This window comes from Trichomycterus rosablanca, chromosome 6 (genome assembly GCF_030014385.1).
Source record: "Trichomycterus rosablanca isolate fTriRos1 chromosome 6, fTriRos1.hap1, whole genome shotgun sequence".
Classification (NCBI taxonomy): Eukaryota; Metazoa; Chordata; class Actinopteri; order Siluriformes; family Trichomycteridae; genus Trichomycterus; species Trichomycterus rosablanca.
Window position 1 is genome coordinate 38,846,946 of NC_085993.1, and position 71,873 is coordinate 38,918,818.

Here is a 71,873-nt window from a genome sequence, read left to right on the forward strand (position 1 = left end):
TTCGAAATGTCAGCTCTGGTGTGCTAGCGTGTTTTACCGCTGCACCACCTAAGCGGCTAAACGTCATGTTTTAAAGGTAAATAAAAGTAAATTGTATTTGACATACCATTTATTTGTCATAAAACCAATAAAATGGTATCATTATTAATTAATTGACAATTAATTAATAATGAAATTGTATTAATTAGACTTATTATGTTATATTTGTGGCAAATTATATTGTTATGTTTGGTCAGTAAACTAAATATTACTTTTGTTGAGGAAAAGATCAAATGTGGTTACTTGACTTACTATTTAACTATCTCAAAATAATTTTCTTTTTTTTGTTTTAGTTTCTTTTGGGGGCGGCACGGTGGCTCAGTGGGTAGCACTGTAGCCTCACAGCAGGAAGGTCATGGGTTCGATCCCCAGGTGGAGCGATCCGGGTCCTTTCTGTGAGGAGTTTGCATGTTCTTCCCGTGTCTGCATGGTATTCCTCTGGAAGCTCCGGTTTCCTTCCACAGTCCAAAGACATGCAAGTGAGGTGAACTGGAGATACAAACCAGTCCATGACTGTGTTTGACATTAAACTTGTGAACTGATTAATCTTGTGTAACGAGTAAAACATGACATTAAAATCCTAATAAATAAATAAATAAATAAATAGTACTTTTTGTGTGTCTGTGGGCACACATTAAATCATTCTGTTATTACCAGTGTCACAGAGGGTTTCACTGGGTTTAATTAAAAACAACGTGAAAAAGGACTATACATCTGTTTTATATGACTTACATTGGCTGTGCAGTACTTCATCAAATAGTGTTGTGCATGGTAAATCCTCTTGGTAATATATGCAACAACTTATTAAACAACTTTATTATGTCAAAGGGGTATGTTTGTCTTATTAAAAAGTACTGTTATAATTTCTTTAGCCAACTTATTCTTCTCACTTTTAAACTTGTGCCCCTAGTGCCCTTGCACCCGGACAATTGCCCATTGTGCCCTGCCATGTGTTGTTTGATTAACACAGTTTTAATTGCTGAAGGTCGTGTTGTACATTGTTTACTCACTCACTCACTTGCTTAACCGCTTATCCAATTAGGGTCACGGGTGTGTGGTGCTGGAGCCTATCCTAGCTTTTTAATGGGTGCAAGGCACACAGTAACACCCTGGACAGGGCGCCAGTCCATCGCAGGGCAGACACACACACACACACATCCATTCACCTATAGGGCAATTCAGTGTCTCCAATTAACCTGACTGCATGTTTTTGGACTGTGGGAGAAAACCGGAGCTCCCGGAGGAAACCCTGGCAGACACGGGGAGAACATGCAAACATGAGAACATGCTGCAAACTCCGCACAGAAAGGACCCAGACCGCCCCGTCTGGGGATCGAACCCAGGACCTTCTTGCTGTGAGGCGACAGTGCTACCCACAGAGCCACCATGTGTTTATGTTTAATTGTAATTATTTGAAAAGCAAATGTCTGCTAAAATTGTATACATATCTTTTTAAAACGATTTCATTATTTATTTTTAAATATTGACTATTTTTTAACTTTTTGTTTACATTCATATATAATTAATGTATTCATTTCTATAATTAATATAATTTATATATAAATAACTAAGATGAACTTAACTTTGCAGTTTTGCTGATGTGCACATTAGCACATTTGTCTGGATGTCACACATCTACCATTACAGCCACAAAGACATGATTGTGTTTTGGAGAGACGTTTTATGAGCTGTAAAAATGAGCTGTATGTAGTGTCTCACACTCTGACCATTAATAGCTTCCATCACCTAAATTATGATAGACAATTCTGACAGAATAAAGCCATCTTCACTTTACCCTACAGTTTTTAATGTGCATGAAATTACTGAATGTCCATTACTTAGAGACAGATATGCCTGGTCCAGTTTAAAGACTTTCATTGTTTTAAAGAAGAGTGTGAAGAATTAGCAAAGACAAGAGGTCTGTCACATGGTTGTCATTCACAATCACAACAGAGATGTAAAATAAAACTTCAACTGAACCAAAGTGTTCTTCGTCAACAGGTACATTAGACTATTAATTAGGCTTCAGAATTATGTTTGGCTTTTGTCTAGTTTAATATTGAACCACAGTAAACAAAAAATGCCAAACTGAGTATATGTCATAGGGCTTAAGGACAAAAGAGTTGAGAAAAACATCTAAAGAACTGCAAACATCTCTATCATCAGCTAAGGTTGGTGTTCTAAATATAATATAGATATACAGGATACTCCAGCGTAAAAATTGTGCCAAATCGATGCGCGGATCATGATCCGCCGAGAGCCGACCCCGCAACCGAACGGGACAAAGGCCAAGGAAAAGAAGAAGAAGAAGATACAGGATACTAGACAGAAAATAGGATTCGTGGTAGGGTAGCAAAAAGGAAAACATTGCTAACCAGGAGAAACATCAGTCAGAAATGAAATTATCTGTGCAGTAGCCGACTGCATCTTTTCACCTGCACGAGGCAAGTTCATATGCCAATCAGCTCTATCCACAAAGAGCCACACCCTGATCAGCATTATTCCTCGACTTTGTGCAGACGGCATCAACCATCCAGCAGAGGTCGGAATACGCTCAGTTATGAGGAACCCAGGCTGGCTCATCATGCAGCCACCCAGTATTCGAAATCCCAGCTCTGGTGTGGTAGCGGGTTTTACCGTTGCGCCACCTGAGCGGCTTCTACATAAGTTTTGAAGTATCCCAACTATATTTAAAGTAATTATGCAAAGAAGAGAAGGAGTAAAATTCTTTCACAGTGATGTGAAAGTCATTATCAAATTGTAGTAGAAGTTAAGGTTGTGGAACAATTTATTGGGTAAAGGTGGAAAATACTTTCCTTTGTGTTACAAAATGTGTTCATTTTACAAACATGCAATAACAGAGGGAGCTTAAAACAAATCTCTACTTTCTGTCCAACCCCATTTTGTAAACAGCAATAAAAACCACAATCTATGATTTGATAATTCTTTAAAACTGTTATTTGGGCGCTCAGGGGAGCAGCAGTAAAACATGCAAGAGCTGACATTTTGAACTCGTCGTTCATCTGGCAGGCAGGGTGCCTACATGAACACTGATTGGCTGTTGTTCATACAGGGTGGGAGCCGAATGAGGACTGATGCAATTATAACCTCTGCTGGCCGATTGATGGCGCCTGCACAGAGTGGAGGGATAATGGGATCAGGGTGTGTGGCTCTTCATACCCAAACCTAAGCTGCATATGAACTCGCCTTGTGCAGGTTAAAAGATGCAGTCAGTGTCAAAGGGGGCGTTTGTCAGTCTCAGCTCTCCTCGACCAGAGTGGAGATCAACATCGGTAGAGAGGGTAATTGGATTCGCTAAAGTCGGGAGAGAAAGGGGAGAAAATGTGTAAACAAAATAATAAAAAAAATAAAAATACAACTTTATTTAACTTACAAAATAAATAAAAACCCATTTCAAAATCGATGCCTGCAACACACTCAAAAATGTTGGGACGGGGCAAAATAAAAAATAAAAAATGATAGAGTATGCAAGTTACACTGTTTTGAAACATTCCACAAAGGCTCAAACAAATGTCATGAATAATGAAGCTTTTCTCACTGCAAGGTTAAAAAGATTCAGGGATTATGGAAAAATCATAGTCATGTAATGTATGACAAGGCTGGAAAGCAATGGATGTGCATGACCTTTGGGCTCTCAGATGGACATGAATGAAAAACTGTAATGCTGTAGTGATAAATCTTCCCTCATGGGCTTAGAGGTACTTCAGAAAACTGTTGTCACTTAACACATGCTTAACAATGCTACAGTAGGAAATGAAACCTTAAACTCTCTTATCCACAAAAAAATATCATTCATTGGTTCTATGGAGCCAATTTTTTTTTTAATGCAATTTCTCCTGATTTTAGTGAGTCCAATTTTTACCCAATTGTGTTATGCTGCTTCCTCTCCACTGGAGTTGACCCCCGCCCCAATTGAGGAAAGCGAGACTGTCACACGCCCCCTCCGACACGTGTGCAGTAGCTGACTGCATCTTTTCACCTGCACGAGGGGAGTTCATATGCCGATCAGCTTTGTGCACTGAGAGCCACACCCTGATCAGCATTATTCCTCTACTCTTTGCGGACGCCATCAACCAGCCAGCAGAGGTCCTATCTGACTTATCCTACCCTATGAGCAGCCCAGAGAAATCCCAGCGATGTATTTGAAATCCCAGTTCTGGTGTGCTAGCGTGTTTTACTGCTGTGCCACCTGAGCGACCAAACAGCCAATTTCTCTAGGCCTGACCTCATAAGAGATGTGTGCTGTTGCCAGAAGAGTCCACGTTTCAGGCTGTTTTTTGAGAAAAAGGTCTAAAGTCCTTTTTGGATTAATGCCCCGTCCAGTGTATTAATTCAATGCATTCAGTGTTTTCTGATGGCAACGGTCCTGTCGAACCCCTGACCAGGATAAAGCAGTTTATGAAATTAAAATATAAAAAAGGCAGTTGGCCTGTAAAAACATTGAAAATCTTTTTCTTGGGCTCTTGTCAGTTAAATAAAGATTTAAGTGAATTCACAAATCAGAGATTCTTGTTTTTTTTTCACTTAATTTTTTGGAAATGGAGTTTGTACAATATTTTAATGTAACTGTACTGTATGTGAGAACATTGTGGTCCCCCATCTCCCAAGGTGCAGTGTACACTTCAACTAAATCCAACTACGTGTGTAATGTTCCTCTTCTGATGATTTACATGGAATACAATGATGTATCATTGCCACCTATTGGACTGGCATGTTCACATCTGCTTTTGCTGTTGATATGTGGGTGGAGATGCTTTTGAAAGTGCTTTTGGTGTGAGGATTTTTTTAATTGAAAGGGAACTACTATGTTTTTGTGGACAGGGCCTAAGTGAATTTAAAATCTCATTGTGTGTAAACTTAATTCACATTAAGTATATTGGTTAAACTGATTGAAAGTGTCTCTAAATATTTAAAAAGTCTTTCAGATTCAGTTTAGAAAGAAGTCTAAAGTTAGGAGAAATTAAAAGGTAAACATCTGAACTTCACAAATGTGAGGATGATAAGATAGCAGGTGAGCCGGTTTGGCGCTGTGGTAGTAGAACTGGCTGTTCCTCTACTCTTAAAACTATAAAAGAGCAATGGATGGCATTTTGTCCACACCTGCTAAATCTGAAAGCCCTCCAAAATGTCTGGCCAGGCATTCAAAGGCCACAGCAGACAGCAAATTAAAATTCTGTTAGAGCTCAAAGAAGATAAACAGATCTAGTGTGTCCATCGACAAAGCTAGCACTGAGAGCTTATACAGACTTATACAATCCAAAACCTCCTTTCTAAATCAAAACAAAATAAAAACACAAGCACATTATAGAATTAAATGTTAATAAACATTTACCTTCATTTTTAACATACACTATATTGCCAAAAGTATTCGCTCGTCTGCCTTCACATGCATATGAACTTGAGTAACATCCCATTCTTAATCCATAGGGTTTAATATGATGTCGGCCCACCCCATGCAGCTATAACAGCTTCAATTCTTCTGGGAAGGCTTTCCACAAGGTTTAGGAGTGTGTTTATGGGAATTTTTGACCATTCTTCCAGAAGTGCATTTGTGAGGTCAGACACTGATGTTGGATGAGAAGGCCTGGCTCACAGTCTCCGCTCTAATTCATCCCAAAGGTGTTCTATCGGGTTGAGGTCAGGACAGGAGGTGCAGGCCAGTCAAGTTCTTCCACACTAAAGTTAAGTTGCTGTCGTTCCCAATCGCTTCCACTTCGTTATAATACCACTGACAGTTGACTGTGGAATATTTAGTATCGAGGAGATTTCACAACTGGCCTTGTTGCACAGGTGGCATCCTATCACGGTACCATGCTGGAATTCACTGAGGTCCTGAGGGCGACCCATTCTTTCACCAATGTTTGTAGAAGCAGTCTGCATGCCTAGGTGCTTGGTTTTATACACCTGTGGCCAAGGAAGTGATTGGAACACCTGAATTCAATTATTTGGATGGGTGAGTAAATACTTTTGGCAATATAGTGTAGGAATTAACATTGACATTGTCAAAAATATTCTTCTGTATATTTTATCCAGGTGTTACAAACACTTGTTGTAAAGTATGTACAATAATATAAAACAGAACACACACCAAAAGCCAAACTTGGTTTAGACATTTTATTTGCATCATACTGATATACTGTAGGGGAAAAAATTAAATATTAAATTTCCTGTTAACACCAGATTACATCAATCTTGGAGCCAATCAGCAAAAACAATGTAAAAGTTTAATAACAATGACAATTTAAATGAAGCTATAATAGAATAACATTTATGAAAAAAGGAAAACTAAAGCCCACCCTATACCCCCACCTTGCAACATTTCACAAGAGTTGCTCTTAATTTAGGATAAGCCCATAGGAGTCTTTATTTGGAAGATATGACAACAGCAATATATCACATCATTTTCATTATGCTACACAACTCCAAAAACAGAAGTGTTACATGGGATTTATGTTGTTCAGAAACGTATTTTTTTGTCAGTAGAGAATTTTCACTTTACAAACATATTTCAGTACCTTTTACTTTACCTATTTCTGATCTATAGTTATAGTAAGTCATCAAATTATGCTAATACTTGTCTAATGTATAAATAAAAGTTATTCGTTTATTGAGCAATTATTTTTATATTTACACAAGTGAAATTGATTATCTATCTATCTATCTATCTATCTATCTATCTATCTATCTATCTATCTATCTATCTATCTATCTATCTATCTATCTATCTATCTATCTATCTATCTATCTATCTATTACTATACTGTACTATACTGTACTATACTATACTATACTATACTATACTATACTATACTATACTATACTATACTATACTATACTATACTATACTATACTATACTATACTATACTATACTATACTATACTATACTATACTATACTATACTATACTAAACTTCTATATGGATAAAAGTAGTGGGACCCCCATTCTAATTATTGAATTCATGTGTTTCAGTCACCGCAATTGCTAACAGGTGTAATAAACGAAGAAAATTATTTGCAGCAACAGTTTAGGGAGGGTTCTTTCCTGTTCCGGCATGACTGTGTCCCTGTGCACAAAGCAAGGTCTATACAGACATAAGGAAAAGCTTGGTTTAAAGAAACTCCAACAGCCTGCAGAGTCTTGACTTCAGCTCCACAGAACAGCTTTGAAGTGAACCGGAACATTAACTAAGGCTTTCTTGACCAACATCACTGCAAAGTCATACAAATGCCCTTTTAACTAAATGGGCACAAATTCCCACAGACATACACAAAGTCGTGTGAGAAGCCTTTGTAGAAGAGTGGCTGTTGTTATACCTGAAAAGATCACATAGATCACATAGTCCCTTTATTTGAATAGAATTTATTTTTGAAATGGGTCAGGTGTTCTAATTCTTTTGGCCGTGGAGTATATATATACAAATACGCCTTGTGTTGTTTGTTAGCAGACTAGAAATGTTAATTTTATATCAGGCCAAAGGAACACAACATAGAAGTAAAAAGAAAGCACATAGAAGTTAAAAGAAAGCACATAGAAGTAAAAAGAAAGCACATAAAAGTAAAAAGAAAAACTCTTAAGGTAACCACTATGATTTTTAATTAAATACTTTTACAGTTAAAATCCTTCTTTGTGTAGGTTTGTAGATTTGACAAAATCTTGACAAATCATAAAAAACATACTCACTTATATGAACACAGTGCCAAAAAATAAGAAATTATCTTTCAAAAACAAAAGTACAAAATTAGTTTAATAATTTGTTTTTTTATCACTTTGTTTTCACTCTGCAAGTGATTACTACCAAAATGACAATATAACACAACCTGGCTGTATTACATGTGTTCAGGCTCGGCATCCATGCAAGTCTCCCATGCATTCTTAGGCATGTGGGGCATGGCGAGCAAAAGGAGGCCAATCCCACAGAGGAAGAGGAACACGAAGGCCAAACAGGCACAGATGAAAGACCAGGAGTAGTAGTACTCGATCCAGATGGTGTCCTTACTCTCGACCATCCTCTTTACTGACTGCCTCATCACTTCCACAGAGACAATGGCACAGAGACCTGGATGAGAGAGTGATAAAAGCAAAAAGGGATAAATTGATGAAATAAAAGCAGAAGCAATATATTTTATTAGTTTTGTCAGAAAATTTGGAAATTTCATTATACTCAAGCTAGAAGCTAGGACTGTTTAAGGCTTAGGTGCTCGTGGCAGGAAAAATAGCTGATGGAACCAATGAGAAGTTATGGTCTACTTTCCATTTTATTTTGTATGATACATTAGAATAACCACTTTTGTTTTGCATTCTAACAGAATCCATTAAGGGGCAATTTTTATTATATCAAAAACTTGGTTCTTTGTTAAACCTCCAGTCAAATGTTCTTTGTAGATTCCTGACTTATTTAATTTGTGTATTCTTGGTTGCTTTATCAGGCTTTATTAAAATGTATTTGGCCGAATTTCTATTATTTATTCATCCTTTTAATGTAGACATAAAAAATGACCTTGCTGCTTACCAGCAAAAGCAAAAAACATGCCAGCAGGTTTGTGTAGATAGTTTTTGCCCTTCGCCAAAGCACACAGACTACACAAACTTCCCAAGAGCATGAAGACCACGCTGAAAATGGAGATGGCTGCTGCTGAGATGTTGTATTCTGTAAAGAGAGGAAGATGACAATTATTAACATTCTTAACCCAGCAAACATTTTACCTAATGTTGTAGGCAGTGGTAGCTCAGTGGTAACGGTGCTGGACCTGTGCTTTGAAGGTTGTTGGTTTGAGCCACTCTACTGCCAAGATGTCACTGTTGGGCCCCTGAACAAAGCCCTCTACCCTTCATTGCTTGCATTGTATTTAGTACCAATTGCAAGTTGCTTTGGATAAATCATCTCCTAAATGCCATTAATGCAAATAGTCTGATTATAATGAAAATTATATCTACAAACCCCATTTCAGGAAACTTGGTTGTATTTTAAAAATATGAACAAATTTTGATTTTAATGCCTGCAACACACAGCGTAAGTTGTGTGAGATGCATGTTTACCACTGCATTTAATCACCTTTCTCATTAACTACACTCTTTGTTCATTCGGGAACTGAGGAAAATGATTGTTGCAGTCACAAGTGAAATTTTTGCTCAATCTTGCTTGATACAAGACTTCAGCTGCTCAACAGTACATACTTTAATACTTTTTCCGTAGACAACTGCAGGCAGGCCAATCAAGCACATACACTGTGTCTGCAAAGCCACTCTGTTGCAGAATGAGGTCTGAACTAACTATTAACTGACTTTTTTTCTAGTCGTATCCATTTACCCGATTGCATTACACTTCCTCTCTACTGATGCTGATCTCCACTTCTGATTGAGGTGAGCGAGACTGTCACACTCCCCCTCCGACATGTGTGCAGTAGCCGACTGCATTTTTTTACCTGCATGAAGCGAGTTCATATGCGGATCAGCTTTGTGTATGGAGAGCCACACCCTGTCCACATTATCCCTCGACTCCGTGCAGAAGGCATCAGTCAGCCAGCCAGCAGAGGTCGTAATTTCATCAGTTATGAGGTCCATATACAGCTTCCCGCTCTGTATGAACAACAAGCCAATTGTTGTTCATATAGCCTCCCAGCCCAGTCGGATGGCAGAGTTTCGAACCGACAAGTTCGAAATGTCAGCTTTGGTGTGCTAGCGTGTTTTACCACTGCACCACCTGAGCGGCCTACTAACTGACTATTGATTGTGTTTGTCTACATTTCTAATACAGTACATGCCTTGTTTACATCCATGTTTAGCACTTAAACCAAGATAAAATGTAGACTCATTGACTATAACACACATTTTTACTGTCTGTTGGTCCACCTGCAGTGAGCTTAGCACAGAGAACTTGTTGGTGTTTCTGATTGTGTTTACTGATACTGCGGTTGATTGGGTTAAGTGACAACAGTTTTCCAAAGTACACAGATTCTGATTTCTCTGGATTTCCCAAATCCCTGAACCGCTGACTCTCTGACAGATAGTGAAAGACCTCAATTTCTTGCATTTTAATATTAAGACACTTTTTGAACTGTTTGACACTTCACTGTTAAACATAGTTATTAGGGTAAAAACAAGACATTTGCCTTGTTATGTAAGATATCAGTGCACTGAGTGTATCATAATCCACAGAGAGTAACTTTATGCTCCAAACAGTAAACAATAAGACCCTAAAGCATCCCACATCATTAGTCCGATCTTATAGAAATGTGGAGGTGCCTGAGGGCAGAAAACAGGCGTGAGTTGCTAATGTGCTACAGCGATGTGACAGATTGGTAAAACGTGAGATCAGATTAGGAATGACACAATCTTGCTTCGGTGGCTTTTTGCCCCCAAACTACTGAAGCAGATTCTCAGCTTTTGGTTAATCATTTGGAAAATCAATGCTAGCAGTTCATCAAATCTACTTTTATTGCTCTTAAGATGAACCAGTGGGGTGAAGTCGTAGTCCTACGACTACGAGATCGAAAATGAATTAATTTCTTTTTAGATTGTATTTTAGAAAATTTAGAAAATTAGGGCGGCACGGTGGCTTAGTGGGTAGCACTGTCGCCTCACAACAAGAAGGTCCTGGGTTCAATCCCCAGGTGGGGCGGTCCGGGTCCTTTCTGTGCGGAGTTTGCATGTTCTCCCCGTGTCCGCGTGGGTTTCCTCCGGGTACTCCGGTTTCCTCCCACAGTCCAAAAACATGCCACCAGGTTAATTGGAAACACTGAACTGTCCTATAGATACCTAGCCGCTAGATGCACTAGTGCAGTGGTTCTCAAACTTTTTAGACCAAGTACCACCCATTATCAAACCAAAACTTCCAAGTACCACTTATGTTTTTCATCACAGAACCACATATGCCACACATTTATTAGGGGTGTGTGTGTGTGTGTATGTATATTAGTGATGGGAATTATGCCTTCTTGAAGGGAGAAGGATCTTTTGGCTCGGTTCTTTTTAAAGAGCCGTTTAAAAGAATGGCTCTTCGTTCTTCAGGAGGCGCTACTAGGTAAACTATAGGACACCCTCGATATTAACATCAGATTTTGCTACCTTACCCTAAATGTAGGCCTAATTATAAACACTTAAACGAGAAAAAAAGATTTATTTCAAAAGAAAAAAAAACTACAGAGACGTACTGTGGTTTCATTACATTAAGTTTTTAGAATAATCCTCTCTTGTACTGAGATGTGACTGTGTTTGTTTCTGCTTTAAAACATACGCACCATGAAAGAACCAGACTTAACACAATTAAACAAGTTTATAGTTTATTTCTCAATTATTTGTCATTATACTACCACCTGTTAGGATAAATCTTTTGTTCAAAAGGTCCTGAAGAAAGCAGTCGAAGGAAGTCCAGAAAGTACTCTTTAAAACACTTTATTAAGTGTAAAAATAATCTGTGAATATATATCAGAGCTAAGCCGGCCGGCGCTCCTTACTCCTGCAGTCTAGACACACCACGTAAGAAAGAGGCAGATCTGAGCCCGCCATCCCTTTTTTTAAACTAGTCTAGGCTCCTCCTACGCCGCTGCTGTTGGAGCCAATGAAATGTGCTAAAAAGCCCCGGGCTCCGCCTCCCCCCTTCGGTATGAGTCAGGGGGGGGGGGATCCGGGTCACGGCGTCATTTTGAACAATAGACCATGTGGTCTGGATGTAATTTATGTTTAATAATGATATGTTAAAAACCTAACAAGTCCCCCCTTGAAAGCATCTTAATGCTTTCACAATAACTTTTAACTATAGGTTAGGTGTTTCTAGACTGCAGGAGAAGAGGAGCGCCGGCCGGCTTAGCTCTGATATATATTCACAGATTATTTTTACACTTAATAAAGTGTTTTAAAGAGTACTTTCTGGACTTCCTTCGACTGCTTTCTTCAGGACCTTTTGAACAAAAGATTTATCCTAACAAATGGTAGCCAGAGGATGGTTCAGGAGGTCTGAGAATTGCATCAGAATTAATTCAGCTGACTGAGGTAAGACCAGGAATTCTGAAAAAATCTTTTGTGCTCAGTATAAGGCGCGCGCCTGCTTAAGGTAAACAGACGTTCTCTGTATATATATTAGATGCATTTATTATTTAGTGTACTGAGTGTGAAAGTGAATCTCAGAATCCGTAAGTGTCTGATTAAATTACTAAAGTATCATTAGATAGTTTAAATCTGTGAATATATATCAGAGCTAAGCCGGCCGGCGCTCCTCTTCTCCTGCAGTCTAGACACACCACGTAAGAAAGAGGCCGAACCTTTCTCCCCGCCGGTTTTTAAACTCAGCTAGGCTCCTCCTCCTTTACTGCTGGTGGAGCCAATGAAATGTGCTAAAGAGGCCCAGGCTCCGCCCTCTGCCAAGAGATTATGGCAGCCGCCATTTTGAATAGACCATGTGGGGGACATGCGGCATGCATGTCGTAAAGCTTGGAAAATGCCGTCAAATTTCCCATATTAAATGTACGTCTTTGTTCTGAAAAACCTAACACACCTCTCTCTCTCTCTCTCTCTCTCTGTGCGTGTGTGTGTCTCGCTTGCTCTTTCAGCGATACTGAAAGTGTTTCGGATTTGAATATCGGCAATAAACAGCTCTTATTACGACTTTACGATTAATTCCCTCTACTGATGTAAAGCTGAATGGATGGATTACAGTCTATATGAACTGCGCAAAAATAAAAGACTCGGTTCCTTTCGTTCATTTCAAAGATCCGTTTAATAGAACGACCCATCACTAGTATATCTGCGCCTGTTTAGCGGAGCAGCCTGGTGATGTCAGGAAGGAGATCAGTGAGATTCAGACGCAGATCTGCTCTGATAAAAGTGAGAGAGCTACTGATAACTTTACTGATTACTTTACTGATCACGTTTTGGGAATTTCGAGATGAAAACCGCGAATGTGAAGTATAGACGTAATGAAGTACGGTGTCTGCGTAGCCCCGAATATTTTTAAAAAACATTCGTTTTAATACAGTTAAACTGATTTTATTAAAACAGAATTATAACTACTTTGAAACAGATTTTATTAGTAATTTACACATTTTGTTTCAGTTTTTTGTATTTATAATTATTAAATTATTTATTTTTTTCGGTGCATGTAGTTACTTTTCCGAAATTATCTGGCGTACCACTTCATGCTGCTTCACGTACCACCAGTGGTACGCGTACCACAGTTTGAGAACCACTGCACTAGTGCATTGTAGTGCCGGTCCCAAGCCCGGATAAATTAGGGAGGGTTGTGTCAGGAAGGGCATCCGGCGTAAAAATTGTGCCAAATCAATGAGCGATCATGAGGATGACTCGCTGTGGCGACCCCTGAAAAAGGGAAAAAAGCCGAAAGAAGAAGATTGAGATTAGAAAATTAGATAACAAGACCTAATATTACATCTGGATTAGCATGTCATGAACTTACAGACATTCAGAGCTATAAGATCTAAGAAGTCATCTGTTGAAAGGCATTCATTTTAAACGTACGGTACATGAAGAGGTTACTCAAGTCTGCTGACAAGCCTTAATCCCCGGCTATTGAAGTTACATGTGTTTGCTGTATACGTGAATGTGACCGCCATGCCATAAAAAGCATGTACTGTTTAACATACCATTTTAAAACAATGGGCAGTGATAGGGAGTTGGTCTTCCCTTTGCGATCATAAAAGCCTCTATTTTTAAAGAGTGTATTTGATTGAACAGTTTTATGCATAGTTGTTGCTAGCATATGCATGTTCTTACCTCTTTGTGTTTTAACCTCAAAGATCTCAGAGTCAAGTCCTGGAGTGAAGTGTCTGAAGTAGGAACAGTTCAACTCTGGGGAAAAACACAAGAATTCAGTGTAAATTACCCTGCACACTTGGATTTGGCCACTACTAATTCTACAATTTACCAACACTGGTCAGACAATAAGTTAAAACAAAGCATATACTGGCCAAACAATCACAATTACAACTCCTTAACAAAGATTCATTTTCTATTGGATTAACTGAGTTAACTGCTTACACACTGATCCTCTTCTGGGGCAATATTAAATTACCCATGGCTCAACACTTACCCTTAATTGGGCCAACACTGAAATTTGTTCTGCTCAAAACTCATCATTAACTAGTAATAAACTGAGCCTTGATTTAGGCCTATTTTCGGCCGAGTCTAACACTACATTGGATAAACTCTAACCCACAATTGTTCTAATAGTAATACTGCACCAGGCCAATATGTCTACATTTATAGTATATCATCACCTACTTTTGGTCCATTATTGACTCAACCCTCCTCTTATCACAGTAATACATTACACGAACATACTTAATTGACTATTGCCAACACTAATTATACATTGGAGCATGCCTGAGCCTACATTAGCCCAATTTAGAGACATGCCAAAGAACAGCACTAACCTGTTGCAACACTATATTGGACCAACTGTTGACCAAACACTTGTTGACCTACTAAGCCTATATTTGATTTATGCTTGCAAACAGTCCAGAGGTCTGGACTAAGAGACGAAGGGATGGGGGGGCTTATTCATGTGTGGATGTCACTCAGCCTCTGAGCACAAGCCTGAGATCAAATCCCACCTGCCTCCTTCTCTGGACAGCTGACTATTTACACAGCCTAAATTTGGGGCTTCATTGGCCATGTGGTTTTATTGCTGTCACCCAGCTGCATGCAAGCATTTCTTCAAAACTCTAAAATCATTATAGTAATCTTATGAACATGTCCTGGCACACACCACAAAGGAAATGATTGATATTTTAACTATCTAGGTTTAACAAATGCTTTAAGCATCTAAGTAATGTCTTTGGATTCCATTACAGGATTTTCAATTATGTTCTATTCACAGGTCTATATGGTCTATCACAGGTCAAATGTAATTTTTGATATTTGACTTAAGAGCAGCTGTGTGTATGCATATATCTTGAGGTTCACACTGTATCTTGTTTTACTACCTTAAAAAACAAACCCAATTCCAAAAATGTTGGGACAGTAAGTAAAATGCTAATAAAAAAAAACAAGCAGTAAGTAGTGTTTTTTTTTTTTTTCCAAAACCATTTCATTCTAACAGTATCTTGTCTTTATATTGTGTTATGAACCCTGTACAGTCATAAAGGCATATGTTTTACATACATCTCTCTGCTGTCTCAAGTTTTTTAGAATTGGTGTGAAACCATTCAATAAGACATTGCTTTTCTGCCTTTCAAAAACAAATTACTGTATCATTCGAAAATTGATACCTCATAAATCCCTTTAATAGTATGATAATATAAGGATGTGTAAGATAAAGCCAGATGCATTTTAGTGAACCACAGTGAATTAACTATCAATCCTTTACCAACACTGTTCTTGACACACTGTTTTACAACTCCTGAGCAATTAAGCCCTGAGATAATTCCAAGCAAGTCTTTAATAATTGAGTTTAAACAAAAGCCTCTTGCAGATATTTGGTAGATCGCAGCAATCGGGCACTAATGCTATTTTAAACAAAGTATATATAAAGTAAAAAAAATCTTTATTTATTTGTCCAAAGACTATGAGTAATATAATATAACTCATTTTGTGTCTCTGATGTGCAAACACTATGCTTAATCACTTACAAGGTATTAATTGTATATGTAATTTCTATATAATATGATCATAATCATGTGGACATCTAACTTTGAGTTGTTTGGCATGCCAATACAAAATCATGGTCATTATGTGCCCCCTTCCCCACCACCGAGGTTATAAAAGCCTCTAATTTTTCCTGAAGGCTTTGTAAAAGATTTAGGAGTGTGTCTGTGGAGATTTGTAGGGTCAGCGCTCTGTGCAGGCCACTGGAGCTCCTAAAAACTGAAGTGATTAAACAATGTGTTTATGGACCTTGAACAGTGCAAATTCTTGTTAAACATGATAAGGCCTCCATCAGACTGGTGCCACAAAGTTAGAAGTATTTAATTTATTTTATTGTGAACTTCTGTTACCAGTTTACTTGGCTGAACTCAGTAATGAGAGTGTGTGTGTGTGTGTGGGGGTGGGGTGGGGGGGATGGGGTGTTGGTTACATACTTTTTTCATACTTTTGCTATTAAGATACCTTTTTTTACATTATATTTTTGTTTGTTTGCCATATGCATTTTGTCACCCACACTAGGCGAGTGCATATATGCGAATCAGCCTTGTGTACGGAGAGACACACCCTGATCCACAGTCTTTCCCCCCTCTGTGCAGGCGCCATCAATCAGCCAGCAGGGGTCGTAGTGCATTAGTTATGAGGAGTCCCTATCCGGATTAATACTCCACCCCTATATGAACAACAGGCCAATTGTTGTTCATGTGGCCATCAGCCCAGCCGTATGGCAGAGCTGAGATTCGATATGTTGTATTCGAAATCCCAGCTCTGGTGCGCTAGCATGTGTTTTACCACTGCGTCATCAGAGCAGCCTTTTTTTACATTTTAAGTAAAAAAGTGTTTGTCTACAAGCAGTGGTTCTTGAACTTTTTGGACTAGGTACCTCCTCTGATCCAGTAGTGAAGAGCTGTGTCTGCATAGTCTTGTGTATGTGCTTATATGGTCTGGCCAGTTTCCTTACTTAAATTCCATGAATAATGTATGAAGGATTTTGAAACTGCTAGTCTCTCAGATGTGACCATCGCAGATTAAAAAAAATCTAGAGAAACGGGTCAAAGTTGAACCAACAAGGTAACTAATTTCTTAATATAGATATATTATAGCTTAAACTGCCAACAGCAGTTGTAACAAATGTAATGTATGATTCATTTTTTAAACATATCTTTGTTGATGCTTATGAATACATAATGTTTGTTCATATTCAAATGTAAATATAAAAAATATTGTGTAGAAATGTGAGTTCCTCCACAACAAACTCGTCAGGCCATGTCTTTATAGAACGTGCTTTATGCACAGGGGCACAGTCATGCTGAAACCACTAAGGACATTCCCTAAATTGTTGACACAATGTTGGAAGCATATGATCTATTTGATATTAATAAACTTGATAATTAGGAATGTACACCTACTTTTGGCCATGTGGTGTATTTATTAAAGACCAATATAAGTATACATTTTTATTCATGTGATTTAGAATCAGTTAGTATAATGCATAATATTATGTGAACACATTGTGAAGTCATAAATTGTTCACAAATAGATTTACTAGGAAGGCTTTTATTAAACTCAGATATCAGATATTTTGAATGCAGCTCACATTTCCCAGTGTTGATTAATGGACTAATCTTGGTGGATCGTTTTAGAGTCAGGTCTGTATCTACTTTATTCCACAAAGCACTGTTAATAACACAGCTCAGGATACTAAGTATGGATTAGAGCACACATTGTCTGTCAGAAGGCTTGTCAGAAGGCTTTTGGCTTTGTGTTCAGAAGGGTAAATATGCTGGGCAGGTATTTCAGTCAGTGCAGAACAGCTGAGTTTAGAATGCACTTCTGGGATTTACACTGTATTGAAGGTCACTTAGCTCTGGTACATTAGTGGAGTTCATAAATACCACACCATATGGTTTAGAAACTCAAGACACGCTAATTACTGTACAATTAAGCTTTTCCTAAAAGGGAGCATAGCTTAATGTTAAGAGAAAAAATTTTTTACAGGCAAAAATAGCTAATGAATTGCAATATGTTAAAATGGCAGGTCTTACAACCATCTCACTCACTCACTCACTGTCTTAACCACTTATCCAATCAGGGTCGCGCTGGAGCCCATCCCAGCCTCCCAATGGGGGCAAGGCACACAGTAATACCCTGGGCAGGGCAGACACAAATACATACACACACACAAACACACACATCCATTCACCTGTAGGGCAATTCAGTGTCTCCAATTAACCTGACTGCATGTTTTTGGACTGTGGGAGGAAACCGGAGCTCCCGGAGGAAACTCACACAGACACAGGGAGAACATGCAAACTCCGCACAGAAGGGACCCAGACTGCCCCGCCTGGGGATTGAACCCAGGACCTTCTTGCTGTGAGGTGACAGTGCTACCCACTTAGCCACCTTGCCACCCTTACAACTATTAGACATTGTAGATGTAACTTAATGATAAAAACATTTTATACAAATTGTTATGATTAAAAACTTTTTTAATTTCCTCAGATCAAACCTTCTGAAACAGTAAACTGTACCAGACAAACCATGATTCACAAAGGACTTCTTTTCAATTCCAAAAGTTACTTCTATGTGGAGTGAGTCCAACATCAGTTGGACAAGTAGCCTTGAAATCAATGTTCTAATTCATTCCATTAAATTTTCCCCACACAAAACGTGTACAATCATGTTTTTATAGATCTTTGCTTCGTGCACAGACGCCAGAAAGTCTGTTCTGAATAGCGTGAGATGCTAATGTGACCACCATTACATGCTTATTCTGTTACTAGTCTGCAACTTCATTAATGTTTATGCCTCCACATTGCAGAGATATTTACAGCTGTGGTAACCTGAACCTTTATAATAAACAGCACAAAAACCATTCACTCAACAACATGTCGACTTAGAGAGGAGTGAAATTGAAAACTTAACATTAATGAGCTAAAAATAGAGCTAAAAATAATCAATTAATTACAGTATTATTTATATGATTTCAAAAGGCCAGGTAATGCATACTGTGTATATGATAGCGCTTGTTATTTTTGTGTGATACAGAATGGTACATATTAGGCCACCTATATTCTCAACAATAATTGCCTTAACAAAGTGTGCCACTTAACAATAACACTTAGGCTTGTATCCACCTTTGGTATCAAACTATCTACTACAGTAGTAAATTCATTTATTCATTCATTCATCCATTACAAAAAAGACCAGACACAGTATTACATTTAGAAGCAAAATAATTTGGTGTCATTCAGTTAAATTCAAAGGTTTAAATACACTTGTAAGTGGCATGTATGTCATGGCAGCTTTGGGATTTCAATGAATTCAGCAATTGTTCATTTTCTTTGAATCTAAGTTCTGAGTTGTTAAGTGTATTGCAGTTTTTTGGAAAATCCTCTAGCCTTAAGAAATACAACCCATTAGATTAATACCATGTCATTTAAGATTGTGATACTTCTTCCTAATTATGTCCTAGTAAGTATAATCAGAGTAGAATCAGTTTCAATGCAAACAAAACAGGTGGGCTGAGAGGAAATTTGCTTGGATTATAAACTATAATTCAAAAACCTTCAAAAACACAGATTATTTGCATAGGGTTGCAGATGAAGTGTTGAGAGTAGAAATAAACCCTAACCCTAACCCAAAGCCAAATAATTAAAGTCACAATTTTTGAATGTTAACTAGTACTTTGCCTCCAGTTAACCTCATTAAACTTCAATTCACCAAACACTGGTGCAAGCTGTATATTTGGAGTGGCATTTTGGTCATATTCTCCAAACGTTTGTGTAACTTTATTCACTCTGCATGGATACTTTGGTTTCCCCCTACCTCCCAAAACCAGTAGATGGACTGTCCACTTTTAACTACTCCAGTGTATGTGGAGGAGTAACTGTGTGGGAGTGTGGTGCCCAGGAACGTGTTAGAGCCCTGTTAGATGTATATTCAGTTGGCTCACAAGGTAAGCTTTGGAGGTCTGCAACCCTAATCAGATTGCAGTCGTAAAAAACTAAATCAAAATAAATACATTAAAATTCATTTAATAAGATATAAAGAGAAGACATTGTGTTCTGGAGAAACTTAATTAATATGGTCGCCAGATGCTGGACTTTTTATTTAATAACTTAATTAATAACTTTATTATGCTGTCAAGTCGATTCTGACTTAATTGTAAACTTAATACAAATTTATTGCATGTTTTGCTACAACTCTAAGGTAATATACATACATAATGTATGTATGTACATTTAATAATTACTATTCAATGGCAGAATTTAGGGTATGTGAGAGTAACCCATAAAAGCCAAGTACAGAAACATTCAAAATAGGGAAACCTTTGTTAATACATAAAATGCATTTGTTTGGGACGAATACAAAAATGTAAGTGTGGGCATCAAATGAAATCCTTAAAAATTGGTCTTATATAGACCTCATACATATTGTTATTACATACTTTACCCTACCATACGCTACTGTAACAGTGGCCTTTATATGCATGCTGTATTGTGACTGATTAAAAGTTACAAATGACTACTATTTGACTATTAAAACTATGATTTACTTTGCATATTTATTCAGGCACATATCTCATATAGTTATAGTAATTGTAGTGTTAGAGTTAGCCCATAGTTGCTCAGCATAATGTATCAGCTCCCAGTACCCCGTCTATCAATGGCAAGATACCATCACATGACTAAGCAGAATTAAGTTCTGTATCATTTTCAGCATTTGATTCTGACATTGTAGTAACATGGTGCAGTGAGGTGATAGTATGACTGAATCATGGTAGTGTGCGTAGGATAGGTATGATTCAAACATTGTGAGTGTATGGTGAAGGTAAAGGTGGATCATGGTTGCTTTGCGAACATAACCTGTCCATACAACATGCAGATATGATCCTTACCTCCTGGCAGGCTGATGGGTCCACACGGTTTCCCCTCTCTCTCAATGTCTGTAATGTTAATGTGCTTCTTGCAAAGCCTCCACAATCCAAAATGGGCAGCCTCACACATAGTGTTGACTGTTTCCACTCTCGGGCTCAGCACTGCCCAGTGATCTGTTACAACAGCCGTGAACATGCACACCATGCCCACCAGGATGATAAACAGTGTGATCTTTATCTTTGTATTTTTCTCCATGGTGCTGTTTGATTCCTTTGCTCTTCTGGATTCTTCTGCTGGGGTAATTACTAAAGCCGGGCCACTCTGTAGTTCCCGATTAGCCTGATGAGGAGAGGAAGTACGAACAATCCTTGCGGAGGTCTTCACTCAAGGTTTACTGTGCTTATGGCCTGAGAACAACAGACACATGGCACTGGCTAGGATTTTAGTGAGGGCGTGTTGGCCTGTTGAGTGCCATACAGCTGTCGAGGTACATCAGTGGAGTTGATGACCAAACAGGCTGGTTTATATGTGTGAGAAGGGGGTTGAGCTGAGTTTCTATAAATATGTTTTGAGTCAAGATGTCAGGCAGTTTAACTATTAGATTTCAAATATGTTGTTGGGGGTGTGGTCACAGTGTAAGAATAACCCAAATAAAAACGTAAATACATATAAAATGTGGGTAAGGGTTGGTAGAGGATTAGGTTTAGGTTTTACTACTTTCATGTAGTTTATCTTTAACACATGAACTTTCTTATCAATGAGTAAACATTCTTGTTCATGTACAGTATGTAGCTAGATAATTAAATTAGTGATTTAATATTAATAATCACACTTCTGATTAACGGTGGGCTAAATGAGGTGACATGCAGTGGATTAAATATATTTTGTATTTTTTACCTATTTTGAAGTAGTGTTAACTTTGTTGGCAAATTTAGTATTGATTACAGTGTTTTGTAAAATTGTTTCTAACTGCTGTAGTCATATTTGATTGATTTGGTTATTGTTAGCTTTATTTGATGAAAAACAGTAGCAATTTTAGTCAACAAATGCCGAAAGGTTTGTAATACATGTAATACTTCAGCATCTTCAGAAATTTTGCATTCAAAAATACAACTCTTAATAACCTTAACATTAACACAAGCACAATCACTAACTATAGTGTCAATACAGTGTTTACTAAAAAGGAGAAAGCACAGCTTGACGTGCAATATTTTCAAGTAAATTACAAATCCCAGAAAGTACTGCCCAAATAATGCACCACACCCAAATTCAGCACTATAAAGCCATGCCTAGAGTTCAGTGCGGTGTTGAGTCTTTGCTTCATACCAGACAAAGCTGGTAAGGTAGACAGCTGGTGTTGAGTTCATTAATGTTTTTCCTTATTGTGGCCTTACAGTGGTAGCCTAGTGGGTAGCGCTTTGGGCTATTAACCAGAAGATTGGTGGTTCAAATCCAGGCTCTGCTATGCAGCCACTGTTGGGCCCTTGAGCAAGGCCCTTAACCCTGTCTGCTCCAGGGGATGAGTATGTTGGCTGACCCCAGCTTTCAAACAAGCTGGGATATGCAAAGAAATAATTTCATTGTACTGTACAACTGTATACGTATATATGACAAATAAAGTATATCTTCTTCTTTTTTTGCTTTAGATGCTGTAAAACAACACAAGACTATATTTTATAAAAATAGCATAAACATGTTTTTGTGCTTGTGGATTTAATTGTGGATTGTTATTATGGGGCAGCATGGTGCAAGTTTTGATGTTCTCCCTGAGTCTGTGTGGGTTTCCTCCAGGTAATCTGGTTTCCTCCTACAGTCCACAAACATGCTGTCAGACCAAGTGGAGCTCCTACAAATTGCCCTGTGTGTGTGTGTGTGTGAAAGTGTGTGTGTATGTCTGTGTTGGACTGACAACCTATCAGGGGTGTTCCCTGCCTTTGAATCAGACCAACTATGACTCTTATACTTAATCACTTATGATGACATGTTTTGGACCTGTTCTAAACTTGGCAGGAATTACAGCTACATTTTTTGTTGGATGTGTCTCTAAAAGCTTCCCACACCTGAATTTGGCCAGTTTTATCTGTTTCTTCAGATCCTATCAGAATTGTGACTGTCTGTGAAGTGTCATCTTTAAGTCTTCCCACAAATGTTCAAGGAAGTTTAGGTCTGGACTTTGGCTGGGCCGAGGACACTCAGAGACTTGCCTTAAAGCCACTCCCGTGTTGTATTGGCTGTACGCTTCAGGTTATTGTTGTGCTGAAAGGTGTTCTGTTGCCCTAGCTTCCATAAAGTTAAGGAAAGAAGTCTGTATTATCAGGATCACCAATCTGCTATATACATTAATTAACTATTTTACAAGCTACACACTTTGTCATTCATTTGTAGCCTATTTATCAGATGAGGGCCATTCTGAGCACTGTAAATCAATTAAATAAAGGCATTCATAATATGTTTTTAAATTTTATAACATTGGTTAAATGTGCATAACAATGCATTTTCCTATTGGTTGCAAAGAGGTAAGCTACTGAATGTTTTTTTTATCAAGTACATATGCAAATTCTCTTTTTGGCCTATCTTCTGCTTTAACCATTGAGCAACAAATACATGGTCACTAAGACACTTTTGGTAGTTGACCAAAGTAGCCAGCTCAAACTACAATTGTTAACAATCATGAAGACAAAGGAACAAGCAGAAATCAGATAGTTCTGGTAAACCATTAAAACCTTGGCTTTTATTGGAAATAAATGAATTACATCAATGTGCACAGCTTGACTCTTAGATTTCCACATAAAAGGTCTATAAATGAATTAAAGATGAATAAAAAGGACAAAACTAAAATATGAGTATGTACAACCATAGAGGTGTTTAGTAGTTGACTTGCTAAGAGTTACCAGTAATGGAAGCTAGTTCGTAGACAGTTGGTTTGCTGTTGCTATGATGAGAACTATTGGGAATTGGGATGTTTCCTCCGGTAATGTTGTTTCTTTGTGAGACAATTTCCCAGCATCCACAGAGAAACAACAACTGTCCATGTTTGATTGATCACAGCAATAATGTATGATAATGAATCGACTTTGTGGCAGTTACATTATCACTCTGTCCTTGCCGTTCGTCTGCTGCCAGACGTTATTACTTTTTTAATTACCCCCTTTCTCAGTTCCTAAAGATCGAAACAGACATCTCTCGGCGTATGGGAATGGTGCAGCAGCCCCAGCACTGTGTTGTACATTAAGCGTCACCCTGTGGATTCTGTAATGCACTCTGCGCTCAAGCTGAATGGACTTGGTGGGTTATAAGGCAATCAGGCTTGCTTCATTAGTCAAATGCTTCTCTCTAGCATGGCAAACGGCATCTAGAGATGTTGCATGAGCTTCCAAACACTCAACGGCACAAATTAGTTGACAGTTAGACCATATGTGCTAACACTCGTTTAGCTTCTTCTGCTTAAGTTTGAGAAGTTGTGTGGCAGTTTAGATACAGAAACTCACAGATTTATTAACAGTGAATTTAAATTGGTTTCTCAACTTTGTTCTGTTCACACATTTTCATTGCAGTCTAAATTAGTGTGTTTTTGTAAACTGGAAAATATGAAGTCAGTTGATTTTTTATCCATTTTAAATTAGCCAAGTTTTGTAGTACAGCTAGAATAGATGTCTGTTCAGTGTTATTAAAAGAACATATTAAATGATACAATGAAACATGACAAAGATTTAAAAAAGACATTTTTGTACACAGTGGGATAAGCTATCAATTTCCATTTGGTGTTTAAAGGTGCAGTATGCAAATTCTCCATTAATCAATTTCTTCTAATTTCTTAGTGTAGAAAAAATAAAAAAGTGGTAAAATGCTTAATCACATTTGACAGTTCTGCGAATGCAAAGCTCTGGCGAATGCATAAATGTAAACGTTGTAACATATTTCTGCCAGAATGGACTTTACATCCCCAAATGTTTAGTACTGCAGCTTTAGGGCAGAGTTAGTAAACAATAAGGCAGAGGTAAGCAATATGGCAGTGGTTCAATGCTCACAGTTGTACTGTTACACAGTTGTATTATAGTTTCTACATATAAAAGCCAAAAAATGGGGCAGGACCCAATGAGAGCTTGAGTATGAGTCATACTGACAGTCACCTAAGCTAAAATAGCACCTTTCAATGCAGGAACAATCAGGAACCTCAAAGTCAAACATACTGTATCAGCATTAGACTACACATCATTTATTTATACAATAAAACGTAAAATGTTTTGTCACTACTTGGATAAAGGTATTGCTATCTGGACCATAGATGCAATTTATCATACATGGGATGCCATTACAGCCAAAACAAGGCTTAGGAAATGCTACATTATGTGTGAAGGGGAAACAACTCACAGTCAAATCAATTTCATTGTAAACTTTTTCAAGAAGACTGGAGTCAATCCTGAAGCCTGCCATGGAATGTTCATACGGGTGTGGTCCTGCGATTCACACCATCTTTTGAGCCTTTCGGAAAGCAATTGTGTACTTGTAGAAAGCTAGGGGGTTCCTGGTAGGGTCCAGATGCACCCCCTGACCTCAGAGGGTGCTCCCTACCTAGTGTGTACATAGAAATTTCACCTAGAGAAAGGGTAGATGGGACCATCTTACGTCTGACCGGCGAAGCGTCTCGAGACGGATTTGTAGAGTGAGAACTGGAGCGTGATCGCCGTCTGCGGCGCTGGTAGCTCGGGATTCGTGTGTATGGTGAGGGGGACGAGGTGGCGGTGGCTTTGAGGAAGTCTCGGTGCTTAACATGAACCTCCTTGTTTCTCTCGATGTAAATGTTAACAGCTAGGACCCCTATGGCTTCAGCCACAATGAATGACAGAGCACCGGAGTAAAAGGACCAGCCGTAGCTGTACTGGCTCTTCTTGTCTTCACCCTTCTTGTCAGTTGGATCTCCAGCGTTGCTTGAGATGTACACAATGATGCCTACAATGTTACTCAGACCTGGGGACAGATCATGCCACAAGTGTAAATTCATTGCTAGTAAGACTACAGCTGGCAATTTTTCATTGTCTATTCAACCCTTGCATATGCACACACAGCAGTCTAAGTTTTCCTCTCTTGGAGTTGAAGACACATTTAGGTGACCCTCCCATTTACCAGGACAAAATTCACCAGTACGGCCACTAGTGGAGGAGTATTTTCACACCCTCCCCCTCTTCCCGACATCTGAGTAGGAGAGACCCCATCCCTTATCAAAGACTCTGGTACCAGAGCCCACACTGTTTGTAGAGGTGAGCCCAATATATTGAGCTGGTATTTCTTAACCTCCTGCACTCTCAACCCCATGACCCCCAAGTGAGATTACATTCCAAGAGCCAGCTTCAGCTGGCAAGGTTGATGCCGCCACGGTTGATGCCCCGCCTGTGTCAGACATGCATTTGCACCACATCCTTAACCTGGATCATGCCGGTGGTGGGTCCACACGATCCTCCTACATTGCCTTTTCTTGGCTAGGTGGGCTGCCCAGCCACCACCAGGCCATTTGAAACGACCCCCAGGACTGGCTCCAGGTATAGGTCCTGGTAACCCTCTTCCAGGCAGGGTACACAATATTCTTTGGTTTGTGTTTATTATGGCTAATCCCAACAACACCATTGTACCTAATACCTATCAGGACAACACATGCTACCATGTCAATACCATGTCATTGTAGTGCTGAGAATGGTTCACCACCCAAGCATCATATATTCAAAGGGAGTCCTTTGAAGGTCCTGATTTGATTGATAAATGGTGTACAGTGGGTAACAAAGTACACAGAGAAACAGATGGGCTACAATCAGTAACAGTATACCCATAAGTCAATCTGTATGGAGGGTTTAGCTTAGAAAATTAATTAAATAATTAACTTCAACCTAATAAAGTGCATGGTAAGTGTACATGCCCCTTAGAAGTGTACATAAACTTTTGACATTTTGTTTTACCTGCAGCTACAAAGAGGATTCCAGCACTAAGAAGGATGTTGTTTCTGCCGCTGTACGCTCGTCCGACGGCCACACAGACTCCACCCAGCAGCAGCAGGATGGTACTCAAGATGGGAAAAAGGCTTGATGCCCTCACAATTCCTACACAAACACCAAATCATTATGGGTAATCATTTAGCCATTCACTTCTCCTGGTCATGCATTTAACCTTTACACTCTGCCCAGGTCATTATGATTTATTAACAATTGTTACCAAAATGGACAGAGTAGTTTAACATTGCTTTTCAATCTCCAGTTCCATTTTTAATGCTCCATGTGCTATTTTCTAGATAACAGATTTATATAAAGGACATGACATTCAGGTCAGTTCAACCCTGGGAGAAACCAGACAAATAAAGATGCAATTTACTAAAGAACCCAGGAGAAACCCACACAGACACAGTATGCACTGTGGTAACACTTGTGAATACTGAATCAGCCTCTTACTGAAGAATGAATTATTTAAAGATAACAATATCCCTGGAAAGCTTTAAAATGATTAAGGATTATTAGGTATTTACTTATTGGCCAATATTAGGTACTTACTTATTGGCTAAAGAGGGATTCTAACCAATTTTAGTGAGGAACACCAATTCTTTAAGATGTTGGTCCATTTTGACATGACTGCAAAACATAACTGTACATTTGACAGCTGCGCATTTATGCGATATAGCTACAAATCTCCTTTACTACTTCCATATTGGATTTAGATTTTAGGCTTGGCCCCAATGCATGCCATCCCTACTGATTAAAACGAATTATACCAACTCTGACATTATAATTTGCATATTATGTTAAATATTATGCATAATTAATGTAAACATTAACTACATGTTTTGACCTGTGTTGGTATGATTTTGTAAATTGTGCTGCTGTCACATTACTGGTTGACTGGATAGTTACATGAGTGAAAAGGTGTACAAGTATTCCTAATAAAGTGATCAGTATATTCTTATAAGATATCTATACAATGTCTATAAGAAGACCTATTTAAAAATAAATGTATTAATCCTGGAAAATGGTGATCAAATAAACATGTGTAGTCCTTGCAAAGTAAACAGAAACCTGGTAAGTATTTCCACTAACATTTTTCGCATTTTTACATCTGGTTTTGGGAGGTGAAAGAAATTGCTCACAAAACCAACTACAGTGGTACCTTGTAACTCAACGTCCCCTATACTCAAAATCTTTCAAACTTAACGCCCTTCATCGAGATATTTGTACCCTTAAACTCAACGTTTCCCTTAAACTCAGCATGTGAACAGTCGCTTTGTTCAGCGCTTGGCTTGAACGGTGCAGTAAAACGTCATAAAAGTGCGCATATGAGACGAATCTGCATTTGTGTGGAATAACCGTCAAATTCACTCTGAAAGCTCCACATGTATCTGTGTTTAGCTGGATTTTTCTCACTGTTTCACTTTTAAACTTGTGTTATAGCTTGGGGTGCTGAAAAATTGTAAGAATCAGCTAATTAGCAAAAGCTAATGTGCCGCTTCTCATGTGCATGCGCCTTTACTGAACGGAATGCGGCATTCCAAGAGCAAGCATCTCCACAAATAAGAAGCATAAGGAAACAATAAAGAAGTAAAGGTAAAGTGCAGGTTTTATTGTATTTTTTTTATTGATTTCTGACGGTTTTCAATAGTATTTCAGTGTTTTTTTTATATTATATTTGTGTTATTTTCAGTGTATAAATGTCAAAAACAACCCCATTATTTTACATAAGCCTAAAATACATGCAGTTTCACAGGACCACTGAACACATTAACATATATCCTTATGGGGAAAAATACCTTAAAACTTGCCTTTTAAACTTAAGGTACTACTGTATAGCTAATTGTGTGAATGAAAGCAAACTGAACATGTAACACATTGCACTTTTAATAACTCTCCCTTTTCTGTATGAATTTACCACCTTTTGCATCTTAAGCATAAGCAGGATTGCACAATATGAGTCTTGCATTAAACAGCATGTAAACTGCATGTATAGGCATTTTCATATACTTTAAAAAATTTAGGGCAGAATTTAGTTGAATTGCTTCTAAAAACAGGTGCAAAAAAGCTTTGTTCATTTGGCACTTCAGTTAACAACCAATTAAATTCAAACCTTTTCTTTGGTATTCCCTTGCCATGCACCCAACTGTAAAAATGACTGACATGTAAGTAAAATGGCTCAATGTGCTGTTTAGTTACATTTGAAGTCCTATTTTCTGTATCTTCTGTTTTTTATCTGCTTTTATTTTAAGAATTTAATAAATCAACTTAAAGAATGTGAGAAAATTTTACTAATTAACAAATATTGTCAAAATCATTGGTCCTACCTTATATTCAAATGACCACTTAGCTCTATGTTTCAAAAAAATATTGTAATTATTAAAAAAAACCATTTATTTGCTTAATGTCCCTATTTGTAAATCTTATGAGGAAGCCACAAGGTACAGCTGGGACTCCAAATGCAGATCACAGCAGTAGACACACGCACACACAGAATACAGAGCACGTCAATGTTTCTACTCTGACCCCACAGTGAACTTGTAGTCAATTCATTCAATTATGAAAAAATCGAACCATGTGTCGATCAGAACACAGAAACTGAAGATTGAACAAATCAGACATTATTGCTAATGCTTGTAGCTATGCTCATTATGTCAAATCAGGGTTATCTAAAGCTACAGAGGTACATTGAATATTGTATTTTTGGGAGGTTAAAGATTTTCAGTAAACCAAAACTGTTTGAAACCTTTACAGTTAAAATCTTAACTGGGTGTCATCGCAATCTTGATTTAGAGTGTTTATATACAGTAGCTTAATCAAGGACATAATAACAATGAATTGGGGGGGGGGGGCATATTCAGATAGGCTCAAAATGTCAATTCCAATATATTGATGTAAAAAGTATAAATAAACATACACCGATCAGCCATAACATTAAAACCAACTCGTTGTTTCTACACTCACTATCAGCTCCACTTACCATATGGAAGCATTTTGTAGTTCTACAATTACTGACTGTAGTCCATCTGTTTCTCTGCATGCTTTGTTAGCCCCCTTTCATGTTGTTCTTCAATGGTCAGGACTCTCCCCGGACCACTACAGAGTAGGTCATATTTAGGTGGTGGATTGTTTTCAGCACTGCAGTGACACTGACATGGTGGTGGTGTGTTAGTGTGTGTTGTGCTGGTATGAGTGGATCAGACACAGCAGTGCTGCTGGAGTGCACTGTCACTGCTGGACTGAGAATAGTCCACCAACCAAAAATATCCAGCCAACAGCGCCCCGTGGGCAGCATCCTGTGACCACTGATGAAGGTCTAGAAGATGACCAACTCAAACAGCAGCAACAGATGAGTGATCGTCTCTGACTTTACATCTACAAGGTGGACCAACTAGGTAGGTGTGTCTAATAGAGTGGACAGTGAGTGGACATGGTATTTAAAAACTCCAGCAGCGCTGCTGTGTCTGATCCACTCATACCAGCACAACATACACTAACACACCACCACCATGTCATTGCCGCAGTGCTGAGAATGATCCACCATCTAAATAATACCTACTCTGTGGTGGTCCTGTGGAGGTCCTGACCATTGAAGAACAGGGTGAAAAGCAGGCTAAAAAGATATGCAGAGAAACAGATGGACTACAGTCAGTAATTGTAGAACTACAAAATGCTTCTATATGGTAAGTGAAGCTGATAAAATGGACAGTGAGTGTAGAAACAAGGAGGTGGTTTTTAATGTTATGGCTGATCAGTGTATTTTGCTCACTAGCTTTGCCTGATGTTAGGATCTGTCAGCGTTCCTATCAGTTATTGATGGCAGGAATGTTTTAGAATGGTGGGAAACCCCAATCCCCCCACACCCAGGTAAATTTGCCCCTCTTCTCTAATGTTTTATTAATGGCTAGGACCTTGATCGAGACCAAGAGAAATTAATATTGTATTCTGTTAACAAAGGTGGGTAATGGTATACAACATAATAATAGAAGAATAACAGTTATGTAAACTCTGATTACAATCTTAATCTAAACAATAGTTAAATCTAAATATTTTGATTGTTAAACATATGTCCAAAAAATACACAATTGTCTAACGTCTGTCAATGAGGTTGACGAACATCCCATTGTAAAACCATTGGCAAATATATTGCAGACCCATCCCAAACCCTTTGCAGGTGAAACAGCCTCCACTTATATAATTTACATAAAATGTATAATTTTATACACCTGTAAGCAAAGGGTGTGGTTAAAACATCTGAACTTAATAATTATGGTGGGAGGTTCCACATGCTTTTGGCCATATAGTGTAAGTTGCTATACCGTAGCATTGGTAGGACAGTGGTAGCCTAGTGGGTAGAGCTTTGGGCTATCAACCGGAAGATTGGCGGTTCAAATCCAGGCTCTGCTATGCAGCCACTGTTGGGTCCTTGAGCAAGGCCCTTAACCCTGTCTGCTCCAGGGGCAATGGTACAATGGCTGACCCTGCGCTCTGACCCCAGCTTCCAAAAACAAGCTGGGATATGCGAAGAAAGAATTTCATTGTACTGTACACCTGTATATGTATATATGACAAATAAAGTACATTTTCTCTTCTTCTTAATTCATGACTGCAATAAAACAATGATTTTTGCTTGAGAGAAAGGGAGTGAGACTCACGCAGGATGTACTCTGAGCTGTCTGTATCATAGTCATTATCCTCTGGAAAGTGATTGATCCGGTAACAACTTCCTTTGTTGATCCCTGTGAATCAGAAGCAATTACACCCAGCAGCCACTAATCAGCAATGTTCTTTAACATTCTCAATACTGGACACATTAGTTATTTGGTTTTTTAATGATTTAGCTCCCAAAGATACCCTTTTAATGTGGCTTGCTCATTGGCAAATTGTCCTTAAGGAATTACATTTTGTGGAAGCTTCATTTTATGGGCAGTATACAGCTCTCCTAAAAATGATAATAAAATCCCTACAGAACCCCAAAGAAACTTAATAAAAATAATCATATTACATTCAGTATATGGCCAAAATGTATTTCTACAGCCATTTTTACACATAAAGTTTTAGGTATTCACAAATTTATTTACAAAATATTTCAGCATTTCACAGAGATGTAAAGTAAGTTTGGCAGTGTTACTGTTTCTGGAAGATCTATTTGTGCTGGTTCTTGGATTGCATCAGACCATTGGGACACATTTCCTTTCAGCATACGGTGGCAGTTTGGATTTTCTTACTGACCTTGGCAGGAGGCTGCAGTTTCATCTACTTTTTGATGGGTGGAATCAAATTAGCCCAATTAATATAGGCACAGAGGAGTCACCATCTCAATCCTATTCAGCAGTTAAGAATTAGGAGGTCATGCTACAAAGCTCAATTGTGGACTTTTTACACCAGCAAATTTGGGCAGCACGGTGGCTAAGTGGGTAGCACTGTCCTGAGTTCGATCCCCAGGTGGGGCGGTCCGGGTCCTTTCTGTGTGGGTTTGCATGTTCTCCCTGTGTCTGCATGGGTTTCCTCCGGGTGCTCCGGTTTCCTCCCACAGTCCAAAGACATGCAAGTGAGGTGAATTGGATATACTAAATTGTCCATGACTGTGTTTGATGTTAAACTTGTGAACTGATGAATCTTGTGTAATGAGTAAATACCGTTTCTGTCATGAATGTAACCAAAGTGTAAAACATGACGTTAAAATCCTAATAAAACAAACAAACAAACACCACCAACTTTATAATCCATGTTGATGTCTATGTATTTTTGACCCAGCTGGATTTGTCATGTTTTCATGACACAAATGTACATGTTCCAATTGGAATCCAAGATTCAACTGAAAAAAGCATTCAGAACAAAGAAGGCAAGAATAAACTTTCTTGTCTACTACAATCTACAATCTATATTATTAAGAGAGAAAATGTAATTGCTTACAAGAGCTATTATTTTTGTGGTTCTCTCTTTTATCTATTAAATTAAATCTTTTCACACTGAGTCAGATGAAGAAGATACAACTTTCTTTTGTTCCTTTTATAATATCCTGGTCTGATACTCTACTGTCATAAAAGAAAGTACATTAACTGTTATTTAAAGTAATTAATATGATTAATAGTTGAGTTGTTCTTAATTATTATTATAATTAGCATTATTATTAGGACACAGTGTCAGATTAATAAAGGTAATTCAAGGTTAAAGGATGTAATGTTTGAACTCATGGGCCTTGCAAGCTACCTCATTTCCTCTCTAAGTGTAGCATCAATGAGACAAAAAGAAAAAGTAGATAAATATTCAAAACGTAAGATATCTTTGTGCATTTTACAAAGAATTATGGCATATGAGGGCAAAGGTTTGTCATTTACGTTGGCCACATTATTGCTAAATAGGTGCCTTTGGTATTGCAAGTAGAAACATCTTGGAACAATAACAGCTCAGAAGCAATTTGGAATGCACATGCTCAGAGAAGTGCTAACATTTCTTAAAAGCAGCATCAGTACAGTAATTGCTCATCAGGAGTAGAGGAATTCAGAAAGCAACACACAAATCTAAAATCATCATGACACAATAAAGCCTTGGCTAGAGTGATGTAAAATACACTGCTCTTGGACTATGAAACATTGAACACACATTTTCTGAAGTGATAAATTCTGCTTCAGTATCTGGCAGTCTGAATCATGAAATTTGATGGATACCAGGTTAACACGGCTTAACATTTGGCAATGGCTTGAAAAAAACCCTTTTTCATTTTAGCATGACAATGTATTTAAAGTGATTGAAATAAAAATGGACCAGAAGGCATAGACACAAATGGGATGACGTGAAACCTCAGCTACAAGCTAGGTTTTATTGTCCTTGTTGAATGGAAGTAAATTCTTGAGGTCATCTTTCTTTTTATCTCATAATTTTAGACTGATATAACGAGGGATCCATTTAATGATAACAGGCATGCTTTATTCTGGTCAAGGTCATAGTGGTTTGAAGCATTTTTCAGGAAACACTAAACACATATCTATGGGCACTGTAGAGCAAACAATCCACTTAATGTCATGTTTTAAAAGGTGAAAGGAATCACAATCACAAATGTGGAAAGAACATGCCAATCTACACACTGATAACTTTTCCAGCTATAGCTAAAGATGGATGACACCAATACAACCTACTGTGCTACAGTACCATACTTAGAGAAAGTGTTTAATTATTATTTTAACAAATTATTGTTTGATGTACTTTTGAGTTAAAAAATAAATTATTGTGTATTTGAGTGTATATTATAAACAATAATAATCTGTAAATTTATTCAGCCCTGAAAAAACACCCCACTTGTATAAGCACTTTACACAGTTTTGTTTCTGTGAATAGTTAATTGGGACTCTTAAAGGTCTAAAAGCCATCATTGGTCCTCCACTCATCTAAACTGCTGGATTATAATAATTAATTTACCATCTCTTAATTATTTTATCTGCTATAATTACATTTAAAATAGAAGAAATGGAGCAGCACTTTAAAAAGAGGAATTCATTTAATGAATAAATGAATGGCATTAGAAGGCAGCAGAAAGCACACAGTCCTACTGTTGTGTCAGTAAGTACACACAACCATTGACTGAAGCCTCTGCATATACACTAGGGGAGTTACCATAGAGATTGTAGACCTGTGGTTGCCAGGCAACAGCATCAACTCTGGCCAAGTTAAAGGGATCTGAAGGAAAACTAAAGTGTAAAACCTTACCAACTTTTAAACTACAATCAGAAAATACAGAAATATTAATTAAACAGCAACAACAATTATAATTATTACTTACACATTAAAAAGTAAATTATAATTATTTACTTTTAATAATTATAATAATAAATATTGTATTGCTGAAAAAAGTAATTGCAAACATTTAACAAAATGTAAATACAACACCTGATTTGTCACTTGTGTATTTTTATTTCGCTTTTCCTTGCAGAACTGCTTTAGATCAGACAGACCGTTTTTGCAGTATAAAAGAGTGTTCTGAATTCCTTTTTCAAATGTCAGATGAGCACTAATCAGAATAATTGTAGACATATCAGAGGAGAATTCTTTTAGGTTAAGAAATAAATAAAAATGTTTAAGCAAGACAACTACTCCAAACATAAAGCCAAAACAAAATCTGGTTTTTAATGAAAAGGCTAAAAAATGCTTGTGATCTAGGCAATTTCCTGACTTAAATCTAATTGAAAATCCCAATAAAAGTTCTTTAGAGGGACCCTTATGACTTTGGGTCAAAATAAAACCACACCGCTGCAAAAGCCATGTATTTTTCTATTGAAAACACCTCAAAGATGTAATTGCTTTGCAATAATTAATATGAAACAGCTCTGTGGTTAGACTTATAAATACTCAGTTTTTGTTCATATTTTTAACGACAAAGTAACAAGACATTGCATGAAAATGTAAATTCCAGAATTGCAAAAATATCTATAAAGAAAAACAAAATCAGTATTACATACAAAACAGAATAGCCTAAACAACTTTGATAATAGGATTCTTAAAACACCCTCAACGATCAATGGTCATACTGAGCAGAAAACACTCATTTTAGGGTACTATATAAAACATATAGGGTTAACCTGTTTGTGGCATGTTTAAAAAATAAACGCTAAGATATGAGCAGGACTGGCTCTTGCTTTTGAGAGTGGGTGGCTAAGCAAGATTTTTGAAGAGACTTTTTATCTCTACAGTGAGGAACTTTATTACAGCTGTCCTCTAGACCTAGATATTGAAACACTTTAAATAAGACATACATTTTGTCACTATGTTATGGTAGTTATTGACTTGATTTAGATTTAAAATAACTGTCAATGGCAATCCAAATCTTGATAGCAAGTATTGAACAGGTAAACAATCACAGGTGAGTAGAAAAACTGAATTCAAGTGCAAAAATAAAGTCAATTATAACAATACAGTTTGAAATCACTGGGCATTAAAAAACAAGTATTACCGATAAGAAGTTTATTGGTAACCTCTGGTACTGTAAAGCTTACTTTACTGTGGACATGGTTAACAATACTTAAGACTTGTTTTGGTGATACATGGATTACATTTGATTATACAGACATGTTTTCTTTCAGTATATTCTTTCAGTTGATTGAAAAATAATATTAAACAGCATTAAGGTTTTGTAATAAACTGACTACATAAGCTGCAGTGTTTGTCACCCAAACAACTCTGAATCTTTTAAAAAGTAATACGTGGAGTTACCTTCAATGCAGCAGATCCTCCAGAGGCCGGAGTGGGTCAGGTCTCCTTTAGTCCTTTTGGGCTGCAGAAGCATCTCAGCTTCATCCACACTGGTGTTGGTTGCGTTACACACATAAGCCCGAGAATAGAGCCAGTAATCGGTCCCTATGGCGACAGTCATGAGACTGAAAGCAGTAAAAGCACCCAGCGCGGTGAGCAGCGTCTGAACTCTGCGGTCACACCGAGCCATAGCGGCCCGATCATGTCATGTTATACCCACACAGAGCGCAACTCTAACCGCTGAGCCGCATCAGGTCCACCTGCTGATTCCACACCCTTATCCTAAACCTGATCCTCCTCTTAATGCTGGCGTTTAGAATAAATAAATTCACTAATCAATTAATAACATTAATAAATAACTTTTAGGTTGATCTAGAGTAAAATTAAACACCCACGAACGCGAAAATCCCTAAAACTCGAAATCGCTGCTTGGGGTAGATCCCGATACGCACACTTCTAATATTTCGTTTCCAAGACGTAGAAAGCGTGTTTTCAGGATGCAGCTGGAATAAAATAGAATAATGGATCAGTGTATAATTGATGAGAAACTTAAAGACGTTGCGCCTCTGTCTAGTGAGGAGCGCACTACTTAACTGATCCTCATGCGCTCTGGTGCGCCTTTTCTCTCTTTCTGAACATCGCGCTCCAGTGTTCATGCGCACCAAACGACTCACTTTACTGATTCGACTCTTTCAAGCGAATCTTTTGGGGTCAGAGGTATTCAAATTCTGATACGGCGTAGCTGCTGGAAAACACTTTTTACCCCAATTATTATTGTTTACACACTTTGTAATTCTAAAATAAAACGCTTTAAAATAAGCTTTAATGCATTTGGTAGGAAACTGCTTGGAAAGAATAATGCGGACAACAATTTTTGGTTAAAAAAAACCAAATAAATTATAAATACATTTATATATATATATATATATATATATATATATATATATATATATATATATATATATATATATATATATATATATATATATATATATACATATATATATATATATATATATATATACATATATATATATATATATTTAAATAAAAGAGAAAAAATAATCAGGACTCTCCAAACATCATGATAAGCTTTTCAGTGTTTGTTAGTATACGTAGAATTCAGGAAGAATATTGTGAAATTGTAAACTGTGTTGTACATTTTCTAAAAAATTTAAAGTGAATGTATTTTGGATGTTATATAAACCTTGTAAAAATTATTATTGTTTTTATTCTTCTTATTCATCATCTTTCTTCTTCTTTTATTATTTTTACTATTATTAATGTTATTATTATTATTATTATTGTTATTACTTTGTTAAGAAGTCACCTGTCTTGACGGCCAACTTGCGAGTCTGTACCTTGTCAGTACTGTATTACAGTAATTTTAGAGCCAAATAGCATTGCATTTTGCTTTGTACTTGGGTTTCTTTTCTCCAGTGACACATTTTTAGGTTTTCTTTTTGAAGTGTTACAATCTGGTTTACTCTGATTGTTTTGAGGAGAGGTTGGTCCCAATGCATGGGAGTGTTTGTGCGTGTTTGTCCCATGTCTCTGCAGTGTCTACTTGTTAACTGTTGGTGTGTGTTTGTGCAAGAGCTTTATGTTTTGTGTTTCCATTTTATGTTATTTTTTTTTTATTTATTTTTTTTGGCTTTTTGACTTTTTCACTTTATGTCTCTGTTCATGCATTGTCTGCAATGTTGGTGTGTTAGTGAAGTGTCCCTGTGTGTTAGTGTAGTGTCTGTGTGTATTTGTGCAGTATCTGTGTGTGTTTGTGCAGTGTCTGTGTGTTAGTGGAGTGTCTGTGTGTGTTTGTGCAGTGTCTGTGTGTTTGTTGAGTGTGTGTGTTTGAGCAGTGGCAGTTTGTGCAGTGTCTCTCTGTGTTAGTGGAGTATCTCTGTGTAGTTGTGCAGTAACTGTGTGTGTTAGTGAAGTGTATCTCTGTTAGTGCAGTGTCTCTCTGTGTTAGCGCACTATCTCTGTGTTAGTGTAGTGTCTCTGTATGTGTTTGTGTGGTGTCTGTGTGTTAGTGGAGTATCTCTGTGTGTTTGTGCACTGTCTCTGTGTGTTCGTTAAAAGTGTGTGTGTTATAGAGAGGCAGTGTGTGTTTGTACAGTGTCTGTTTGTTTGTTAAATGGGTGTGTTTGTGCAGTGGCAGTGTGTGTTTGTGTAGTGTCTCTGTGTGTTAGTGGAGTGTCTGTGTGTGTTTGTGCAGTGTCTCTGTGTGTTAGTGAAGTGTCTGTGTGTGTTTGTGCAGTGTCTCTGTGTGTTTGTGCGATGTCTCTGTGTGTTAGTGGAGTGTCTATGTGTGTTAGTGGAGTGTCTGTGTGTGTTTGTGCAGTGACAGTGTGTTATTGGAGTGTCTCTGTGTGTTTGTGTGGTGTCTCTGTGTGTTAGTGGAGTGGCAGTGTGTGTTTGTGCAGTGTCTCTGTGTTTGTTGAGTGTGTGTGTTTGAGCAGTGGCAGTCTGTGCGATGTCTGTGTGTTAGTGGAGTGTCTCTATGTGTTAGTGAAGTGTCTGTGTGTGTTAGTGTAGTGTCTGTGTGTGTTTGAGCAGTGGCAGTGTTTGGTAGTGGAGTGTATGTGTGTGTTAGTGTAGTGTCTGTGTGTTTGTTGAGTGTGTGTGTTTGAGCAGTGGCAGTTTGTGCAGTGTCTGTGTGTGTTAGTGGAGTGTCTGTGTGTGTCAGTGGAGTGTCTGTGTGTGTTTGTGCAGTGTCTCTGTGTGTTAGTGTAGTAGTGTATCTGTGTGTTAGTGGGGTATGTGTGTGTTTGTGCAGTGTCTCTGTGTGTTAGTGTAGTTTCTGTGTGTTTGTTGAGTGTGTGTATTTGAGCAGTGGCAGTTTGTGCAGTGTCTGTGTGGTAGTGGAGTGTCTGTGTGTGTCAGTGGAGTGTATGTGTGTGTTTGTGCAGTGTCTCTGTGTGTTAGTGGAGTGTGTCTGTGTGTTAGTGGGGTATGTGTGTTTGTGGAGTGTCTGTGTGTGTTTGTGCAGTGTCTCTGTGTGTTAGTGGGGTATGTGTGTGTTTATACTGTGTCTGTGTGTGTTTGTGCAGTGTCTCTGTGTGTTAGTGGGGTATGTGTGTGTTTATGCTGTGTCTGTGTTTTAGTGGAGTGTATCTGTGTGTTAGTGGGGTATGTGTGTGTTTATGCTGTGTCTGTGTTTTAGTGGAGTGTCTCTGTGTGTTAACGGGGTATGTGTGTGTTTGTGCAGTGTCTCTGTGTGTTAGTGGAGTGTCTCTGTGTGTTAATGGGGTATGTGTGTTTGTGCAGTGTCTCTGTGTGTTAGTGGAGTGTCTCTGTGTGTTAATGGGGTATGTGTGTGTTTGTGCAGTGTCTGTGTTAGTGGAATGTCTCTGTGTGTTAATGGGGTATGTGTGTGTTTGTGCAGTGTCTGTGTGTTAGTGGAGTGTCTCTGTGTGTTAGTGGGGTATGTGTGTGTTTGTGGGGTATGTGTATGTTTGTGCAGTGTCTCTGTGTGTTAATGGGGTATGTGTGTGTCAGTGGAGTGTCTGTGTGTGTTTGTGCAGTGTCTGTGTGTTAGTGGGGTATGTGTGTGTCAGTGGAGTGTCTGTGTGTGTTTCTGCAGTGTCTCTGTGTGTTAGTGGGGTATGTGTGTGTTTATGCTGTGTCTCTGTGTTTTAGTGGAGTGTATCTGTGTGTTAGTGGGGTATGTGTGTGTTTATGCTGTGTCTCTGTGTTTTAGTGGAGTGTTTCTGTGTGTTTGTGAAGTATGTGTGTGTTAGTGGAGTGTATCTGTGTGTTAGTGGGGTATGTGTGTGTTTGTGCGGTGTATCTCTGTGTTAGTGGAGTGTATCTGTGTGTTAGTGGGGTATGTGTGTGTTTGTGCGGTGTATCTGTTTGTTAGTGGAGTGTATCTGTGTGTTAGTGGGGTATGTGTGTGTTTGTGCAGTGTCTGTGTGTTAGTGGAGTGTTTCTGTGTGTTTGTGGGGTATGTGTGTGTTTGTGCGGTGTATCTGTGTGTTAGTGGAGTGTATCTGTGTGTTAGTGGGGTATGTGTGTGTTTGTGCAGTGTCTCTGTGTGTTAGTGGGGTATGTGTGTGTTTGTGCAGTGTCTCTGTGTGTTAGTGGAGTGTCTCTGTGTGTTAGTGGGGTGTGTTTGTGCAGTGTCTCTGTGTGTTAGTGGAGTGTCTCTGTGTGTTAATGGGGTATGTGTGTGTTTGTGCAGTTTATCTGTGTGTTAGTGGAGTGTCTCTGTGTGTTAATGGGGTATGTGCGTGTTTGTGCAGTGTCTCTGTGTGTTAGTGGAGTGTCTATGTGTGTTAATGGGGTATGTGTATGTTTGTGCAGTGTCTGTGTGTTAGTGGAGTGTCTGTGTGTTAATGGGGTATGTGTGTGTCAGTGGAGTGTCTGTGTGTGTTTGTGCAGTGTCTCTGTGTGTTAGTGGGGTATGTGTGTGTTTATGCTGTGACTGTGTTTTAGTGGAGTGTATCTGTGTGTTAGTGGGGTATGTGTGTGTTTATGCTGTGTCTGTGTTTTAGTGGAGTGTCTCTGTGTGTTAGTGGAGTGTATCTGTGTGTTAGTGGGGTATGTGTGTGTTTGTGCAGTGTCTGTGTGTTAGTGGAGTGTATCTGTGTGTTAGTGGGGTATGTGTGTGTTTGTGCAGTGTCTCTGTGTGTTAGTGGAGTGTCTGTGTGTTTGTTGAGTGTGTGTATTTGAGCAGTGGTAGTTTGTGGAGTGTCTGTGTGTGTCAGTGGAGTGTATGTGTGTGTTTGTGCAGTGTCTCTGTGTGTTAATGGGGTATGTGTGTGTTTGTGCAGTGTCTCTGTGTGTTAGTGGAGTGTCTCTGTGTGTTAGTGGAGTGTCTATGTGTGTTAATGGGGTATGTGTGTGTTTGTGCAGTGTCTCTGTGTGTTAATGGGGCATGTGTGTGTTTGTGCAGTGTCTCTGTGTGTTAGTGGAGTGTCTCTGTTTGTTAGTGCAGTCTCTCACATCTAGACACTGTGACCAGAGGCAAAGATTGAATCTGGTCCTGTCTAGCACTCACACCCCCTGCCATCATCATGTCACTATTAAGTAAATGTAGTTTTTTGTTTTCCACATTTAAACATGGTTTTGCTCTGAGTAGTATTTACACAAACACAAGCCAGTAAATATAAGTACTGAATGTTTTTGTTTTTGTGTCAGGCTTCACAATGGATTGGTGCCCTTTCCAGGTAGTTTTCATTATTAGGTGGCATTTTTCAGAGCCAGTTTTGCTTTCAAATTTAATTAAAAACAACATGTACAGTGTATCACAAAAGTGTGTACACCCCTCACATTTCTGCAAATATTTTATTATATCTTTTCATGGGACAACACTATAGAAATAAAACTTGGATATAACTTAGAGTAGTCAGTGTACAACTTGTATAGCAGTGTAGATTTACTGTCTTCTGAAAATAACTCAACACACAGCCATTAATGTCTAAATGGCTGGCAACATAAGTGAGTACACCCCACAGTGAACATGTCCAAATTGTGCCCAAAGTGTCAATATTTTGTTTGACCACCATTATTATCCAGCACTGCCTTAACCCTCCTGGGCATGGAATTCACCAGAGCTGCACAGGTTGCTACTGGAATCCTCTTCCACTCCTCCATGATGACATCACGGAGCTGGTGGATGTTAGACACCTTAAACTCCTCCACCTTCCACTTGAGGATGCGCCACAGGTGCTCAATTGGGTTTAGTCCATCACCTTTACCTTCAGCTTCCTCAGCAAGGCAGTTGTCATCTTGGAGGTTGTGTTTGGGGTCGTTATCCTGTTGGAAAACTGCCATGAGGCCCAGTTTTCGAAGGGAGGGGATCATGCTCTGTTTCAGAATGTCACAGTACATGTTGGAATTCATGTTTTCCTCAATGAACTGCAGCTCCCCAGTGCCAGCAACACTCATGCAGCCCAAGACCATGATGCTACCACCACCATGCTTGACTGTAGGCAAGATACATTTGTCTTGGTACTTCTCACCAGGGCGCCGCCACACATGCTGGACACCATCTGAGCCAAACAAGTTTATCTTGGTCTCGTCAGACCACAGGGCATTCCAGTAATCCATGTTCTTGGACTGCTTGTCTTCAGCAAACTGTTTGCGGGCTTTCTTGTGCATCAGCTTCCTTCTGGGATGACGACCATGCAGACCGAGTTGATGCAGTGTGCGGCGTATGGTCTGAGCACTGACAGGCTGACCTCCCACGTCTTCAACCTCTGCAGCAATGCTGGCAGCACTCATGTGTCTATTTTTTAAAGCCAACCTCTGGATATGACGCCGAACACGTGGACTCAACTTCTTTGGTGGACCCTGGCGAAGCCTGTTCCGAGTGGAACCTGTCCTGGAAAACCGCTGTATGACCTTGGCCACCATGCTGTAGCTCAGTTTCAGGGTGTTAGCAATCTTCTTATAGCCCAGGCCATCTTTGTGGAGAGCAACAATTCTATTTCTCACATCCTCAGAGAGTTCTTTGCCATGAGGTGCCATGTTGAATATCCAGTGGCCAGTATGAGAGAATTGTACCCAAAACACCAAATTTAACAGCCCTGCTCCCCATTTACACCTGGGACCTTGACACATGACACCAGGGAGGGACAACGACACATTTGGGCACAATTTGGACATGTTCACTGTGGGGTGTACTCACTTATGTTGCCAGCTATTTAGACATTAATGGCTGTGTGTTGAGTTATTTTCAGAAGACAGTAAATCTACACTGCTATACAAGTTGTACACTGACTACTCTAAGTTATATCCAAGTTTCATGTCTATAGTGTTGTCCCATGAAAAGATATAATCAAATATTTGCAAAAATGTGAGGGGTGTACTCACTTTTGTGATACACTGTATGCAATAAAATCCATTACAAATGGATTTAAGTAATATTGAAGGTAATGATCTTAATAAACACCAGCACAAATTCGGACTGGATCAAGCCAGACATCCTAGTTCCAGAGAAAAGCAGGTTTACCAACTGAGGAGCTGGCAAATCTGTAGGGCAGAAACCGTGATATATAGAAACAACCCTTTTGGGATAGTTTACTACATAATATTAATGATGTGGTTGAGGTTCATACTGAAAAAAATGTGAAATTACATGTCTTGAAACAGATATGCACATTTGATTCATTTAAATGAGTTACTTCGTGATTTGTTAGTTTTAGAACAACACCTCACTTTGGTTTAATTACTTGGTGATTTGTAAATTGTAAGTCCATAATTAAAAAGGATCATTTTTGGTTTGGGATTCTAGAAATGTAAGATCCCCATCTGACTGTCTCACTTGAGGGTGGGCATTAATCAGCTCAAACAGAAAAAGACAGAGGTGGCTGTGTCTGGTTCAGTCCTGAATCATTAAATCCCATCTCTTACACAGTGGTCCCCTGTTCCTCCATTTCTCTGTAGCCCCCTTCCAGGTTCTCTCGGAAACAAACGATCCAACCAATAAGATGGCACACTCATCTGAGATGCCTTTATAACCACATGGCCTGTGGGAGGCATTAGTCTTGTCTGTAGTGAATTGCATGATACAATAAAAAAAAAACTTTGATTTCAATCAAAATACTAAAAGCAACAATGGTGGTGGTGCGGAAAACCATAGCAAATGGTCTAGAAAAATGTTGGAAAAGAAATTTGGTCAGAAAGTTCATCCTTTACCATATTCCCACTGAGCTGGTGAGTGTATGTGTTGGCATAGTTAGGGAGGGATGAGCTATGGCAAATTAATACATACCTTTCTAACTGATCCCCTGGATCCAGGGCACAATTGGCCACTTAATGGGTTAATTACACTAAAAATGATGTAAATCAGATATTATAGTCACATGCTGCAGTTCCAGAGACTGTGGAATCAATGACAAGTCACACTCCAGATGTTTTCTTGGCTTTTGTTGGCCAATACCTAAAGTAATTACTTGATGTTGATTTTTCTTTATCACCAGACTATGTCTTTTTATAGAATGGTGACTGGGTGAGTACTGTCAGTATGTCACACACTGTCACATTGTATTAGTCTGATGTGTATCAGGTCCTTTCTGTGTTACGGGAGGACACACTGAAAGGGAACATCCATGTTTGGCTGTTTAATAGTAGGAAGAGTTGTGTACTGGCAGGGACTGGCAAAACTGTTTGTAAAAAAGGCAGAGAAAACTGATGATAACAAGCAAATACATTTAATTGAACTACTCACATATTAACATGCCACACATCTATACATTGTCTTAGTCAGATAGATGTCAGGTACTTTCTGGGTTACAGAAGAGGAACAGTCACATTTGCCTGTCTTTGTGTCGGAGATGGTGGGCAAGTGCTACACCACCCAAGCACCTGCTGTTATATTTGTTTTTTAAATAGTTGCATTAGCTATGAAGTGTTAGAGCTTAAAATCTGCATTTAACCCACTTAGCCAGAAAGGGCAAAACATTATTTTACTCAGTTATGTCACAGGGTCTGTATCAAGCAAAATACCCCCTAAACTGGCTTTTTACTGATAAATCATGCTAAACCAGCACTTCAGTAACTCAGCACTGACATAACACTAACATGCTAAATTTTTGTATGAAGATAGCAGGTGCAGCAGTATTAGAATTTTAAACACAAATGATTCATTTACATTTACGGCATTTAGCAGATGCCTTTATCCAAAGCGACTTACATTACAGTTACGTATACAGTCTGAGCAATTGAGGGTTAAGGGCCTTGCTCAAGGGCCCAACAGCAGCAACCTGGCAGTAGTGGGGCTTGAACCAGCGACCTTCTGGTTACTAGTCCAGTACCTTAACCACTAGGCTACTGCTTGCCCAAAGCTGATTGATTCAAAGCTGAGAGGTAAAAAGAAATTTAGAGTCCTATGATCAGAAGGTGTCTGCTGAGGACTCAAGTTTTTGTGTGTCAGTATTTTACATACACCGAGGTCCTCAGGAAGCTAGCACACCAGAGCTGACATCTCAAACTTGTGAGTTCAAATCTCAGCTCTGTTACTGGCAGGCTGGGCACCTACACGAACAATGATTGGATTATTTCTAGGGATTACGACCTCTGCTGGCTCATTGATGGTGCCTGCACAAGACGAGGGATAACAGGATCAGTAAAACATATGAGTGTAAACTCATCTCATGCAGGTGAAAAGATGCAGTCGACTACTGCACACGTGTCGGAGGGGGCATGTGTTAGTCACGACTCTCCTCAGTCAGAGGTGGAAGTCATCATCAGTACACAGAGAGCGAAATGCAGTTGGGTAATTGGATACGACTAGACTGGGAGGAAAATTGGGGGGGAAATGCAAAAAGAAAAAAAATACATACATTAAGTTGACTATGCCTTTAAAAGTCTTGAAATAAATCCAAAAAAATGATATCATGGGTGTGGCATAGTGGGTATCATTATTGCCTCACAGCAAGAAGAGCCTAGGTTTGATTCCCTGTCTGGACGGCCAGTGTCTTTTCTGTGTGGAGTGTTCTCCCTGTGTCCGCATAGGTTTCCTTGGGTGCTCTGGTTTCTGCCCACAACTCGAAAGACAAGCAGCCAGGCCAACTGGAGCTACTAAAAATTTCCCTAAGTGAGTAAGTGTGTGTGTGAGAGTGTGTGTGTATGTGTCTGCATTGTGATTGACTGGCAACCTGTGTGCCTGGGGAGTTTCCTACCTTTTGCCCAATGAATCAGATCCACTGTGACCCTGACTATTACAAATGGGACAAAATTGTGAGAGGCATGTGGAGCGCTACCCAAAATGTTTGACCCAAGTTGAACAATTTAAAAGCAATGCTACCAAATAATTGCATGTAAACTTCTCAGCCACTGGGAACGTAATGAAAGAAATAAAAGCTGAAATAAAAGCTGTTCCTTCATGTATTCCAAACTGTCCTGCCTTGAAAACATTCAGAAAGAGGGTTGTCTTAACTGGCGCTAGGTTGCAGTGAGTACTGCACTAAGATTTGTATTTGTGTCCATTTGTTATGAATTGGCCCTGATCTTTTAATTGTCTGCTGAGGAAGCTAAACTGTCTGATAAAATAGTCCGTTTTTTCTTTCTTTTAATCTGTTTCAAAGTTTGAGGAGCACAAAAAGTTTGAGAGGCACAGACAGGTGTGAAATCACTGAAGACAGAAGTCATAACATTTTTAGACAGGCGTGTCGACTTCATTCTGGCACTCTTATGTAACAACAGTCTGATATACATTTCATTTTACTAACTGCTTCACAGTAGGGCTGACTCCACCTGGAAGCACTTGAAGTGAGGTGTGAATTCCCTGAGCCAGGCCCCAATCCTGCCATTTGTAGCAGTCATTTCATGATTTATGTGGACATGGGAAATTTTTACACACAGTAACCAGAGATGAACATCAAACCCAAACCACAGTGACACAAGATATGGTAGGACATTATTTGACTAATCATATTATGAAGTACAACCATGGTAAAGAGAAACTTGAATGTAAGGAAAACCAATACTGTAACCTAATGCTAAGAGAAAGTTCATCAATATTGTCAGATATGATCCAAGAACAACCAAGACATGTTTGCCTTGAATGAAAAGCTTCTGGAACACAGGTGATAGTATTCACTGTCAAGCAAGCTTTACATCTCTACAAACTTATAAGAGACTTGCTGATTCAAGTATTCAGACAGACTAAAAGAACAGTTGCTAAAACCTTTAGACAGCTATTATGTCATGTACAAGTGTATGTAACCTTTTTCAGTCACTACCAAGTTCATGGATGAGCATGGGTAGAATTGGGACCAACAGTGTAAGATCACTAGTAAAAATGCTGTTATTTTTATTTTTCCCTGAATTCCACCTAATTTACATGCATTTCAGAAATTCCTATAATGTATTTGGTATGTTTTCTTTTTTTTTTTTAGTTATGACAGCATGCACGCTAGCTAGCATGAACTCCACAAGTTCATGTCCAAAATCTGATGTTACAGTGAGATTTTACGATACTCCAAAGAGCATCTTGTGATGTTACTAAATGTATGGTTTTCTCAGTCTTCTTGATGGGGTTTAGGTCAGGTAACTGTTGAGGAAAGTCCATGACAGTCAGCATGTATACTCCTTGATCTTCTTTGATTTTCAACTGCTTGTTGCCATTTGAGGTTTGAGATTCATAAACAAAACATTCAAGAAAATGCAAATGACTTTTGGCTCCCACTGTACATAAACTGATCCGCCCATCGTGATCCCATCATTAACTTAACCAAAGACGAGGACTGAAAATGAGATGTTTAGGTTAAACTGAAGGACAAAACATAATTAGTACAGAAGTATTATTATTAAGACCTCTGCATTTAAACAACAAAACAAACAACAAAACACAGTCATTATCTTAATCACACCACTAGAGGGACACAGAACATCATTTGAGATGAAGACCTGTTTAAATGCCATTAAAAGAAATTGCAGAGGCCCTTTCCTCTAAAAGGTCCAGCATTCAGGACTGTACTTTTCTCTAGTTTTTGCACACATACCCCAACTCTTAAATATGATTTATCGGACTATTATGCTTTTCTTATAATATTATATTATATTAGTGACTGTGGCCCTACTGACCTGTTTTTCCCATTGCAATCCAAATGAAGATGCTACAAAATTTTGAACATGCCACAAGATGTAGTAGGACATTATTTGTTTAATCATATTATGAAGCACAACCATGGTAAAGAGAAACTCGAAGTCAAAGTATCATGTAAGAGGAAGAGATTTGAGAGTAAGACACGTGGGCAGCAGCTGTATGCATTTTGTCACCTACACTTTGATGAGTGCAAAGCAGATCAGCACTGTGTACGGAGAGACACACCCCGACAGCGTCTCTGTGCAGGCGCCATCAATCAGCCAGCAGTCTACCAAGGTCCAGCAAAGTCTACCAAGGTCCAGCAAAGTCTACCAAGGTATAGCAAAGTCTACCAAGGTCCAGCAAAGTCTACCAAGGTCCAGCAAAGTCTACCAAGGTATAGCAAAGTCTTCCAAGGTATAGCAAAGTCTACCAAGGTCCAGCAAAGTCTACCAAGGTCCAGCAAAGTCTACCAAGGTATAGCAAAGTCTACCAAGGTCCAGTAAAGTCTACCAAAGTCCAGTAAAGTCTACCAAGGTACAGTAAATTCTACCAAGGTCCAGTTAGGTCTACCAAGGTCCAGTAAAGTCTACCAAGGTCCAGTAAAGTCTACCAAGGTCCAGTAAAGTCTACCAAGGTATAGCAAAGTCTACCAAGGTCCAGCAAAGTCTACCAAGGTCCAGCAAAGTCTACCAAGGTCCAGCAAAGTCTACCAAGGTATAGCAAAGTCTACCAAGGTCCAGCAAAGTCTACCAAGGTATAGCAAAGTCTACCAAGGTATAGCAAAGTCTTTCAAGGTCCAGCAAAGTCTACCAAGGTCCAGCAAAGTCTACCAAGGTATAGCAAAGTCTTCCAAGGTATAGCAAAGTCTACCAAGGTCCAGCAAAGTCTACCAAGGTCCAGCAAAGTCTACCAAGGTATAGCAAAGTCAACCAAGGTCCAGTAAAGTCTACCAAGGTCCAGTAAAGTCTACCAAGGTACAGTAAATTCTACCAAGGTCCAGTTAGGTCTACCAAGGTCCAGTAAAGTCTACCAAGGTCCCGTAAAGTCTACCAAGGTCCAGTAAAGTCTACCAAGGTATAGCAAAGTCTACCAAGGTATAGCAAAGTCTACCAAGGTCCAGCAAAGTCTACCAAGGTCCAGCAAAGTCTACCAAGGTATAGCAAAGTCTACCAAGGTCCAGCAAAGTCTACCAAGGTATTGCAAAGTCTACCAAGGTCCAGCAAAGTCTACCAACGTATAGCAAAGTCTACCAAGGTATAGCAAAGTCTACCAAGGTCCAGCAAAGTCTACCAAGGTCCAGCAAAGTCTACAAAGGTATAGCAAATCTACCAACGTATAGAAAACTCTACCAAGGTCCAGCAAAGTCTACCAATGTATAGCAAAGTCTACCAAGGAATAGCAAAGTCTACCAAGGTCCAGTAAAGTATACCAAGGTCCAGCAAAGTCTACCTAGGTATAGCAAAGTCTACCAAGGTCCAGCAAAGTCTACCAAGGTATAGCAAAGTCTACAAAGGTATAGCAAAGTCTACCAAGGTATAGCAAAGTCTACCAAGGTCCAGCAAAGTCTACCAAGGTATAGCAAAGTCTACCAAGGTGTAGCAAAGTCTACCAAGGTCCAGCAAAGTCTACCAAGGTATAGCAAAGTCTACCAAGGTCCAGCAAAGTCTACCAAGGTCCAGCAAAGACTACCAAGGTCCAGCAAAGTCTACCAAGGTATAGCAAAGTCTACCAAGGTCCAGCAAAGTCTACCAAGGTCCAGCAAAGTCTACCAAGGTATAGCAAAGTCTACCAAGGTATAGCAAAGTCTACCAAGGTCCAGCAAAGTCTACCAAGGTATAGCAAAGTCTACCAAGCTATAGCAAAGTCTACCAAGGTCCAGCAAAGTCTACCAAGGTATAGCAAAGTCTACCAAGGTATAGCAAAGTCTACCAAGGTCAAGCAAAGTCTACCAAGGTATAGAAAAGTCTACCAAGGTCCAGCAAAGTCCACCAAAGTATAGCAAAGTCTACCAAGGTATAGCAAAGTCTACCAAGGTCCAGCAAAGTCTACCAAGGTCCAGCAAAGTCTACCAAGGTCCAGCAAAGTCTACCAAGGTATAGCAAAGTCTACCAAGGTATAGCAAAGTCTACCAAGGTCCAGCAAAGTCTACCAAAGTATAGCAAAGTCTACCAAGGTATAGCAAAGTCTACCAAGGTATAGCAAAGTCTACCAAGGTATAGCAAAGTCTACCAAGGTATAGCAAAGTCTACCAAGGTCCAGCAAAGTCTACCAAGGTTCAGCAAAGTCTACCAATGTCCAGCAAAGTCTACCAAGGTATAGCAAAGTCTACCAAGGTATAGCAAAGTCTACCAAGGTCCAGCAAAGTCTACCAAGGTATAGCAAAATCTACCAAGGTATAGCAAAGTCTAGCAAGGTCCAGCAAAGTCTACCAAGGTCCAGCAAAGTCTACCAAGGTATAGCAAATTCTACCAAGGCATAGCAAAGTCTACCAAGGTCCAGAAAAGTCTACCAAGGTCCAGCAAAGTCTACCAAGGTATAGCAAAGTCTACCAAGGTCCAGCAAAGTCTACCAAGGTCCAGCAAAGTCTACCAAGGTATAGCAAAGTCTACCAAGGTCCAGCAAAGTCTACCAAGGTATAGCAAAGTCTACCAAGGTCCAGCAAAGTCTACCAAGGTCCAGCAAAGTCTACCAAGGTATAGCAAAGTCTTCCAAGGTATAGCAAAGTCTACCAAGGTCCAGCAAAGTCTACCAAGGTCCAGCAAAGTCTACCAAGGTATAGAAAAGTCTAACAAGGTATAGCAAAGTGTACCAAGTTATATCAAAGTCTACCAAGGTCCAGCAAAGTCTACCAAGGTATAGCAAAATCTACCAAGGTATAGCAAAGTCTACCAAGGTATAGCAAAGTCTACCAAGGTCCAGCAAAGTGTACCAAGGTATAGCAAAGTCTACCAAGGTATAGCAAAGTCTACCAAGGTATAGCAAAGTCTACCAAGGTATAGCAAAGTCTCCCAAGGTATAGCAAAGTCTACCAAGGTATAGCAAAGTCTACCAAGGTATAGCAAAGTCTCCCAAGGTATAGCAAAGTCTACCAAGTTATAGCAAAGTCTACCAAGGTCCAGCAAAGTGTACCAAGGTATAGCAAAATCTACCAAGGTATAGCAAAGTCTACCAAGGTATAGCAAAGTCTACCAAGGTCCAGCAAAGTCTACCAAGGTCCAGCAAAGTCTACCAAGGTCCAGCAAAGTCTACCAAGGTATAGCAAAGTCTACCAAGGTATAGCAAAGTCTACCAAGGTATAGCAAAGTCTACCAAGGTCCAGCAAAGTCTACCAAGGTATAGCAAAGTCTACCAAGGTATAGCAAAGTCTACCAAGGTATAGCAAAGTCTACCATGGTCCAGCAAAGTCTACCAAGGTATAGCAAAGTCTACCAAGGTATAGCAAAGTCTACCAAGGTCCAGCAAAGTCTACCAAGGTCAAGAAAAGTCTACCAAGGTCCAGCAAATTATAGCAAGGTCCAGCAAAGTCTACCAAGGTATAGCAAAGTCTACCAAGGTCTAGCAAAGTCTACCAAGGTATAGCAAAGTCTACCAAGGTCCAGCAAAGTCTACCAAGGTCCAGCAAAGTCTACCAAGGTATAGCAAAGTCTACCAAGGTATAGCAAAGTCTATCAAGGTCCAGCAAAGTCTACCAAGGTATAGCAAAGTCTACCAAGGTATAGCAAAGTCTACCAAGGTCCAGCAAAGTCTACCAAGGTATAGCAAAGTTTACCAATGTATAGCAAAGTCTAACAAGGTATAGCAAAGTCTACCAAGGAATAGCAAAGTCTACCAAGGTCCAGTAAAGTCTACCAAGGCATAGCAAAGTCTACCAAGGTATAGCAAAGTCTACCAAGGTATAGCAAAGTCTACCAAGGTCCAGCAAAGTGTACCAAGGTATAGCAAAGTTTACGGAGGTATAGCAAAGTCTACCAAGGTCCAGCAAAGTGTACCAAGGTATAGCAAAGTCTTCCAAGGTCCAGCAAAGTCTACCAAGGTATAGCAAAGTCTACCAAAGTATAGCAAAGTCTACAAAGGTATAGCAAAGTCTACCAAGGTATAGCAAAGTCTACCAAGGTATAGCAAAGTCTTCCCAGGTCCAGCAAAGTCTACCAAGGTATAGCAAAGTCTACCAAGGTATAGCAAAGTGTACCAAGTTATATCAAAGTCTACCAAGGTCCAGCAAAGTCTACCAAGGTATAGCAAAATCTACCAAGGTATAGTAAAGTCTACCAAGGTATAGCAAAGTCTACCAAGGTATAGCAAAGTGTACCAAGGTATGGCAAAGTCTACCAAGGTCCAGCAAAGTCTACCAAGGTATAGCAAAGTCTACCAAAGTCCAGCAAAGTCTACCAAGGTCAAGAAAAGTCTACCAAGGTCCAGCAAATTATAGCAAGGTCCAGCAAAGTCTACCAAGGTATAGCAAAGTCTACCAAGGTCCAGCAAAGTGTACCAAGGTATAGCAAAGTCTACCAAGGTCCAGCAAAGTCTACCAAGGTCCAGCAAAGTCTACCAAGGTATAGCAAAGTCTACTAAGGTATAGCAAAGTCTATCAAGGTCCAGCAAAGTCTACCAAGGTATAGCAAAGTCTACCAAGTTATAGCAAAGTCTACCAAGGTCCAGCAAAGTGTACCAAGGTATAGCAAAATCTACCAAGGTATAGCAAAGTCTACCAAGGTATAGCAAAGTCTACCAAGGTCCAGCAAAGTCTACCAAGGTCCAGCAAAGTCTACCAAGGTATAGCAAAGTCTATCAAGGTCCAGCAAAGTCTACCAAGGTATAGCAAAGTCTACCAAGGTATAGCAAAGTCTACCAAGGTCCAGCAAAGTCTACCAAGGTATAGCAAAGTTTACCAATGTATAGCAAAGTCTAACAAGGTATAGCAAAGTCTACCAAGGAATAGCAAAGTCTACCAAGGTCCAGTAAACTCTACCAAGGCATAGCAAAGTCTACCAAGGTATAGCAAAGTGTACCAAGGTATAGCAAAGTCTACCAAGGTCCAGCAAAGTGTACCAAGGTATAGCAAAGTCTACCAAGGTATAGCAAAGTCTACCAAGGTCCAGCAAAGTGTACCAAGGTATAGCAAAGTCTTCCAAGGTCCAGCAAAGTCTACCAAGGTATAGCAAAGTCTACCAAAGTATAGCAAAGTCTACAAAGGTATAGCAAAGTCTACCAAGGTATAGCAAAGTCTACCAAGGTATAGCAAAGTCTTCCCAGGTCCAGCAAAGTCTACCAAGGTATAGCAAAGTCTACCAAGGTATAGCAAAGTGTACCAAGTTATATCAAAGTCTACCAAAGTCCAGCAAAGTCTACCAAGGTATAGCAAAATCTACCAAGGTATAGCAAAGTCTACCAAGGTATAGCAAAGTCTACCAAGGTATAGCAAAGTGTACCAAGGTATGGCAAAGTCTACCAAGGTCCAGCAAAGTCTACCAAGGTATAGCAAAGTCTACCAAAGTCCAGCAAAGTCTACCAAGGTCAAGAAAAGTCTACCAAGGTCCAGCAAATTATAGCAAGGTCCAGCAAAGTCTACCAAGGTATAGCAAAGTCTACCAAGGTCCAGCAAAGTGTACCAAGGTATAGCAAAGTCTACCAAGGTCCAGCAAAGTCTACCAAGGTCCAGCAAAGTCTACCAAGGTATAGCAAAGTCTACTAAGGTATAGCAAAGTCTATCAAGGTCCAGCAAAGTCTACCAAGGTATAGCAAAGTCTACCAAGGTATAGCAAAGTCTACCAAGGTCCAGCAAAGTCTACCAAGGCATAGCAAAGTTTACCAATGTATAGCAAAGTCTAACAAGGTATAGCAAAGTCTACCAAGGAATAGCAAAGTCTACCAAGGTCCAGTAAAGTCTACCAAGGCATAGCAAAGTCTACCAAGGTATAGCAAAGTCTACCAAGGTATAGCAAAGTCTACCAAGGTCCAGCAAAGTGTACCAAGGTATAGCAAAGTCTACCAAGGTAAAGCAAAGTCTACCAAGGTCCAGCAAAGTGTACCAAGGTATAGCAAAGTCTTCCAAGGTCCAGCAAAGTCTACCAAGGTATAGCAAAGTCTACCATGGTATAGCAAAGTCTACAAAGGTATAGCAAAGTCTACCAAGGTATAGCAAAGTCTACCAAGGTATAGCAAAGTCTTCCCAGGTCCAGCAAAGTCTACCAAGGTATAGCAAAGTGTACCAAGGTATGGCAAAGTCTACCAAGGTATAGCAAAGTCTACCAAGGTCCAGCAAAGTGTCCCAAGGTATAGCAAAGTCTACCAAGGTATAGCAAAGTCTACCAAGGTCCAGCAAAGTGTACCAAGCTATAGCAAAGTCTTCCAAGGTCCAGCAAAGTCTACCAAGGTATAGCAAAGTCTACCAAAGTATAGCAAAGTCTACAAAGGTATAGCAAAGTCTACCAAGGTATAGCAAAGTCTACCAAGGTATAGCAAAGTCTTCCCAGGTCCAGCAAAGTCTACCAAGGTATAGCAAAGTCTACCAAGGTATAGCAAAGTGTACCAAGGAATAGCAAAGTCTACCAAGGTATAGCAAAGTCTACCAAGGAATAGCAAAGTCTACCAAGGTCCAGTAAAGTCTACCAAGGCATAGCAAAGTCTACCAAGGTATAGCAAAGTCTACCAAGGTATAGCAAAGTCTACCAAGGTCCAGCAAAGTTTACCAAGGTATAGCAAAGTCTACCAAGGTAAAGCAAAGTCTACCAAGGTCCAGCAAAGTGTACCAAGGTATAGCAAAGTCTTCCAAGGTCCAGCAAAGTCTACCAAGGTATAGCAAAGTCTACCAAGGTATAGCAAAGTCTACAAAGGTATAGCAAAGTCTACCAAGGTATAGCAAAGTCTACCAAGGTATAGCAAAGTCTTCCCAGGTCCAGCAAAGTCTACCAAGGTATAGCAAAGTCTACCAAGGTATAGCAAAGTGTACCAAGTTATATCAAAGTCTACCAAGGTCCAGCAAAGTCTACCAAGGTATAGCAAACTCCACCAAGGTATAGCAAAGTCTACCAAGGTATAGCAAAGTCTACCAAGGTCCAGCAAAGTCTACCAAGGTATAGCAAAGTCTACCAAGGTCTAGCAAAGTCTACCAAGGTATAGCAAAGTCTACCAAGGTATAGCAAAGTCTACCAAGGTATAGCAAAGTCTCCCAAGGTATAGCAAAATCTACCAAGTTAAAGCAAAGTCTACCAAGGTATAGCAAAGTCTACCAAGGTCCAGCAAAGTCTACCAAGGTCCAGTAAAGTCTACCAAGGTCCAGCAAAGTCTACCAAGGTATAGCAAAGTCTACCAAGGTATAGCAAAGTCTACCAAGGTCCAGCAAAGTCTACCAAGGTATAGCAAAGTCTACCAAGGTATAGCAAAGTCTACCAAGGTATAGCAAAGTCTACCAAGGTATAGCAAAGTCTACCAAGGTCCAGCAAAGTCTACCAAGGTCCAGCAAAGTCTACCAAGGTATAGCAAAGTCTACCAAGGTCCAGCAAAGTCTACCAAGGTATAGCAAAGTCTACCAAGGTATAGCAAAGTCTACCAAGGTATAGCAAAGTCTACCAAGGTATAGCAAAGTCTACCAAGGTCCAGCAAAGTGTACCAAGGTATAGCAAAGTCTACCAAGGTCCAGCAAAGTGTACCAAGGTATAGCAAAGTCTTCCAAGGTCCAGCAAAGTCTACCAAGGTATAGCAAAGGCTACCAAGGTATATCAAAGTCTACAAAGGTACAGCAAAGTCTACCAAGGTATAGCAAAGTCTACCAAGGTATAGCAAAGTCTTTGCAGGTCCAGCAAAGTCTACCAAGGTATAGCAAGGTCTACCAAGGTATAGCAAAGTGTTCCAAGTTATATCAAAGTCTACCAAGGTAAAGCAAAGTCTACCAAGGTATAGCAAAATCTATCAAGGTATAGCGAAGTCTACCAAGGTATAGCAAAGTCTACCAAAGTCCAGCAAAGTCTACCAAAGTATAGCAAAGTCTACCAAGGTATAGCAAAGTCTACCAAGGTATAGCAAAGTCTACCAAGGTATAGCAAAGTCTACCAAGGTCCAGCAAAGTCTACCAAGGTCCAGCAAAGTCTACCAAGGTCCAGCAAAGTCTACCAAGGTCCAGCAAAGTCTTCCAAGGTACAGCAAAGTCCACCAAGGTATAGCAAAGTCTACCAAGGTCCAGCAAAGTCTACCAAGGTCCAGCAAAGTCTACCAAGGTCCAGCAAAGTCTACCAACGTATAGCGAAGTCTACCAAGGTATAGCAAAGTCTACCAAGGTCCAGCAAAGTCTACCAAGGTATAGCAAAGTCTACCAAGGTCCAGCAAAGTCTACCAAGGTCCAGCAAAGTCTAGCAAGGTATAGCAAAGTCTACCAAGGTATAGCAAAGTCTACCAAGGTCCAGCAAAGTCTACCAAGGTCCAGCAAGGTCTACCAAGGTATAGCAAAGTCTAGCAAGGTAAAGCAAAGTCTACCAAGGTATAGCAAAGTCTACCAAGGTCCAGCAAAGTCTACCAAGGTCCAGCAAAGTCTACCAAGGTATAGCAAAGTCTACCAAGGTCCAGCAAAGTCTACCAAGGTCCAGCAAAGTCTACCAAGGTCCAGCAAAGTCTACCAAGGTATAGCAAAGTCTACCAAGGTCCAGCAAAGTCTACCAAGGTATAGCAAAGTGTACTAAGGTCCAGCAAAGTCTACCAAGGTATAGCAAAGTCTACCAAGGTGTAGCAAAGTCTATTAAGGTATAGCAAAGTCTACCAAGGTATAGCAAAGTCTACCAAGGTATAGCAAAGTCTACCAAGGTCCAGCAAAGTCTACCAAGGTCCAGCAAAGTCTACCAAGGTATAGCAAATCTACCAAGGTATAGCAAAGTCTACTAAGGTCCAGCAAAGTCTACCAAGGTCCAGCAAAGTCTACCAAGGTATAGCAAAGTCTACCAAGGTATAGCAAAGTCTACCAAGGTCCAGCAAAGTCTACCAAGATCCACCAAAGTCTATCAAGGTATAGCAAAGTCTACCAAGGTCCAGTAAAGTCTACCAAGGTGTAGCAAAGTCTACCAAGGTATAGCAAAGTCTACCAAGGTATAGCAAAGTCTACCAAGGTATAGCAAAGTCTACCAAGGTATAGCAAAGTCTACCAAGTTATAGCAAAGTCTACCAAGGTATAGCAAAGTCTACCAAGGTCCAGCAAAGTCTACCAAGGTCCATTAAAGTCTACCAAGGTCCAGCAAAGTCTACCAAGGTATAGCAAAGTCTACCAAGGTATAGCAAAGTCTACCAAGGTCCAGCAAAGTCTACCAAGGTATAGCAAAGTCTACCAAGTTATAGCAAAGTCTACCAAGGTATAGCAAAGTCTACCAAGGTATAGCAAAGTCTACCAAGGTCCAGCAAAGTCTACCAAGGTCCAGCAAAGTCTTCCAAGGTATAGCAAAGTCTACCAAGGTCCAGCAAAGTCTACCAAGGTATAGCAAAGTCTAGCAAGGTCCAGCAAAGTCTACCAAGATCCAGTAAAGTCTACCAAGGTATAGCAAATTCTACCAAGGTATAGCAAAGTCTACCAAGGTATAGCAAAGTCTACCAAGGTCTAGCAAAGTCTACCAAGGTAAAGCAAAGTCTACCAAGGTATAGCAAAGTCTACCAAGGTCCAGCAAAGTCTACCAAGATATAGCAAAGTCTACCAAGGTATAGCAAAGTCTTCCAAGCTCCAGCAAAGTCTACCAAGGTCCAGCAAAGTCTACCAAGGTCCAGCAAAGTCTACCAAGGTCCAGCAAAGTCTTCCAAGGTACAGCAAAGTCTACCAAGGTATAGCAAAGTCTACCAAGGTCCAGCAAAGTCTACCAAGGTCCAGCAAAGTCTACCAAGGTCCAGCAAAGTCTACCAACGTATAGCGAAGTCTACCAAGTTATAGCAAAGTCTACCAAGGTATAGCAAAGTCTACCAAGGTATAGCAAAGTCTACCAAGGTCCAGCAAAGTCTACCAAGGTCCAGCAAAGTCTAGCAAGGTATAGCAAAGTCTACCAAGGTATAGCAAAGTCTACCAAGGTCCAGCAAAGTCTACCAAGGTCCAGCAAGGTCTACCAAGGTATAGCAAAGTCTAGCAAGGTAAAGCAAAGTCTACCAAGGTATAGCAAAGTCTACCAAGGTCCAGTAAAGTCTACCAAGGTCCAGCAAAGTCTACCAAGATCCAGCAAAGTCTACCAAGGTATAGCAAAGTCTACCAAGGTCCAGCAAAGTCTACCAAGGTATAGCAAAGTGTACTAAGGTCCAGCAAAGTTTACCAAGGTATAGCAAAGTCTACCAAGGTGTAGCAAAGTCTATTAAGGAATAGCAAAGTCTACCACGGTATAGCAAAGTCTACCAAGGTATAGCAAAGTCTACCAAGGTCCAGCAAAGTCCACCAAGGTCCAGCAAAGTCTACCAAGGTATAGCAAATCTACCAAGGTATAGCAAAGTCTACTAACGTCCAGCAAAGTCTACCAAGGTCCAGCAAAGTCTACCAAGGTATAGCAAAGTCTACCAAGGTATAGCAAAGTCTACCAAGGTCCAGCAAAGTCTACCAAGATCCACCAAAGTCTACCAAGGTATAGCAAAGTCTACCAAGGTCCAGCAAAGTCTACCAAGGCATAGAAAAGTCTACCAAGGTATAGCAAAGTCTACCAAGGTCCAGCAAAGTCTAACAAGGTCCAGCAAAGTCTTCCAAGGTATAGCAAAGTCTACCAAGGTATAGCAAAGTCTACCAAGTTATAGCAAAGTCTACCAAGGTATAGCAAAGTCTACCAAGGTATAGCAAAGTCTACCAAGTTATAGCAAAGTCTACCAAGGTATAGCAAAGTCTACCAAGGTCCAGCAAAGTCTACCAAGGTCCAGTAAAGTCTACCAAGGTCCAGCAAAGTCTACCAAGGTATAGCAAAGTCTACCAAGGTATAGCAAAGTCTACCAAGGTCCAGCAAAGTCTACCAAGGTATAGCAAAGTCTACCAAGGTATAGCAAATTCTACCAAGGTATAGCAAAGTCTACCAAGGTATAGCAAAGTCTACCAAGGTCCAGCAAAGTCTACCAAGGTCCAGCAAAATCTTCCAAGGTATAGCAAAGTCTACCATGGTCCAGCAAAGTCTACCAAGGTATAGCAAAGTCTACCAAGGTCCAGCAAAGTCTACCAAGGTATAGCAAATTCTACCAAGGTATAGCAAAGTCTACCAAGGTATAGCAAAGTCTACCAAGGTATAGCAAAGTCTACCAAGGTCCAGCAAAGTCTACCAAGATATAGTAAAGTCTACCAAGGTATAGCAAAGTCTACCAAGGTCCAGCAAAGTCTACCAAGGTCCAGCAAAGTCTTCCAAGGTCCAGCAAAGTCTACCAAGGTCCAGCAAAGTCTTCCAAGGTACAGCAAAGTCTACCAAGGTATAGCAAAGTCTTCCAAGGTCCAGCAAAGTCTACCATGGTCCAGTAAAGTCTACCAAGGTCCAGCAAAGTCTACCAAGGTATAGCAAAGTCTACCAAGGTATAGCAAAGTCTACCAAGGTTCAGCAAAGTCTACCAAGGTCCAGCAAAGTCTACCAAGGTCCAGCAAAGTCTAGCAAGGTATAGCAAAGTCTACCAAGGTATAGCAAAGTCTACCAAGGTCCAGCAAAGTCTACCAAGGTATAGCAAAGTCTAGCAAGGTAAAGCAAAGTCTACCAAGGTATAGCAAAGTCTACCAAGGTCCAGCAAAGTCTACCAAGGTCCAGCAAAGTCTACCAAGGTCCAGCAAAGTCTACCAAGGTATAGCAAAGTCTACCAAGGTCCAGCAAAGTCTACCAAGGTCCAGCAAAGTCTACCAAGGTATAGCAAAGTCTACCAAGGTCCAGCAAAGTCTACCAAGGTATAGCAAAGTGTACTAAGGTCCAGCAAAGTCTACCAAGGTATAGCAAAGTCTACCAAGGTGTAGCAAAGTCTATTAAGGAATAGCAAAGTCTACCAAGGTATAGCAAAGTCTACCAAGGTATAGCAAAGTCTTCCAAGGTCCAGCAAAGTCTACCAAGGTCCAGCAAAGTCTACCAAAGTATAGCAAATCTACCAAGGTATAGCAAAGTCTACTAACGTCCAGCAAAGTCTACCAATGTCCAGCAAAGTCTACCAAGGTATAGCAAAGTCTACCAAGGTATAGCAAAGTCTACCAAGGTCCAGCAAAGTCTACCAAGATCCACCAAAGTCTACCAAGGTATAGCAAAGTCTACCAAGGTCCAGCAAAGTCTACCAAGGTATAGCAAAGTCTACCAAGGTATAGCAAAGTCTACCAAGGTCCAGCAAAGTCTACCAAGGTCCAGCAAAGTCTTCCAAGGTATAGCAAAGTCTACCAAGGTATAGCAAAGTCTACCAAGTTATAGCAAAGTCTACCAAGGTATAGCAAAGTCTACCAAGGTCCAGCAAAGTCTACCAAGGTCCAGTAAAGTCTACCAAGGTCCAGCAAAGTCTAACAAGGTATAGCAAAGTCTACCAAGGTATAGCAAAGTCTACCAAGGTCCAGCAAAGTCTACCAAGGTATAGCAAAGTCTACCAAGGTATAGCAAAGTCTACCAAGGTATAGCAAAGTCTACCAAGGTCCAGCAAATTCTACCAAGGTCCAGCAAAGTCTTCCAAGGTATAGCAAAGTCTACCAAGGTCCAGCAAAGTCTACCAAGGTATAGCAAAGTCTACCAAGGTCCAGCAAAGTCTACCAAGGTCAAGCAAAGTCTACCAAGGTATAGCAAATTCTACCAAGGTATAGCAAAGTCTACCAAGGTATAGCAAAGTCTACCAAGGTATAGCAAAGTCTACCAAGGTATAGCAAAGTCTACCAAGGTCCAGCAAAGTCTACCAAGATATAGCAAAGTCTACCAAGGTCCAGCAAAGTCTACCAAGGTATAGCAAATCTACCAAGGTATAGCAAAGTCTACTAACGTCCAGCAAAGTCTACCAATGTCCAGCAAAGTCTACCAAGGTATAGCAAAGTCTACCAAGGTATAGCAAAGTCTACCAAGGTCCAGCAAAGTCTACCAAGGTCCAGCAAAGTCTACCAAGGTCCAGCAAGGTCTACCAAGGTATAGCAAAGTCTAGCAAGGTAAAGCAAAGTCTACCAAGGTCCAGCAAAGTCTACCAAGGTCCAGCAAAGTCTACCAAGGTCCAGCAAAGTCTACCAAGGTATAGCAAAGTCTACCAAGGTCCAGCAAAGTCTACCAAGGTCCAGCAAAGTCTACCAAGGTCCAGCAAAGTCTACCAAGGTATAGCAAAGTCTACCAAGGTCCAGCAAAGTCTAACAAGGTATAGCAAAGTGTACTAAGGTCCAGCAAAGTCTACCAAGGTATAGCAAAGTCTACCAAGGTGTAGCAAAGTCTATCAAGGTATAGCAAAGTCTACCAAGGTATAGCAAAGTCTACCAAGGTATAGCAAAGTCTACCAAGGTCCAGCAAAGTCTACCAAGGTCCAGCAAAGTCTACCAAGGTATAGCAAATCTACCAAGGTATAGCAAAGTCTACTAAGGTCCAGCAAAGTCTACCAAGGTCCAGCAAAGTCTACCAAGGTATAGCAAAGTCTACCAAGGTATAGCAAAGTCTACCAAGGTCCAGCAAAGTCTACCAAGATCCACCAAAGTCTACCAAGGTATAGCAAAGTCTACCAAGGTCCAGCAAAGTCTACCAAGGTATAGCAAAGTCTACCAAGGTCCAGCAAAGTCTACCAAGGTATAGCAATGTCTACCAAGGTCCAGCAAAGTCTACCAAGGTCCAGCAAAGTCTACCAAGGTATAGCAAAGTCTACCAAGGTCCAGCAAAGTCTACCAAGGTATAGCAAAGTCTACCAAGGTCCAGCAAAGTCTACCAAGGTCCAGCAAAGTCTACCAAGGTATAGCAAAGTCTACCAAGGTCCAGCAAAGTCTACCAAGGTATTGTGAAGTCTACCAAGGTATAGCAAAGTCTCCCAAGGTCAAGCAAAGTCTACCAAGGTATAGCAAAGTCTACCAAGGTCCAGCAAGGTCTACCAAGGTATTGCAAAGTCTACCAAGGTATAGCAAAGTCTACCAAGGTATAGAAAAGTCTACCAAGGTCCAGCAACGTCTACCAAAGTATAGCAAAGTGTACCAAGGTATAGCAAAGTCTACCAAGGTCCAGCAAAGTCTACCAAGGTATAGCAAAGTCTACCAAGGTATAGCAAAGTCTACCAAGATATAGCAAAGTCTACCAAGGTATAGCAAAGTCTACCAAGGTATAGCAAAGTCTTTCAAGGTCCAGCAAAGTCTACCAAGGTATAGCAAAGTCTCCCAAGGTATAGCAAAGTCTACCAAGTTATAGCAAAGTCTACCAAGGTCCAGCAAGGTCTACCAAGGTATTGTAAAGTCTACCAAGGTATAGCAAAGTCTACCAAGGTAAAGCAAAGTCTACCAAGGTCCAGCAAAGTCTACCAAGGTATAGCAAAGTCTACAAAGGTCCAGCAAAGTCTACCAAGGTCCAGGAAAGTCTACCAAGGTCCAGGAAAGTCTACCAAGGTCCAGCAAAGTCTACCAAGGTATAGCAAAGTCTAACAAGGTATAGCAAAGTCTACCAAGGTCCAGCAAAGTCTACCAAGGTATAGCAAAGTCTACCAAGGTATAGCAAAGTCTACCAAGGTATAGCAAAGTCTACCAAGGTCAAGCAAAGTCTACCAAGGTCCAGCAAAGTCTACCAAGGTCCAGCAAAGTCTACCAAGGTATAGCAAAGTCTACCAAGGTATAGCAAAGTCTACCAAGGTCTAGCAAAGTCTACTAAGGTATAGCAAAATCTACCAAGGTATAGCAAAGTCTTCCAAGGTCCAGCAAAGTCTACCAAGGTCCAGCAAAGTCTACCAAGGTATAGCAAATTCTACCAAGGTATAGCAAAGTCTACCAAGGTCCAGCAAAGTCTACCAAGATCCACCAAAGTCTACCAAGGTATAGCAAAGTCTACCAAGGTCCAGCAAAGTCTATCAAGGTATAGCAAAGTCTACCAAGGTCCAGCAAAGTCTACCAAGGTATAGCAAAGTCTACCACGGTCCAGCAAAGTCTACCAAGGTCCAGCAAAGTCTACCAAGGTATAGCAAAGTCTACCAAGGTCCAGCAAAGTCTACCAAGGTATAGCAAAGTCTACCACGGTCCAGCAAAGTCTACCAAGGTCCAGCAAAGTCTACCAAGGTATAGCAAAGTCTACCAAGGTCCAGCAAAGTCTACCAAGGTATAGCAAAGTCTACCAAGGTCCAGCAAAGTCTACCAAGGTATAGCAAAGTCTACCAAGGTCCAGCAAAGTGTACCAAGGTATAGCAAAGTCTACCAAGGTAAAGCAAAGTCTACCAAGGTCCATCAAAGTGTACCAAGGTATAGCAAAGTCTTCCAAGGTCCAGCAAAGTCTACCAAGGTATAGCAAAGTCTACCAAGGTATAGCAAAGTCTACAAAGGTATAGCAAAGTCTACCAAGGTATAGCAAAGTCTACCAAGGTCCAGCAAAGTCTACCAAGGTCCAGCAAAGTCTACCAAGGTATAGCAAAGTCTACCAAGGTCCAGCAAAGTCTACCAAGGTATAGCAAAATCTACCAAGGTATAGCAAAGTCTAGCAAGGTCCTGCAAAGTCTACCAAGTTCCAGCAAAGTCTACCAAGGTCCAGCAAAGTCTACCAAGGTATAGCAAAGTCTACCAAGGTATAGCAAAGTCTACCAAGGTATAGCAAAGTCTACCAAGGTATAGCAAAGTCTACCAAGGTATAGCAAAGTCTACCAAGGTCCAGCAAAGTCTACCAAGATATAGCAAAGTCTACCAAGGTCCAGCAAAGTCTACCAAGGTATAGCAAATCTACCAAGGTATAGCAAAGTCTACTAACGTCCAGCAAAGTCTACCAATGTCCAGCAAAGTCTACCAAGGTATAGCAAAGTCTACCAAGGTATAGCAAAGTCTACCAAGGTCCAGCAAAGTCTACCAAGGTCCAGCAAAGTCTACCAAGGTCCAGCAAGGTCTACCAAGGTATAGCAAAGTCTAGCAAGGTAAAGCAAAGTCTACCAAGGTCCAGCAAAGTCTACCAAGGTCCAGCAAAGTCTACCAAGGTCCAGCAAAGTCTACCAAGGTATAGCAAAGTCTACCAAGGTCCAGCAAAGTCTACCAAGGTCCAGCAAAGTCTACCAAGGTCCAGCAAAGTCTACCAAGGTATAGCAAAGTCTACCAAGGTCCAGCAAAGTCTAACAAGGTATAGCAAAGTGTACTAAGGTCCAGCAAAGTCTACCAAGGTATAGCAAAGTCTACCAAGGTGTAGCAAAGTCTATCAAGGTATAGCAAAGTCTACCAAGGTATAGCAAAGTCTACCAAGGTATAGCAAAGTCTACCAAGGTCCAGCAAAGTCTACCAAGGTCCAGCAAAGTCTACCAAGGTATAGCAAATCTACCAAGGTATAGCAAAGTCTACTAAGGTCCAGCAAAGTCTACCAAGGTCCAGCAAAGTCTACCAAGGTATAGCAAAGTCTACCAAGGTATAGCAAAGTCTACCAAGGTCCAGCAAAGTCTACCAAGATCCACCAAAGTCTACCAAGGTATAGCAAAGTCTACCAAGGTCCAGCAAAGTCTACCAAGGTATAGCAAAGTCTACCAAGGTCCAGCAAAGTCTACCAAGGTATAGCAATGTCTACCAAGGTCCAGCAAAGTCTACCAAGGTCCAGCAAAGTCTACCAAGGTATAGCAAAGTCTACCAAGGTCCAGCAAAGTCTACCAAGGTATAGCAAAGTCTACCAAGGTCCAGCAAAGTCTACCAAGGTCCAGCAAAGTCTACCAAGGTATAGCAAAGTCTACCAAGGTCCAGCAAAGTCTACCAAGGTATTGTGAAGTCTACCAAGGTATAGCAAAGTCTCCCAAGGTCAAGCAAAGTCTACCAAGGTATAGCAAAGTCTACCAAGGTCCAGCAAGGTCTACCAAGGTATTGCAAAGTCTACCAAGGTATAGCAAAGTCTACCAAGGTATAGAAAAGTCTACCAAGGTCCAGCAACGTCTACCAAAGTATAGCAAAGTGTACCAAGGTATAGCAAAGTCTACCAAGGTCCAGCAAAGTCTACCAAGGTATAGCAAAGTCTACCAAGGTATAGCAAAGTCTACCAAGATATAGCAAAGTCTACCAAGGTATAGCAAAGTCTACCAAGGTATAGCAAAGTCTTTCAAGGTCCAGCAAAGTCTACCAAGGTATAGCAAAGTCTCCCAAGGTATAGCAAAGTCTACCAAGTTATAGCAAAGTCTACCAAGGTCCAGCAAGGTCTACCAAGGTATTGTAAAGTCTACCAAGGTATAGCAAAGTCTACCAAGGTAAAGCAAAGTCTACCAAGGTCCAGCAAAGTCTACCAAGGTATAGCAAAGTCTACAAAGGTCCAGCAAAGTCTACCAAGGTCCAGGAAAGTCTACCAAGGTCCAGGAAAGTCTACCAAGGTCCAGCAAAGTCTACCAAGGTATAGCAAAGTCTAACAAGGTATAGCAAAGTCTACCAAGGTCCAGCAAAGTCTACCAAGGTATAGCAAAGTCTACCAAGGTATAGCAAAGTCTACCAAGGTATAGCAAAGTCTACCAAGGTCAAGCAAAGTCTACCAAGGTCCAGCAAAGTCTACCAAGGTCCAGCAAAGTCTACCAAGGTATAGCAAAGTCTACCAAGGTATAGCAAAGTCTACCAAGGTCTAGCAAAGTCTACTAAGGTATAGCAAAATCTACCAAGGTATAGCAAAGTCTTCCAAGGTCCAGCAAAGTCTACCAAGGTCCAGCAAAGTCTACCAAGGTATAGCAAATTCTACCAAGGTATAGCAAAGTCTACCAAGGTCCAGCAAAGTCTACCAAGATCCACCAAAGTCTACCAAGGTATAGCAAAGTCTACCAAGGTCCAGCAAAGTCTATCAAGGTATAGCAAAGTCTACCAAGGTCCAGCAAAGTCTACCAAGGTATAGCAAAGTCTACCACGGTCCAGCAAAGTCTACCAAGGTCCAGCAAAGTCTACCAAGGTATAGCAAAGTCTACCAAGGTCCAGCAAAGTCTACCAAGGTATAGCAAAGTCTACCACGGTCCAGCAAAGTCTACCAAGGTCCAGCAAAGTCTACCAAGGTATAGCAAAGTCTACCAAGGTCCAGCAAAGTCTACCAAGGTATAGCAAAGTCTACCAAGGTCCAGCAAAGTCTACCAAGGTATAGCAAAGTCTACCAAGGTCCAGCAAAGTGTACCAAGGTATAGCAAAGTCTACCAAGGTAAAGCAAAGTCTACCAAGGTCCAGCAAAGTGTACCAAGGTATAGCAAAGTCTTCCAAGGTCCAGCAAAGTCTACCAAGGTATAGCAAAGTCTACCAAGGTATAGCAAAGTCTACAAAGGTATAGCAAAGTCTACCAAGGTCCAGCAAAGTCTACCAAGGTCCAGCAAAGTCTACCAAGGTATAGCAAAGTCTACCAAGGTCCAGCAAAGTCTACCAAGGTATTGTGAAGTCTACCAAGGTATAGCAAAGTCTCCCAAGGTCAAGCAAAGTCTACCAAGGTATAGCAAAGTCTACCAAGGTCCAGCAAGGTCTACCAAGGTATTGCAAAGTCTACCAAGGTATAGCAAAGTCTACCAAGGTATAGAAAAGTCTACCAAGGTCCAGCAACGTCTACCAAAGTATAGCAAAGTGTACCAAGGTATAGCAAAGTCTACCAAGGTCCAGCAAAGTCTACCAAGGTATAGCAAAGTCTACCAAGGTATAGCAAAGTCTACCAAGATATAGCAAAGTCTACCAAGGTATAGCAAAGTCTACCAAGGTATAGCAAAGTCTTTCAAGGTCCAGCAAAGTCTACCAAGGTATAGCAAAGTCTCCCAAGGTATAGCAAAGTCTACCAAGTTATAGCAAAGTCTACCAAGGTCCAGCAAGGTCTACCAAGGTATTGTAAAGTCTACCAAGGTATAGCAAAGTCTACCAAGGTAAAGCAAAGTCTACCAAGGTCCAGCAAAGTCTACCAAGGTATAGCAAAGTCTACAAAGGTCCAGCAAAGTCTACCAAGGTCCAGGAAAGTCTACCAAGGTCCAGGAAAGTCTACCAAGGTCCAGCAAAGTCTACCAAGGTATAGCAAAGTCTAACAAGGTATAGCAAAGTCTACCAAGGTCCAGCAAAGTCTACCAAGGTATAGCAAAGTCTACCAAGGTATAGCAAAGTCTACCAAGGTATAGCAAAGTCTACCAAGGTCAAGCAAAGTCTACCAAGGTCCAGCAAAGTCTACCAAGGTCCAGCAAAGTCTACCAAGGTATAGCAAAGTCTACCAAGGTATAGCAAAGTCTACCAAGGTCTAGCAAAGTCTACTAAGGTATAGCAAAATCTACCAAGGTATAGCAAAGTCTTCCAAGGTCCAGCAAAGTCTACCAAGGTCCAGCAAAGTCTACCAAGGTATAGCAAATTCTACCAAGGTATAGCAAAGTCTACCAAGGTCCAGCAAAGTCTACCAAGATCCACCAAAGTCTACCAAGGTATAGCAAAGTCTACCAAGGTCCAGCAAAGTCTATCAAGGTATAGCAAAGTCTACCAAGGTCCAGCAAAGTCTACCAAGGTATAGCAAAGTCTACCACGGTCCAGCAAAGTCTACCAAGGTCCAGCAAAGTCTACCAAGGTATAGCAAAGTCTACCAAGGTCCAGCAAAGTCTACCAAGGTATAGCAAAGTCTACCACGGTCCAGCAAAGTCTACCAAGGTCCAGCAAAGTCTACCAAGGTATAGCAAAGTCTACCAAGGTCCAGCAAAGTCTACCAAGGTATAGCAAAGTCTACCAAGGTCCAGCAAAGTCTACCAAGGTATAGCAAAGTCTACCAAGGTCCAGCAAAGTGTACCAAGGTATAGCAAAGTCTACCAAGGTAAAGCAAAGTCTACCAAGGTCCAGCAAAGTGTACCAAGGTATAGCAAAGTCTTCCAAGGTCCAGCAAAGTCTACCAAGGTATAGCAAAGTCTACCAAGGTATAGCAAAGTCTACAAAGGTATAGCAAAGTCTACCAAGGTATAGCAAAGTCTACCAAGGTCCAGCAAAGTCTACCAAGGTCCAGCAAAGTCTACCAAGGTATAGCAAAGTCTACCAAGGTCCAGCAAAGTCTACCAAGGTATAGCAAAATCTACCAAGGTATAGCAAAGTCTAGCAAGGTCCTGCAAAGTCTACCAAGTTCCAGCAAAGTCTACCAAGGTCCAGCAAAGTCTACCAAGGTATAGCAAAGTCTACCAAGGTATAGCAAAGTCTACCAAGGTATAGCAAAGTCTACCAAGGTATAGCAAAGTCTACCAAGGTCCAGCAAAGTCTACCAAGATATAGCAAAGTCTACCAAGGTCCAGCAAAGTCTACCAAGGTATAGCAAATCTACCAAGGTATAGCAAAGTCTACTAACGTCCAGCAAAGTCTACCAATGTCCAGCAAAGTCTACCAAGGTATAGCAAAGTCTACCAAGGTATAGCAAAGTCTACCAAGGTCCAGCAAAGTCTACCAAGGTCCAGCAAAGTCTACCAAGGTCCAGCAAGGTCTACCAAGGTATAGCAAAGTCTAGCAAGGTAAAGCAAAGTCTACCAAGGTCCAGCAAAGTCTACCAAGGTCCAGCAAAGTCTACCAAGGTCCAGCAAAGTCTACCAAGGTATAGCAAAGTCTACCAAGGTCCAGCAAAGTCTACCAAGGTCCAGCAAAGTCTACCAAGGTCCAGCAAAGTCTACCAAGGTATAGCAAAGTCTACCAAGGTCCAGCAAAGTCTAACAAGGTATAGCAAAGTGTACTAAGGTCCAGCAAAGTCTACCAAGGTATAGCAAAGTCTACCAAGGTGTAGCAAAGTCTATCAAGGTATAGCAAAGTCTACCAAGGTATAGCAAAGTCTACCAAGGTATAGCAAAGTCTACCAAGGTCCAGCAAAGTCTACCAAGGTCCAGCAAAGTCTACCAAGGTATAGCAAATCTACCAAGGTATAGCAAAGTCTACTAAGGTCCAGCAAAGTCTACCAAGGTCCAGCAAAGTCTACCAAGGTATAGCAAAGTCTACCAAGGTATAGCAAAGTCTACCAAGGTCCAGCAAAGTCTACCAAGATCCACCAAAGTCTACCAAGGTATAGCAAAGTCTACCAAGGTCCAGCAAAGTCTACCAAGGTATAGCAAAGTCTACCAAGGTCCAGCAAAGTCTACCAAGGTATAGCAATGTCTACCAAGGTCCAGCAAAGTCTACCAAGGTCCAGCAAAGTCTACCAAGGTATAGCAAAGTCTACCAAGGTCCAGCAAAGTCTACCAAGGTATAGCAAAGTCTACCAAGGTCCAGCAAAGTCTACCAAGGTCCAGCAAAGTCTACCAAGGTATAGCAAAGTCTACCAAGGTCCAGCAAAGTCTACCAAGGTATTGTGAAGTCTACCAAGGTATAGCAAAGTCTCCCAAGGTCAAGCAAAGTCTACCAAGGTATAGCAAAGTCTACCAAGGTCCAGCAAGGTCTACCAAGGTATTGCAAAGTCTACCAAGGTATAGCAAAGTCTACCAAGGTATAGAAAAGTCTACCAAGGTCCAGCAACGTCTACCAAAGTATAGCAAAGTGTACCAAGGTATAGCAAAGTCTACCAAGGTCCAGCAAAGTCTACCAAGGTATAGCAAAGTCTACCAAGGTATAGCAAAGTCTACCAAGATATAGCAAAGTCTACCAAGGTATAGCAAAGTCTACCAAGGTATAGCAAAGTCTTTCAAGGTCCAGCAAAGTCTACCAAGGTATAGCAAAGTCTCCCAAGGTATAGCAAAGTCTACCAAGTTATAGCAAAGTCTACCAAGGTCCAGCAAGGTCTACCAAGGTATTGTAAAGTCTACCAAGGTATAGCAAAGTCTACCAAGGTAAAGCAAAGTCTACCAAGGTCCAGCAAAGTCTACCAAGGTATAGCAAAGTCTACAAAGGTCCAGCAAAGTCTACCAAGGTCCAGGAAAGTCTACCAAGGTCCAGGAAAGTCTACCAAGGTCCAGCAAAGTCTACCAAGGTATAGCAAAGTCTAACAAGGTATAGCAAAGTCTACCAAGGTCCAGCAAAGTCTACCAAGGTATAGCAAAGTCTACCAAGGTATAGCAAAGTCTACCAAGGTATAGCAAAGTCTACCAAGGTCAAGCAAAGTCTACCAAGGTCCAGCAAAGTCTACCAAGGTCCAGCAAAGTCTACCAAGGTATAGCAAAGTCTACCAAGGTATAGCAAAGTCTACCAAGGTCTAGCAAAGTCTACTAAGGTATAGCAAAATCTACCAAGGTATAGCAAAGTCTTCCAAGGTCCAGCAAAGTCTACCAAGGTCCAGCAAAGTCTACCAAGGTATAGCAAATTCTACCAAGGTATAGCAAAGTCTACCAAGGTCCAGCAAAGTCTACCAAGATCCACCAAAGTCTACCAAGGTATAGCAAAGTCTACCAAGGTCCAGCAAAGTCTATCAAGGTATAGCAAAGTCTACCAAGGTCCAGCAAAGTCTACCAAGGTATAGCAAAGTCTACCACGGTCCAGCAAAGTCTACCAAGGTCCAGCAAAGTCTACCAAGGTATAGCAAAGTCTACCAAGGTCCAGCAAAGTCTACCAAGGTATAGCAAAGTCTACCACGGTCCAGCAAAGTCTACCAAGGTCCAGCAAAGTCTACCAAGGTATAGCAAAGTCTACCAAGGTCCAGCAAAGTCTACCAAGGTATAGCAAAGTCTACCAAGGTCCAGCAAAGTCTACCAAGGTATAGCAAAGTCTACCAAGGTCCAGCAAAGTGTACCAAGGTATAGCAAAGTCTACCAAGGTAAAGCAAAGTCTACCAAGGTCCAGCAAAGTGTACCAAGGTATAGCAAAGTCTTCCAAGGTCCAGCAAAGTCTACCAAGGTATAGCAAAGTCTACCAAGGTATAGCAAAGTCTACAAAGGTATAGCAAAGTCTACCAAGGTATAGCAAAGTCTACCAAGGTATAGCAAAGTCTTCCCAGGTCCAGCAAAGTCTACCAAGGTATAGCAAAGTGTACCAAGGTATGGCAAAGTCTACCAAGGTCCAGCAAAGTCTACCAAGGTATAGCGAAGTCCACCAAAGTCCAGCAAAGTCTACCAAGGTAAAGCAAAGTCTACCAAGGTCCAGCAAAGTCTACCAAGGTATAGCAAAGTCTACAAAGGTCCAGCAAAGTCTACCAAGGTCCAGGAAAGTCTACCAAGGTCCAGGAAAGTCTACCAAGGTCCAGCAAAGTCTACCAAGGTATAGCAAAGTCTAACAAGGTATAGCAAAGTCTACCAAGGTCCAGCAAAGTCTACCAAGGTATAGCAAAGTCTACCAAGGTATAGCAAAGTCTACCAAGGTATAGCAAAGTCTACCAAGGTCAAGCAAAGTCTACCAAGGTCCAGCAAAGTCTACCAAGGTCCAGCAAAGTCTACCAAGGTATAGCAAAGTCTACCAAGGTATAGCAAAGTCTACCAAGGTCTAGCAAAGTCTACTAAGGTATAGCAAAATCTACCAAGGTATAGCAAAGTCTTCCAAGGTCCAGCAAAGTCTACCAAGGTCCAGCAAAGTCTACCAAGGTATAGCAAATTCTACCAAGGTATAGCAAAGTCTACCAAGGTCCAGCAAAGTCTACCAAGATCCACCAAAGTCTACCAAGGTATAGCAAAGTCTACCAAGGTCCAGCAAAGTCTATCAAGGTATAGCAAAGTCTACCAAGGTCCAGCAAAGTCTACCAAGGTATAGCAAAGTCTACCACGGTCCAGCAAAGTCTACCAAGGTCCAGCAAAGTCTACCAAGGTATAGCAAAGTCTACCAAGGTCCAGCAAAGTCTACCAAGGTATAGCAAAGTCTACCACGGTCCAGCAAAGTCTACCAAGGTCCAGCAAAGTCTACCAAGGTATAGCAAAGTCTACCAAGGTCCAGCAAAGTCTACCAAGGTATAGCAAAGTCTACCAAGGTCCAGCAAAGTCTACCAAGGTATAGCAAAGTCTACCAAGGTCCAGCAAAGTGTACCAAGGTATAGCAAAGTCTACCAAGGTAAAGCAAAGTCTACCAAGGTCCAGCAAAGTGTACCAAGGTATAGCAAAGTCTTCCAAGGTCCAGCAAAGTCTACCAAGGTATAGCAAAGTCTACCAAGGTATAGCAAAGTCTACAAAGGTATAGCAAAGTCTACCAAGGTATAGCAAAGTCTACCAAGGTATAGCAAAGTCTTCCCAGGTCCAGCAAAGTCTACCAAGGTATAGCAAAGTGTACCAAGGTATGGCAAAGTCTACCAAGGTCCAGCAAAGTCTACCAAGGTATAGCGAAGTCCACCAAAGTCCAGCAAAGTCTACCAAGGTCAAGAAAAGTCTACCAAGGTCCAGCAAATTATAGCAAGGTCCAGCAAAGTCTACCAAGGTATAGCAAAGTCTACCAAGGTCCAGCAAAGTGTACCAAGGTATAGCAAAGTCTACCAAGGTCCAGCAAAGTCTACCAAGGTCCAGCAAAGTCTACCAAGGTATAGCAAAGTCTACTAAGGTATAGCAAAGTCTATCAAGGTCCAGCAAAGTTTACCAAGGTATAGCAAAGTCTACCAAGGTATAGCAAAGTCTACCAAGGTCCAGCAAAGTCTACCAAGGTATAGCAAAGTTTACCAATGTATAGCAAAGTCTAACAAGGTATA

The 71,873-nt window shown here is 40.3% G+C and overlaps 2 protein-coding genes across 2 annotated transcripts; both read right to left on the bottom strand.

Moving 5' to 3' along the window:
- Positions 1–6,975: 6,975 nt before the first annotated feature.
- On the bottom strand, positions 6,976–20,951 carry cacng1a (calcium channel, voltage-dependent, gamma subunit 1a). Its single transcript, XM_062996940.1, has 4 exons — positions 20,556–20,951; positions 13,787–13,861; positions 8,571–8,708; positions 6,976–8,117 (listed from the first exon to the last, which is right to left on the bottom strand). Exons 1-4 carry the CDS (start codon positions 20,788–20,790, stop codon positions 7,888–7,890), a joined length of 678 nt encoding a protein of 225 aa, XP_062853010.1. The 5' UTR covers positions 20,791–20,951; the 3' UTR covers positions 6,976–7,887.
- A 3,831-nt stretch (positions 20,952–24,782) lies between these two features.
- cacng4a (calcium channel, voltage-dependent, gamma subunit 4a) lies at positions 24,783–35,952 on the bottom strand. Its single transcript, XM_062996941.1, has 4 exons — positions 35,724–35,952; positions 31,172–31,255; positions 26,484–26,624; positions 24,783–25,503 (listed from the first exon to the last, which is right to left on the bottom strand). Exons 1-4 carry the CDS (start codon positions 35,950–35,952, stop codon positions 24,977–24,979), a joined length of 981 nt encoding a protein of 326 aa, XP_062853011.1. The 3' UTR covers positions 24,783–24,976.
- Between the last annotated feature and the right edge of the window lie 35,921 nt (positions 35,953–71,873).

Bases quoted from the DNA above. Each gene is read 5' to 3' on its own strand.
- cacng4a (XM_062996941.1), bottom strand. From the start codon at position 35,952: ATGGCTCGGTGTGACCGCAGAGTTCAGACGCTGCTCACCGCGCTGGGT. The intron at 26,625-31,171 runs GTGAGTCTCACT...GTGTTTGTGTAG, and splicing joins CAGCTCAGAGTACATCCTGC to GAATTGTGAGGGCATCAAGC. The intron at 25,504-26,483 runs GTAAAACAAAAT...ATCTGTCCCCAG, and splicing joins AATCCTCTTTGTAGCTGCAG to GTCTGAGTAACATTGTAGGC.
- cacng1a (XM_062996940.1), bottom strand. From the start codon at position 20,790: ATGGAGAAAAATACAAAGATAAAGATCACACTGTTTATCATCCTGGTG. The intron at 13,862-20,555 runs GTAAGGATCATA...GTTTTTCCCCAG, and splicing joins ACCCATCAGCCTGCCAGGAG to AGTTGAACTGTTCCTACTTC. The intron at 8,118-8,570 runs GTAAGCAGCAAG...TCTCTCATCCAG, and splicing joins CATGTTTTTTGCTTTTGCTG to GTCTCTGTGCCATTGTCTCT.